This window comes from Coloeus monedula, assembly GCF_965178545.1.
Source record: "Coloeus monedula genome assembly, chromosome: 2".
In the NCBI taxonomy this organism is placed as follows: domain Eukaryota; kingdom Metazoa; phylum Chordata; class Aves; order Passeriformes; family Corvidae; genus Coloeus; species Coloeus monedula.
This window is the reverse complement of record NC_138782.1, coordinates 104,971,088-105,030,126: the sequence shown is the minus strand read 5'-3', so window position 1 is coordinate 105,030,126 and position 59,039 is coordinate 104,971,088. Positions and strand designations below refer to the sequence as shown.

General features: G+C 38.5%; 1 protein-coding gene across 1 annotated transcript; it reads right to left on the bottom strand.

Moving 5' to 3' along the window:
• Positions 1 to 7,565: 7,565 nt before the first annotated feature.
• TAF1B (TATA-box binding protein associated factor, RNA polymerase I subunit B) lies at positions 7,566 to 49,736 on the bottom strand. Its single transcript, XM_082300477.1, has 12 exons — positions 49,644 to 49,736; positions 49,276 to 49,371; positions 48,553 to 48,685; positions 45,146 to 45,302; positions 38,820 to 38,919; positions 18,939 to 19,086; positions 16,681 to 16,858; positions 16,330 to 16,376; positions 13,482 to 13,572; positions 12,957 to 13,027; positions 10,780 to 11,005; positions 7,566 to 7,836 (listed from the first exon to the last, which is right to left on the bottom strand). The coding sequence occupies exons 1-12, from the start codon at positions 49,647 to 49,649 to the stop codon at positions 7,644 to 7,646; spliced, it is 1,446 nt and encodes a 481-aa protein (XP_082156603.1). The 5' UTR covers positions 49,650 to 49,736; the 3' UTR covers positions 7,566 to 7,643.
• Between the last annotated feature and the right edge of the window lie 9,303 nt (positions 49,737 to 59,039).

Below are 59,039 nucleotides of genomic sequence, written 5' to 3'. Positions count from 1 at the left end.
CCACTTTTAGGAAAATCTAAACTCACCACAATCACATGAATTGTCTTTATTATAGTCTTCAGCTGCGCCGCGGAAGGTTTAGGTTGGACATTAGAAGGAATTCCTTCGCAGAAAGAGCGATTAGACATTGAAATGGGATACCCAGGGACGCAGTGGACTCCTTGTCCTGGCGGTTTTTAGGAAAAGGCGGGATGTGGCACTCAGTGCTCTGGTCTAGTTGACAGGGTGTTCGGTCATAGGTTAGACTCGATGACCTCAGAGGTCTTTTCCAACCTAATTGGTTCTGTGAATTTGCACAAGCACTGCACCAGCTGCTGAAGAGCAGCAGATCCATGTGTCGTTCAGTGCCTCGTAGATGAACCCGGGTTTGGAGAGCAGGGGACATTTACAATGCAGTTAGTGCTGAAACTGCATCAAAATGCTCCAGGGTAACAGCAACAGCAACATCACAAACACATCAGATTTATCCCAAGTAGCATGCATGAAGTTAAATCAGAAAGATCTTCAGTTTCTCCTTGAGAAATAAGGGTGGGAGGTTGCTTGTCTAAGTAACAAGTTGAATCAAACCCATATAGCAACAGTGCTATCTATCATATGTCAAGATCTGCCAGATAGCTACTGTAATTTAAAAGTATGCTCACTAATAAGAGGTCTCTCCTTCTAGGTCAAAATCTCTTCCCTATTTGTACAGGATATACTCCAATGCAAAATTATAGAAGGACAATTCAAGCAGCCAACCGAAGGAAAAATGAAACTGAAGAAGACAAACTTTAACTAAGGGTCTAATCCTGGAAGTTGCTTAATATCCTCTGACTGGATTACAATTAGTGTTCTAGAAACAAAATGCTCTATTTGGATCTGCAAACATTACCATTAGGATGGCAAAAGATAAATACCAATACTGAAGTAGGATCTTGCTCTACAAACTGAAATTAACTGATGTAAATTGTTCTTTATGACATGCAGTAAAAGGTATTCTATATTTCGAACCCATCTTTAAATTCTAATTCAAGATTACATAGAAGAAATTTCTTATCTGATCTCACATATGAACAAAATACTGTCATCTGATTAAGATATTGGAAAGTTACATTTTTCCAAACAAGTATAACTTGCTTTGTTTCCGATACAAATTACAAAACCAGCTCAAAATCGCAAGTACTGGGAAGGACTTCTAACTTCCTGGGGTGTCATTCCCTCCTCATGCTCCCTGCTTCTCTTCATAGAATCCTGGGATGTGCAGATGCAATCGCTGCTTTTCGGCACAGGTGCACACTTTTCATTAACAATAAAATATAATACTGCCCTGTAGCCATAGGTGACCCAGATGCTGGATGTGCTGGAAGAGTTAAGTCACATGTTTATATTGAACCCAATTGCTAAAATCTTGGTGTTGTGCCACGCTTGGTATTTCCACTTAATTTGAGTTTACCATTATTTCATTCCAAATAACTCAAAGCTGTTTGTCTCTGCAAAGGGGATGCCTTTTCTTAACAGCCTGATACACTGATGAAAACTTGGTTATCGCCATAACAATCACTTCCACATTCAGGGGACAATGATATAAACACCGGATTGTGACACCGCTGACTAATCTGCCGGTCACACTCTAGACTCTGCAACACCACCTGTAGGTGTATTTATGTGATGTCACTAACTGGGTTGCATCACCACCAAGTAAAATCAAGCAAGAAGCACAAAGGGATTTAACAGAGCTTTGGCTGGGGCATAAAGCCACACCAGCCTGGTGGGGCAGTGCTCTGGCAGGACTTCCCTTGCCCTGTGCTGACTGGCCTTCCCTTCAACTTCTTCCCTCACTCAGCCCTTTCACCTCGAACTCACTGCTCTCCTCCACCTCTCATGCCCTTCCCTTAACCTTTCCCTCTGCCTCAGTCCTTCTTTCGGCATTCTCCTTCCCCTCTTCACGCATTTGTTTGCTTTCAAATGAATCCCACTCAAAACATGCAAGGAACCCCACCACACCTATACACCATTGGCACCCATTGAACAGAGCAATGTCCCATCATGCTTGCCCCTCTTTCCAGTCTGTCTTTTAACATCACTGTCTAGGGAAACTGGGATTTATTCTGGACAAGAATTAGCTACTGTTATGACTTACCTAACAAATATGGGTTTAAAATCTCATACCTGATAATTATCGGCTACATGCTCTGGTCATTCACACCTGTGTAATAAACAAACAAGTTGCATCAGGTTTGTGGCAGTACTTTTGATTTCACAAAACATGACAGGGAGTCAAAACAAGATACTTTTTGCTTAATCGGAGCCCCTAAGATACAACACCTAGGCTGCAGAGTTGAATGTAAAGAGCAATGAAGCTCCTATGCTCTTCATTACACAGCAGACCAGGCAAGCTTTCCTTCTCTGCCAATAGGCCTGTGGTTGCTACGGATAGACCTGGAAAAGTGAGCCCAAAGCTGATCACTGACCCCTGCAGAACAAGCCTGAAGGCATCAAAGAACTAAAAAAAGGAAAAAAAAAAAAAAAAAAAAAAAAAAAGCCCAGAGTTTTCACAAACTCAGTGGAAACTGAGGTGAAAGAAGGCACAGTGGAAAGAAATAGACAAGTGACATTGGAAAAAGAAGCTGGAAATGCCTTCAAAGAAAGAGATGGAAAAAGCTGGGGGGAAAAGGTAAAGTAATAAATGAAAGCACAATGTCTGAAATATAGAACAAAGAAACAGTTTGCTTTCCACTTCAGTCATATCCCTCTATGCAATATTGCAAACATTCTTTAAAGATTCCCCTTTTGATTCTTTATTTATCCCTAAAGATAATGTAGATACTGTTGAAAGGACACAAGACTATTCAGGGTCAAGAGATGCAGTTCCATCAGCCTGACTGAGGACACTCTGAATTTACTACAATACAAATTCACCAATTTTGCAGTAGCCTATATATCAAAAAAAAGTCAGCCTGAAACCTAAAATTTTATTGATGAAAAAATCTTTAGCATGTCATCCAGTTTCACTGAGCATTTATCATCTCTGCTCAATTCTGTGCTTCCTCTGGGACTGACTGCTGTGTCCATAGGTCCTGCTACACAGGCCCACACTGGTGTAATCAGAAAACAGCATGTGCAGGTCCTTTGCTGCCCATGGTTCCCTGCCCAATCCACTCTGCTCCACAGCATGGAAGCCATGCAGCTGCTCGGTCAGGAGTTATGAATGCCCCGGGTCTCAGTTCAGGAAACAATGGTTTGCAACAATTTTGTATCAACACAGCAGGACAGAAAGCACTCCAGGATCACAACACAGGCACTGAACATGCTTGGTGGCACTGTCACGAGGCAATGGCAGGGTCTGCAGCCAGCGAGCAAAGCCACTGCTGAGACAATGGGGTGGTCTACAAGCAGACACAGAATACTTCTACAACAGAGAGCAGCTGTATGAGATTACCACAAGAAAGTACTTGTATTTTCTTCTAAAACCACCTGATGTACTGCTGGAGGCAAAGTGTAGATGCCAAGGATGAGGGAGGCATGTTCTGGCTCTGGAAATGCTGCAGTTGTACAAGGGCAGCAATCACTTCATGTGAGGACACCAGCTTCCTTCTCTGTTCTGGTAATCCTTACTCACTCTTGCTCACCATTTCAGCAGCATCCTAGCAAAAGGAGCAGTGAGAGATCTTTCACATATGCCTGTTTCCACATCTTGGCATGCCCTTTATGCTCCCCCTCATCTAACCTGGCCATGAACAAAGAGCTTCACACATGAGGAGCAACAGGACCAGTAACTGTGGAGGAGATGCTGGAAAGCAAGCATCCTGCATTTAGCACAAGGACAAGTGCAGTGAGAGACACTGCTGTAACCAACCCACACACTAACATGCTCAGCCAGGAAAAATGTACAACCATATGTGCTGGGAAGCCCATTCCATTTTGGATCAAAGGAGAAGATTAATTACACAGAGTTATCCCGACTTTTCTCTGTCTGTGAAGAATAAAACTTACTCAAGCTGAGTTGACATGGGGAAAGGACAGTGAGCTAAGGGACAGATACCTTATTTGGGGATTTAACATTTTCAGACTTCACCTGTCCCCAAAGCCCCGTGGGTCCTGGCTCTTTTGCTCCCAGCACTGCAAGAACATCCTCTTGACAACTTACTACAATATCCTGAATTAATGTTTTATTCAGAACAAGCAGAAGTCTTATTTGTCCAAAACGGGAGAAAAGTCATTTGAGGAAGGGATTTTTGAGATTTCAAGAAGTTATGAGAAAGTAAGATACTCACTGCCTTGACTACAATACTCCATGAAGCCCTCCTAAATCTTCTACACCCAACTGTTTCAGTGGTTGTGCTAAAAATGGGTTTAAAAAGATGTAATTGTAGTGAAGCCCATGCAATACACTATGGCAAATAAATTAGATTAGCATTTGTTACAGGCATTGGGCTTTGCTGATTCTCATTCTCTGGTTAAATCACATTCACGGCCTTAACTCTATGTAAGTCAAACACCTCTCCTTCATGTCTGGACAACAGTAAAACCTTTGAAAAGAAAAATGTGTTTGACTGAGACTAAGTTGATACTCAGAACACAGACACACTGAGGTAGTGAAAAACTAGTAAAGATGAAATACCAATTCTGCTGAACGCTGTGCCTTTCAAAAGAAAATGAGACATCTGTCGTATTTCTCCACCAAAACAACAGAAAGGCTGCATTTAGGAGAATTCATAAAGCAATGTTACTTTTGCCCATTTAAACACACTTTTATCCTAACACATAGACTAGGAAAAAGACTAAATTCACTTTAGAAGGCAAAAGGTCTTAGAATAACTGATTTGCTATTGTCTAAGTTAATAATTAATTAAGTTTTCTCAGTATATACTGTTTTAAAAGTTTATTCTTAAAACCCCCACTTGCCTTTATCTATATACTTAAGAACTGTCATTCAAATTTTAGAGTAAGAAACTAAACAAGGAGAGCCTCTTTTACTCGAAATTTCCACAGGAGTAAGTAAAAAAAAATCGCTGAGCTTTACCTGGACGCTTTCAGCAAATAGTTACATAAAGGAGCTGTAATTTCCAAGCCGAGAAAGGAGGTGATTGGAAGTGCTGGGCTGCGCAGACACCCTGCCCTTCAGCTACGCTGGCAGCTGTCTGTTCCGCGGCGCGCCTCCGCCTCCGGGCTGTGCTAACTGCGTTCGGAGCAGCTGTCCCAGCAGAGCTCAACTACAACTGCAGATAAAGCACTCCTGTGGCTCGTCAGCTTCTTAAACACCATTACTCCAACACAAGTGGCGATTGATTAAACTGGCTAGAACTAACATAAAGCATTTTTGGGGCACACCCTTTATTTTAAATCTGACTCTTAGCCTGTGTGTCCAGAAGGCACATGGCTCTTGATGATTAACTGCAAGCTTTATACCAGTTTATTAAAGTACAGCCTTAATTTAGTCTAACATCTAAGTGAGCTTTCTTACGTTTGTAACAATGTAACAATGAACACAGTATTTTTAATTTATGAAGCTCAGATTTTACTACTACAGTAGTTTTAAAAGAAAGCTGTACCTATAATTAAGTGCGTAAGTCTTTCAAATAAAGGCTTCTAAATTAAATTAATCCTTTATGTATACCAAGGTGTCTTTTAGATAGTTAATTCAAAACTCTAACAGATATTGCAGTAAAAAGAATGAGACGCTTTCAGTCGTTTGAGCCAATGGTGTTGAAAAGAGTGACAATGTCTATTACATTTCTGTGGATTTTTAACTGATACAAATACTCATCTAGAAAAGTACAAAGAATAATTTTATCAAATACTTACAAATATTAGTAATTCATTCAGGTGAGGTCAAACATAGTAGGTAATGGCTAATTTTAAAACACAAACACTAGACACAAGAGATTTAAACTGGTATGTTCCAAGTCCATTAATGTAAACATCAGTTCAGACACACCTCACCAGAAGTCTGAGGTATCTAGCACAGCGTGGCAATAGATTTAGACATACTAAACTGTGCCCACTTACAAAATCTCTTAACACATACACCAAGTAATAATGCAGTCTACTCTTTCCTCTTCCCACATCAAGCACAGTTTAGCCCTGTATGGCTAAAACTATACCTTCTCATCTGTTTGACAGTCACATTATAGGACCACTGTTCTAAATCCCTGTGCTACAGTAACTAATTAAAATACCTGAAAAAGTAAAAACTTTCACCCCGTGTCTTTTGTGTCACCCAAAATCAGGACACTGACCAAAATCGGACCTCCTGCCTCTACTGAGCCAGCAAAGCCTCCTGGTTTGCCAGTATTTCCATGTAACTATTAAAACTCACCTTTAATAGTCCTGTCTGCCCTACCTGTATTTGAAATACCCCTTTATCACTTCCTCCAGACAGGCAGGGCAGTGCATCACCTCTATTATCATTTACCTGTTCCCAATTTTTAAATAATTTCATGGATTGAACTGCAATGGATTTTAAACCCTTTATAATCTACTTGCTGAACTGATTACCCTCCCAGATTACATCTCACCAAAGCCCTTGCTCAGGGAGGAAGTCATTACTCTTTGTCAAGTCTGCAGGCACCATTTTTCTTAGTTATAATAATGCTTAGAATAGCTGTTGGTTTTAGTTTTGATCAAACAGATTTGGCAAGTTCTGTACTCCGTACTGATGGTTGGAAATGATGAATTTCTTTCAGCTGAAAGCAGCACTATTTATCTGGATATCTACACAGCATCTCAGTTCAACATATGTATGTATATGTTATGGTGTCTTTCATGTAGTGGCAGCACCCTACCACACTTCATTTACATGTTGTCTGGGACAGTATACAAACATGGTGCATAAATAAGATTGAGCATGAGAAACTCATGCAACGGCCAGGGCACCAACTGCTGAAGATGCTGGGTTATAAAGTGGTCAGAAGAAATTCAAGGCTTTAACAGCAGACTTGCAAAAGAAGAACAACAGGAGGACCTGGCAGTTACTGCTGCACAAGAAATAGGATCAGATTTTGCACGAGGTACAAAAGTATGCAGTAAGTTCCTGAAGTGGAACGTGGACCTGAAAGGTGTCAACCTGAATGAGAGGTCTAGGCATAACAAGAGACTGGGAAACATACAGGATGCAAGGAAATGTAGAAAAACAGTGCCGGAATTGTTCCAGAACAACTGGAACGTCTGTTTAGAAATAATAAAGAAAAACTCACTGCAATGTAAACATCAACCAATCGCTTCTTTTATTTAACGTCGTATTTAAAAATAAACATTATTTTCTCAAAATGTATTTACTGTCATACAATGGTAGGTAAAAAAAAAATAGGCATTTTAATTGCAAAATCTCACAATGTAATTAGATGCTAATGTCATGTCCAGTACACTCAAAGTATGTACAATTATGCCCTAAAAAAAAGGTAATTTCACAGCTTCCTGTTGGCTCTGATGCAAATTAATGAAATAAATGGCGATTAACAGTTTCCTTGGTAGTTTCCTTTCTCAGTATCAGTGACCTAAATTATAGATAAAATGACACTGAAACTGTAGTACAGTAGTAGATCTCAGCACTACTATCTTAATAAAAAATGTTCATGAGACAAAAGAATCAGTATAAGTTTACATGTAATACCATGGTTTGGGATCCAACCCATGGGTTTAATACTGGGGTTTTTAGGCCTTTTTTACTTCCTTAGGACTGTGTTGTATTTTAGTTTTTTATAGAGTTTTTTATTAAAAAGTTTGTGTTCTATCATACACACCTCATCATGGATATAAGAGGGCTGAATCCTCAGAAGAAAGGCGAATAACCCTAGTACAAAATGGTAACTCTGGGGAAACTCCACTTCTCTGTAATGAGCCAGATGACCACACAATCTGAAAAGAAATGGGGAGAAAATAAAAGCCCTAAATTACAAGTGCATTTAGCATTTATCTGGCATTTATATATTTAACTGTAGTCAGAGGCAAACCACATTTTTTCAACAGCATAAATCATGATTCTAGTTTACAGTGTTGATTCTGAGAAGTGATCCACTCCTGCAAAACCCTGAAGTAGAGGACTGGACCAAGACATCTTCAGAGCTGGTGCAAATGCACTAAGAAGGAAAAGCCACTATAGCTTCTTGCACTATGAATCAGGATCTTACTCAAACAGGCAAAGAATGTATTCTTTGCCTTTCAGGACTAAATGGAATCACTGTTTGTTCTTCCAGCTTTTAGCAAATGTAGCAAAGTATTAAAATGACTACCTCATCCTATTTTTAAAATTTCTAAGACTATCCAATTCAGACACCTCAGGCTCTTTACTCCATTCTTCTCTCTCCATAGGGTTCCCCTCTCATCTTCCTGACTCTATGTCATGAGATAACAACCCAATCATTTATTGTCCATTGCCTTTGTGTGCTAAATACAAATCACGTGTCTAGAGACAAGAGAGAAAAGCTAAGTTAAGTCAATGGAGTAACACAGGAAACATTGGGGCAAACACTGACAAGGTCAACAGAAAGTAATTAGTGCTGTAGCAGCCTTCTGCTTAATTATTTTGTAGCTTTCATGGTGAAAATGTTAATGAAAATGATGAGGTGATTTTATTGATGAAGTATATAATGAAAATAGCAGACTAGACTTGCTGGTAACAAGTGTCAGACCAAACAAAAGATGACACAGAGGACGAGCTGCAGAGATAGCTGTGTAAACATTAAGTTCGGCAAGTTAGGTTGGAAAAATACCCTGTTCTGGATAAGCCTCAAATTCGGTTTAAAATACTGTAAAGTTTCAATTTTTAAATAAAAACACTGTACATTGATATGAGGGTTCAGGTGCTATCCACCTATAAATCCTATACTTCTAACTTACTAGGTATTGCCTTGGGATGTGGAGAAGCAGTTTAAAATGTTCCCTGTATCTGATTCAGAGCAGCTCTCTTAAATATTCACCAGAACAACGACTGGGATCTGTCTGTCCCAATTTACGGGTGAGTGTGCTAATTACTAGACTATAAAGTCATTTGCTCACTCCCTCTGGCCCAGCAAACATTTACATTTTACCTCAAACTGGAGGAACAGCCAGACCCATCCTGAGTGCCAGGCAAGCTGCACTTCAGGGAGCACAGTCTGTTCAAAGCCTCCCGAAGTCTGGCACATTGGAATCTGGAACTAGGTCTCTCATGCCATACATCCCATCCTCTGCTCTACCTCACATCCCCCAAAAGCATTACAAAATTTTTCGCATACCTCATCACATATAGAATCCTACAGTCCTTTAGGCTGAAAAGACATTTACAATCGCTGAATACAACTCCTGTCATATACAGACTTCCACAGCAAATCAGTTTAGAATCCAGTTTAAAACAGTTTTAAAATAAAATGCAAAAGCATTTCACCAACCATTTGACTTATCTCAGCTCTGCTGACAGTGTAATCACACTTTAGTCCCAGGACTAAAGCATTTCAGCAGTCCAATTAGACCACGCTGATTTTTAGAGAAAGAATTTGTAAGATTTTTTTTTAGTTCTATTCTACATACACAGACGATAAACCCTCATATCTGCGGGAGTAGATGTTGTTTTCCAATGTTAAGTAAGTGCCAGTTGTATAATTAATTACTTGCATTGCAAATGATATAATGGGAAATTTAACTGGTAAGAATTTAAATTCAAATCTTGTTTCATGAAGACTATGACAGTTCGTCATTAACATTTTAATACATTACATATGAAAATGTAGGCTTAAAAACAGCTTTGCATGGAAGATTATTCGCACAAACATACACCAAAATATCCACTCATTCAATGTGCACATAAGATTTACGCAAATCTGTGGTAAAAGGATTATTACCTTTACTCCCTTAAAAAAAAAAAAAAAAAAAAGTTCTTATTCATACAAAAGAATGAATCCACAGAACCAAAGCTCTTGTAATGTAACACTGTGCTTACATTATTCCAACCCATTTCTGTCACGGTGGGTATGTGAAAAATAATGTGAAAAGGAAAATAAAGATAAGCAAATAAATCCACAGAAAGACAGAAAAGACTGCATACTTGTAAAACCCAGTTATTTTCAAGGGGAATTTAATGTTTGAAAAATCAGGACAGTATTGGGGCTACTGATCTCTGAATGCCATTTCAAATTATGTACCAGATGAAGACTTCACGTTGTTCAACAGACAAATGAAATCTCAATTCACATGAATGTAACCCAGTCTCCTTTCCAAAAAAATCACCTTCCAATTGCCCACATGAGAAATTCAAGAGAATCCAAGCCAGCTACAGAGTTGATCTTTTTCACTGATATTCACCAGTACATTCCCCTTCTGGATTAGGGTTTCCTAATACAACCAGTGGCAGAACCAAAGTCTGGCATATGATCCAGAAGCCATTGTGATTAAGGCCACCACAAAGTCAGTACAGTGACTTAGAAAATTAATTTTCTGTGCTTTTTTAGAGGCCAGGGGAGGAGAGGCCAGGAACTGTTTTCCTATTCTCTGGAGTTGCATCACAACAAAAACAAAGCTTTTTTATAAAACACTATGAAATGGAGTATTTGTATCTACTCTAGCCATGTTGATTTTGTTGTTGATTTTGTCTCATCTCCTCTTGTCTCATAAACTCACTTTGATCACTTTCCATGTTACAATTTGTCTACTCACAGTCTGAGCCTATCCATTCCTCACACGCCCCTTTCTATAAATGACTGTAACTGTATGTGAACACATAGCTGTGCCCACACACTGTATTTATCATTTGCAAAAATATATGTACGAGACTTTACTTTCAGGAGAACTTTCCAAAATGTATTTAGCAAAAATGTGAACACTTACTTCTCATTACATAGTTTAACTGTACACAGCCAATAGTCAGGGTTCATGGCTGTCAGTAAACCACATTTTTCTTGCAAAACTCCCTTCAGGCTATGCCCGTGAAAACAACTCCCATCTGTGTTTTCTTCAGACCAATTTAACTGAAAACTTGAAGGATTTGGCTTTTCAGCACGTCGCACTGAACCAGACAGCTTGCCAAACTGATTTTGTAAGTTCACAACCATTTCTGTGCAAAGAGAAACAAAACAAACAAACGCAAAAGTATTAAGTATCAAAATCCTGAGGTTTAGAGGTGATTAAAACGAAGAAAATGGGGTATTTGTGCTTTTAAAATTTCTTTTGTTTTTTCTTTAAACATCTGTGTGAAAGACTGAGAAATCTTGGAAGTCTCTGTGTTCTCTCTGCCACCCTCTTTACAGGTTTTAGTGAAACATTTTGAAACATAATTCAAAATTCCATGTCTTTCATACCTAATGATATTAGTAGTGGGGCACTCTAAAACAATCCTGCCAGTAAAACCTGTAAAACCCATTTGATACTGCTGGGATTTTTATGCTGATAGAAAGAACATTCATACACACATGGATTCAAGGTTAAGCTTTTCACGGTGCAGATTTCAACTGGAAAAGAAAAAAACAACAAAAAATCCTCACTCCATGTTTGCCCACTGCTAGTGAATGAAAGACAAACTTCCCTAAGTTACTGAGGCTGAGAAGGGAAAGAAGGTATCATGACAGACCAGCACACACTCTATTGACTGCCTATGCCTTGTTTCCATAGGATAAAATGCAGGTTAAAAAACACTGGAGCTTTAACTTCCTTTGGAAGTTGGAGCTTTAACTTCCTTTTATGACCTCTATTTAAATAAACTCATTCATATATTGAAAAAAAAAAAAAAAAGCCAGAAAAAAAACCCCTCCTAAAGTAATCCAAGGACTGCAAAGTCTCTTTCAAGAGGATACTAAAATCTGTGATCAAAATCAAAGGTTTAGGAAGGTTTCTGAAAATCTGCACCTAGCACATAAGCGTTCTAGAGCACTGTCTCTACTATGCTACATTTGTTTTAAGAAAAATCCTGCCCAGTTACAATTATGTGATATTCCTGCTCACAACACTATGATAAAAGTTCTGTAATCTAAGTGGTCCTCTTCTAGCTACAAGAGAAGCAGAGCCAGAAGAGGAAACTATTTTCCTATAAATGCAGGAATTAAAGGGCATCTGAGTAAATAATCAGCTTGAAATAAATAAATCTAAACATGGTTTTCCATGGGACATGACTTGACTGCAGGATCACCCCCACCGAATTTTGAAGAGTAACTACTTAACCCTCACCACATTCCTGACGGAGAAATCCAACATGCGTAATTCAAACCAAATAGGATTATACAACTTATTTAGAAGTCCCTGAACCAGTCACTTCCAGAAACTGAAAGAGCATATAAAAGGAAAAATACCACTTGCCACATTTAATATCCCTCTCCAAATACCTGCTGTTTTCTGGATAGTATAAAATGTAGAATGAAGAACTCCAGATCTAATTTGGCCAAATAACATTCTGGTTTTCTTTATTTCTATGGACAAGTGGGGTTTTGTTATTTTGTTTCTGTACTTTTATGTCAACATAAACCCCAGAAACTTCTCACAAGTACTTCCAGAGCTACTAAAATAGAGCTGTACCTGCATTCTGACTTGAGCTGGCTGCTCAAGTAAAGCCTTCCTTGCTTTCTGTAGTAGGCTGCAAGAAGGAGTGGGAGAGAAGAGGGACATGCAAGATCTACCAAAGGACATACTGGGATATTCATACCAAAGCATACAGAAAGTAAACAAGGAAACAGACAGGAAAGCTATGGAAGACCAACAACAACTCAGAAGCAACAGTGATATAAAGGCAGCTGGTAAATTAGACAAGATGAGGACAGAGCACTCATTCTGAAATGTGGCTCACTGTGGTTCATAGATTGTTAAGAAGACTGGTAAAGGTAGTTTCAGTTGTGCGTGTTTGAAAAATTCCAGCCACAGTTTGTAAAATAGTACTACATTAATTGTACCCAGAGATGAAAGAGAAGAGAAAAAATATTTTAAGATGTAAATATTATCAGCCAGGGCTGAAGACTTTCTATGATGGGAAAAGTTGGAGCAGATTTCTGTATTGCTGGGAAGAAGCAAAGTTTACTCACGTCTTCTCTTTAGCACTTTAGGTTTATTCTTGACTGAGTAAAACAATGGCTTTTCACATCTCCACAGATACCTACCAATAAGAGACATAAGAATTATTAACAAATAGAAAGATGGAGCAAATGAATAAAAGAATAATAATTTATTACAAATACTGATAGAGTTTTAAATTAAAATCAAAATAATCTAATGGTTAGTGCTACTAAAAGCCACTGCCCCTCCAACATATCTGAGGAATCTTTTTCTGAGTAGGCAAACCAAGGCACGTTAGCCTAGATCTACTGTAATCAGTTAATTGTTCAGCTGTATAAGCTATTCTTCACAGAAAGTGAGCATTTAATTAATAACCTGGATAAACATTATGAGTGTAAATAGAAAATTAAGACAGTGATTTAATCATTCTATTCACTCAAGCTTGGTGGATGGATAGGTGGAGCAAATTTCTAACTTTTTTTTTATTTCTGTAGGGATCAGGAGTTCACACAGAACTGTCTACCTTAAAAAAGAAGTACTTAAAAACCTCTTACTTGGCTCTTTCTTCATCCAATTTCTTTTGCTCCACATCCAAGGACTGTTTTACCACCTCATACCACTTCTTGAACTCAAAATATGGACCACCTGAATAAAATATGCACATTTTAGTTTGGGAAGAAATGAAAGAAATGACAGAAAAGGTGGTCTCCAAGCAGTTACACCCTGCATCTTGCACCTGCATACAAACTACCCTGAATGCTATGTGCCTAAAGAATATACACTTGATCTAATAACTCTGTAAGAAAGAGAAATGCACAAATGGAATGAAAGAACAGCACATGCCATGTGAAGTGCAAGGAAGCCCTGTATCTTCGGTTTCATAGATTTAGCACAATTCAAACCTTTTCCCTCTTTTCTGGAAAGGTAAGTCTAAAAACTACTTCCTCTCTACCAAATGAACTAGCTCTCCACTGTGTGAAGTGGCCTTTAACTGTTTGAAAGTTTAATTCAAGGGACTAATGAAACTATACATCAAGCTTAGATTTAAACAAATAAAACCTAAAGAAGCTCAGATATAAAATTTCACATAGTTTCATCAGCTCCCCACTGTCTATCAAACTAGCCACGACACCTTACAGGGTTGGAAAGATAAACTAGACAACGGTCTTCACTTTGTATCAGCCTCCCATGGTTTTGAGCACAGGAACTTCACTGATATGTGAACAAGTATTTACCAGCACATGCAAAAACATGAAGGCATAGGACATAGAGCAGCACCTTTATCACTGATCCTCCAAAGAGGCACAAGACTGAAGCAGACCAACTGGGTACAGTAAGGGTAAGAATTCCAAGCAGAACTATGATGTAGATTTATATATTTAGAAAATAACCAACTCTTGTTCCCCGTGGGTGGAATATCTGCATAGTGAATTAACCAGACTTTGCATTTCCCCATTGCCCCAGCTGCACTGCATGCGATGCTTGCGTCATGCTTAGCTTTGTCAGCCAGCTGTTTAAACTCTCCTGAAGGTGAATATACTGTTCTTACAATCAAACTTACATACCTTTTGTATTATCTGCATTTCTGCTATTTGCACTATCCTGCCTCAGAATGTCTAGATGCTAAAAACATAGATGGTCTCAAAAAGCAAGAGACACATGAAAGGAACAAAGACCCCTCAGTAGTCCTTGAGATTCAAAGGTCTGGATACAACTTCTTTTATCAGCTCCTCAAACCCAGAGATTTAAGTAAATACTCCTAAACTGCTGGGAGAGCAGTGTGGGAGGTGGTAGAAATTTGTGTTAAACTTCATATGAATTATTAAGCATCTGTCACACTCAAACCCATTGTCAGATACACGATGCTACACTGTAATAGTGCTTTACCTGGCCAGTACTGCTGCTCTGACATTCATATAGCTGAGCAGAAAATACACAGCTCTGTGATACACACACACATACACACCTATATATATCTCAATCATGTTTTATTTGAACAAAACCTGTATTGTGGATGTGTGCAGTTCACAGAACACACAGAGTAGGTAACTACATCTATTGTATTGCTTCCAGTGTGACTTGAAGAAATGTAGGAGCTGAAATACTATTTTTAATTAAAAAAAAAAAAAGGACTAGAGAATGGATAGTTAAGTTGAAAATGGAGTCAACATAAATTGAATCTTTAAAACTCAGAATTAACCATTATCCATTTCAGCACTCTAACTTTGGGAAAATGCCAGAGGCAGTTTTGAACTCTGGCACTAATCAGTGCTCTAACAGAAATTCTCACATCAGCTCCTCTGCACAGCTGCTCACCATCACCCCAACATTCTACGCACAGGGACAACACAGCAGAGCATATGGATCATTTTCACCATCAGATTTTAAAGCAAAAAAGTGGGGAAAGAATGAGCTGTTAATTCCCAAAGACAATGAGACTGGTTAATAACGGAGAAACTCCATTAAGACATTAATGGCTTTGAGCCTCAGCTTGTAAAGTAGTTGCACAACTCCCCACTCTTGTCACTATCATGTACTTCAAGTTCTCAAGGGAAGTAAAAAGGAAAAAAAATCCACCTTAGTTTGCGTATCTACTTGAATGTGAAAATTACCAGTTTTAGTTAACAGTGATGACTGTCTCTAGTTACAGCAGTAATTGGACTCACACATGACTAACACCATAATTTTATTATGGACCTAAATTTTAAACAAAGCAACAGAAGGGTCAAAATGACCCAAAACTGGATACAAGACCTAACAGATAAACCACTGTAACACATCTTGGATCTTATCTTTAACTGTGATTTGGATTGGGCCATGGAACATCTTCCTGAACATTTCTAATCTTTTATTTGGTCTTTCTGCCCTCAAAGAACCATGTTCACACCATTATCTTCTCTATCTTAATTGCTGCTAGCTTTTCCACACTCTCTCAGGATTATTTGGACTAAAACTAGATTACATCTGAAATATGTTACACACGAAGACATTTTCTTTAACAAGACTAAACAAGTTTGGATTTTATCATAAATGTGGTTTGATGCCCCTAGTAAGTATCTGCTATTTATGATCAAAATGTGCTCCTTCTTCACGGCATACCCATTTATCTCCACCTACCAAGCATAAAACTCTAAACCAGGAGGTAAACATGCACAAGCAGAAGCAGAGGGGCACCCAGCAAAATGTGTACCAAGTTCCCCTATGCAGAACAGTAAGAATTATGCAGGTACACTGAGGCCATTTTACATGAACAGGATCTACTCTTTTCTCCAAATAAAATTTCCCCTAAAGAATGACAAAAACACATTCTAATGATCAATAAGAAAAGTCTTTCTAAGCCTGATTACAAAAATGTTTCATTTACAAAATCATAACACCGCTTCTACTAGAATATTTATGTACCTTCTGTGTTATTTTTATTTCTTTCTTCAGCAAACTCTGAAAGTAACCTGTAAAAAAATTGTTAAAATCAGGCTGTTTTGTAGATCCAAATACTGCACTTTTCACATGAAGTTCAAATACAACAGACAAAAATGACATACTAATTTTATTTCAAGTTTCAGATAAAACCCAACAAATTTTAAAAGTAAGTAATATTCCACATCTAAAATACTTTCAGGTGTATGGTTAAAGCTAATGAACTTAACTGAAATTCCAATAGTATAAATTTAACTCTAAAGAAAGAACAATCCAAGATAAGCATTTGCAGTATTTGAAATTTGGGGGTTGCTACATATTTGTCTGTACACTTACCATTCATAGTGATCATCTAATAAAAACAGTAATTTGAGCACAACTACAATAACTGCTGCAGCAAGAACATCATATTTCACTTTTCTTGTTGACTTATTTCCAGGCATAAGAGTCAGGAAATCCACTTCTCCAATACCAATCTTTTTCACCACTCGACAAGTCCAATTATGCAATTCATCTGATTAATATAAATAAAAATATAAAATGTTAAGACAAGCTAGAAATATTTTTACGGTGCAAATATGTTGGCCATTTGAGGAAAATGATGCTTAGGTCTTTTAGGACCATTTGACAGCCTTATCTTCCAGGCTGAGGAGTATTTTTGGATACTTTTAAAAATACAAGGCAACCTTCACTGTGCTTACATGGAAAACACTTGTGACTTATTATATATTCATATGGAGAATAAAAACATCACACATTTAATACTGCTTTGATGTTACTTGAATAATGTAGTGAGATCGTCGTGAATTCTTGTGGGAAAGCTTATTGCAAATCCACATAAATATATTTTCAAAAAAATCCCCAAAAGCAAAAAACTTGTCACAAACTTTTTTCCTGCGTGTAGACTAAACACCCATGGCAGGAATCAGCACTGCACAGAGGAGGAGCAGGGCTGGTTGTAAAGAAGCTGGTTGGGTAAGGAGAGCAGTTTGATCGTGGCAGGGCAGCACCTGCTGCTCCCCCAGCAAAAGCTGCCGAGGTCACACCTGGCTTTCCCTGCGCAGCCCAATCGCACCCGCCAGGGAGATCCAGCTGCAGCTCCACAAGATATACAGCAGTCTATCTACACAGTCTCTTATTACTCTGCTTATTTTTCACAGATACAAATCCCCCAAATTCCTCACCTTTCCAGTTCAGCAAGAAATACAGGAGTTGATTACATCACCATCAGATTCCACAAAGGTTAGCAATGTATGACTAAGTACAACCTTAATCCAGCTGTACTTATACTCTTGCTGCTTACAAAGTGCTCAGTAGGAACTTGTTTTTAATCCTCTCTCACATAACAGTAAAAGTTAAAAAAAGTGGAAATGAAATTTTCTTATCAATACTAGCAAGATACTTTGTTTTATTCTAGATACATAAAATAGTCTCTGCATTGGTATTTAGTGTCCTTTAACACTGCCAATTCATTGCTCTTCTTTTAGGAGTTGTTAAGACAACAGCAGCAGTCCTTTTTCAATTTTTAAAAAAATGCTTATACATATTAAAATCTTAATTGCCAAGGAAAGGACAACATATTCTCTTCTGCAGTATTTTCAAAGAATACTTAGCTTTGCATTTCTCTGTAAAAGATCTGAAAATGACAAATTTGTAGCCTTTTTTTTAATTCAATTGATACTTCACAAACTGTAAAATAATGTAATCCTCTATGGGATCACAACACTGGCATAAAACTACAAAGTCAGAATTACTACTCTGGAATTTTAGCCCTAAACCTGTTGGTTATCTTCTATTCATTCAATTGTGAATGAACAGAAAAACCAAACACTTTTATTCACCGTAACTAATTGCAAAATAAGACAGTAACTCCCTCCCCTACTATGAACTGTTGGAATGTTTTGAGAAAAAAAAATTTACAGGCAATCTGTCTGTGTAATTCATCTTCAGTGACAGTGGTATTTTACAGAAAGTATGGTAACCCAACAGACAGTTCACATACTAGGACATATTGGTCTTTCTTTGACAAGTCAATATTCAAGACTTAATTTTAGGATAGACAAAAAGAGTCAATACTTATGCAATATATGATTTCAGAACTAAATAATAAATCAAGTGAGACGGCAGCTGATCTATCACACACCATCAATTAATATTAAATGGTAATATACAATATTATGTAACACACAAAATGTATTCTTTGTTAAAGAATATACAGTCACATATGAAAATTCCAGAGCTAAGCAATCGGGTCCCAACTTCATGAATCATTTAGCTAAAGTTAATATATCACATCAATTCAGCAGGTGCCTCTTAGTTCACATGGATACTGAAAGATTTAAAATGAAGTATCCACTCCACAGCCTTAGAGAGCCAACATCAGAGTGCCCCTGCATATCTGGGCCCATAATACATACTCTAAATGTTTGATGAAGGTGCTTTCTACAGAAAGAATATCTTTCAGTTCAAGCTTAAATGGGAATAAATTAGAAGGACATGAGCAGGCGCTTTTGAAGTAGTAATTTAAGCCTTTTTGCTAGAGTTTAATAAACCACAGAAAAATTTTATCAGTTCGGGCTAGGGAAAATATTTACCAGGTAAATTGGCTTCCATCAAATACTTCATGCACAGCATGTCTGGATGAAGAAAGCAGCTGTCTGTTATATCTGGAAAACGAGGCAGGTCTAAAAACGCTGCAAGCTCATGCATTTTGTTGAATACTTCTTCATATACAGGCCACGACTGAAAGACAAGGTTAGAGGGGGTTATACATTTGCTCTATTACTGTATTTGTTAATTATTTAAAATTAGCTATTGACACTAAATTCTGAATTGTTTAATTACAGGATTATTTATACAGATTCTTTTAGCACTCTATGACTAAACACATATGCAAGAATGGAGCCAGACTGCAGTACTGCAAAGAGAAACGTGCGCTAGTTTTAAATTCCATTAAATATATAAGGAACAAATAGAAAGTTGCTTCAGATCTCCCACCACCTCTCTTCTGAAATGCTCATTATGTGTCCAGATGCTCCAAAACGGAGAGCTTTTGGAAAAAACCCATACAGATGCAACTGCAGGTGAACTGTCTAAAGAGCTAAGAGGTCAGAGAAGCACAGAAGGTGGAGGCTGGAAGGGACTACTTAGACCATTGGGTCCAAGCCCCTGCTTGGATCTGCTTGAGCAGGCTGCCCAGGACCACCTGTCAGATACTGAACATCTCCATGGATGGCAGCTTCCAAGGTTTGTGGGAAATCTGCTCAAGTGTTTCACCAACCCCAAAGTACAAAGGAAAAAAGATTTTCTTTTCCCTTACGCTTAAATGGAATTTCTTGTATTTCAATTTGTGCCCATTTCTTCTCATCCAGTCACTGGATACCACCAAGGAGGATCTGGTTTTCCTCCTTTGCACCCTTGTGCAGGTACCACATCACACCCACCTTGAGTATCCTCCAGCTCCCGGATGAACAGTCACAGCTCTCTCTGCCTCCCCTCATTTGTCAGGCTCCACTCCATCATCTCCATAGCCCTTTACCGAACTCACTCCACTTATTCACATCTCCCTGTACTGGCTAGCCCAGAACAGCACCCAGCACTCCTGATGTGTATCACCACTGCCTAACAGAGAGGAAGGATCCCCTGCCTCCCTTGAGGACCTGTGCAGTCACCACAACTGCTCAAAAATTGACAGTGACCTTGCAGTGGCACCAGCCAGCTGCCTCAACACTTGTGCAGCATCTCATCACAGCCCATGAACCTTCATACGTACACTTTGTTCACATTTTCTCTAACCTGCTTCTCAAAAACTGAAGCAAAAAACCCAATCATCACTTTAGTTTTCTCCTTGGTCTTTGTGACCATATTCCCATTCAGCACCAGGCCCACATTCTCTAGAACCCTTCCACAGAATCTTTCAGGTAATTTAGTTTAAAAAAAAAAAATCAATTCCATATTTGCATATTTATTAGTGACTATAAATCTGAAATTCTCTTTTTGAAACCACTGACTGCATGAAGAAAGTTCTCCCAATTTGTACTGAGGTTTGCTGCTGTAGGAGAATATAACTTAGAGAACGACTTTGACATGTTTATTCATAATGAACTCAGCAGGACCTGAAGTTTGCGTAAGTATGGATGTAAGGTCTGACCCTCATTTCACAATACCTGAACTGTTTCATTCAACATTCCTAATTCTCTATAGTTTAAATGATTACTTGAATTTACCTCTAAAAGCAACAATTTCAGTTGACCAGGCAACTTTATCATTCTAAATGTATAAAAAGCAATGATTTTCCTGCTTCAGCCATTAGTTCTAATTCAGCAGAGCACTTTATCATGTATTCATATTTTATAAAAGTCAATTCGTACATATGGAACCTTCCTTTAAAAGAAACTTAGCAGGGCTTTACACTTCATGCACAGCTTCAAAACTTTCCCGAACAAGAGTGAATTCAGGCTTCTGGCCTTTTTTTGGTTCAGATTATAAACAGTGTAACCGTGTTTACAAGAAGACACAATGTGACCTAATGTGGGTTTATTCAATCATTTGCTTTCATCTATTTTAATATAAGCTCTGTAGCCAATGCCCAATTTTTGTTTTGCGTGATTACCAACATTACATTTGCTTTTTTTAAATGATCTCCCCTCAGACTGCAGTTCAGACTTGCATGAAGACATGCTCAGGCAAATGAATAATTCTGCTGTCACCTACTATTACACATGTAACTTTTTGTAACAGTTAGGAAGTTGTATCATGTTCATTATAGTTTCTAAACAGAGTTAAAATTGGCTAAGACTGCTCCAGGACTATCTTGAGAAACAAGAATAACACACATTACCAGAGTTCTGCAGAAGACCAGGCTCACAGTATTTTCCATCCCTTTTAAAAAGCAACACTAAATTGAATACCAAACCAATCTTGGAACAAACCTGAATCATATGTAACTTCACTTGAGTGTACTGGGAGAAAAGTTAAAGTCACAGGTAATTCAAATAAGAACATTACATGAATACTATTCATAATCAGATAGCAAGGAAATATGCTTTCCTCTAATGAAAAGCAGTTGAATTAGTATTTTCTTAATAATAGATCACATATGAAAATTAATTAAGACACTGGGAATTCAGTCATATGAAGCATTCCCATTCTCAAACATCAAACTATCACTAATGGAGCTATCCAAAGTCTAATTTGACACCAAGCTACTTTAAGGAATATAGATCTTAACTGCAGGACTCCAACAGACACCTTTATCACCTTTTACCTGAGCTTTTCTCCCTGTACCAGGGCAAGAAGACAGCTTTCCTAACCTAGGTATTAGCGAGTCAAACCATCCTCCCTCTGCCCAACACCTACTTTTGTTTCCAAGCTTTTGTTTGCAATTTACAGAAGGCAATTTGGTTCTTTTTCAAAATGGCTAGAGAATGCTCTGCTTTGCAATGACAACTAATGCTTTCCTTTTTGTGAAGGCAAACAAGTGGTATAAAAACTACAAATAAAAATTAAGACTGAGAGCTACCACTTGGGTTATTTTAAAACCAGTGTTAACAGACAAAACTGTTATTTGTTGATGTGTGTTCATAAGAGATCTAAACACACTTGGAATGTGCATCCTAATAGAAGATAAAGATCAACCAAATCAACTGCTACTTCCCAGGGTTTAAATCCTAAGCTCAAAAACATTCCCTGTAGTAGTCTCATTGCTACAATGCAGTGCTGTGCCATGAGGATGAGGCTGAACTGAACTCCACTTCCAGCAGCACAGCCACCTCTGGAACAGGAAACTGCAAGCATAGCTGCATCCAGCACAAGGTCACACCTGCCTGGGACACAGGACAGGGCTGAAGGCTGAAAGGTCAGGGCTTAGGACACTGTAGGGTTTCTTCAGTAAGCAAGCACTGGCTGTTTTCACCAGTCACTGTATACCCTCTTCATACTCTGTTTAACTCTGAAAGAGCTGTGAGTTCATTCAGCAAATCCTTTATTCTGCAAAGTTTCAAACATACTGGGAGGGTCAAAAGAGAAAGAACTCCTGAACTCCACACAACCAACACAGCAAATGTTGAGACAATATTAAGAAAAAGAAAGATGCAACAAACAAGCAGACTCAAAATTAATAAAAGTTATCACCTTCTACCTAGCTACATATCACTGCCAAAAAAAAAAAAAAAAAAAAAAAGAATCTGATAAAACAAGTTGCACTGGAAGTCAACCAGCAAATCCACTAGGAAAGCAAGACCCAGAGCCAGGGCCTCCCTCCTTCAGTTAAAAAAACTCTGCCTCCAGCAACCCATGATTAAACCCCAAGGGAGGAGTACTTGGACAATAGAGGACAGTGTTAGATCATATGCCACACAACAAGTATAACTTTCACTTATCCAATCATAAATTAAAAAATTCAAGATGTATTTCTGTGCTAAATATTAGGACAACTCCCCTGTCCATCAGCACACGAAGTTACTGAGCTCTCACCTTGTTTTGGGAAGCTGGGAAACAATAAAAACCACATATAAAACTGAAGTTACAAACCCTTAAGGGCACCTAGTAATTCCAGGAAGACTGACAGAAAACCCTTTTAAACTATGACACCTGCTAGCCTTTTCAGGTGTTTTGCAAGCTGGGATTCCTTCAAGACTGATCAACAATGCTGACAGAATCTGTAACTTGTCTAGATGGGGTACAGAGGTTCCCAAGACCTTTCTTTAGCTTTGTCTTTAAAACATTTGTATCTTATTCCCACATGTGACAAATAAGGTCACTACAGGTCTTCTCCACAAAGCAGTATAGATTAGTACTACCTGAGAGTACTTTCCCCTGCCCCCTGAGCACAAAACACACACTGTTGAGTCGGTGAAGAAGTGTCTATAACAAGATTTTCATAATGATAAATATTCATTAAACTATTTAAATTAGTTGTCTTTATCTTTCAAAGTTACATGGCATTTTTCACCTGTATTAGAAAACAACAAACTGGTTTTCAGGAGCAGAGGAGCCAAACTATTAGCATGATAATCAGATCACAGTATCAGGTAATTGTTTTGAGTAAGCCAAGATTGCAACTTCTCCTACTTGTTTGGACAATATCAGAATGTTGCTGATCAACAAGTAGAAAACAGTATGCACTGGCTGGCTTTCTAGAACCATTTGCAGGCTCCACAGTTTCTTGTTTTAAATGTGGTCTGACTGACTCTTCTTGGATGACTGCATAGGCCATTTCCTTCTCCCATATCAGGACAATATCCCATTACTTACATATTCACAATTCGGCTTATGTTATAATGATAATGTTCTATTATTTCTGAAAATAAGTAACTATTCTAAATTCTAAATTCTAAATTCTTCATTTTATATTTTTCCCTTCCATCCTTCTTTCCTGTTCAGCACTTTTTTTGCAGCACAATTCCCTTCCTCATCATCCTTCTACCTGTGCATTTCCATCCTAGGACCCTTTTTTTTCCCATGCCTGCACATCCTCTAAAGTTCTACCTTCCCTGTGCTGCTCATATTCCACAATGGACCTTTTTCCCCAGGGATTTGTTTAATGACCATTTAATACTGAAACCTAGTAAGGTCTGACTCATTTTTTCATTATCAGCTTTTTGTAAGTCTCAGGGAATCTTTTAACATCAGAGTTGGATATGCTGGCAATAATCCAAAACTCAGCAAGGCTGCATCATTCTTAAGATGACAAATTCAACTTAGACTGAGTTTGAAAAACAGTGTACTAAACTTACCACGAAATGGATTAAGAAAGCCATTTAACTTGTAGGTTTGAAAAACAATGTGTTATGAGGGTTTAAGAAGCGGGTTTTGCAACATAATCCAGAATTTTGGTTCAAACCTTGTGTAAAGCAGGGCATGCCCACAAAATAGAAGATATTTATTGTAAAAATAGCAAACCAAATAGCTGCCCTAATGTGTGTAAACATCTTTGAAAACTGCCTGGATCGAAACACACATTCCCAGGAACCCAAGCTGGCTTTACATCTACATAAGGTAAAATAAGGTACCAACAATGAGCAGAGCAGTCAAGTTCTCAATGGCACTTGGCTCACCTTATTTTGCTTCTGCTGCTCAACTGGTTCAGATATACCTGGTCATCTGCATCATGAGCCTGATGTGGGATGACATCAGCCACAGTGCATGCAGGTTGTATAAAAGAATTGACAGTAGAGACAGTAACTGTATTAACTGTGAAATTTACCCCCAAATTAGTATTTAAAACTGAATGAAATGACCTTGCGGACCAATCATTACATACTAGATCGTGAATGTAGTCACTAATCATTTTTTTCATGTTTTTTGTGTATTCTTACAGTACTACTAATCTCACTACCTCCCATATAAACACACACCAACAAATATTGCCGATTTCTTTTCAAACAACATTGGTTTTCCCCCCTTGCCTGACCTCTATCTACCTCTCAGGCACCACCATCATCACACCTGGAGCAGCCACAAACGAATGTAATAGCCATCAAACACAAATTAAATGTACTTTAACACTGTGTATTATGATGAATACAAACTTTCAAAAAATAGGAAACACTGAAACTTTTTTTGCCATCTAACCTAGCTGGAAAAAAACTAATACAGTCAACTTTGTTACATGGTAGTAACAAAGTTGTAGTCTTTTCAGGAAAGCCTTCTTTGCCAGAGCTTAAGGTATACAGAAAAGACATAAGCAATATTTAAAGAGACTCTTTAAAGGTCCCTTCCAACCCAAACACAAACCATTTTGTGATTCTATGACATTGTCAGCACTGTCACCACTGCTGTATAGAAACGCCCAGGCTTGTGATTTGCTGGTGAGTGTGAAAGTGTATGGGGGAGAACCCCTGCACCCTTCTCCTGCCTCCCTTCCTAGGTCACCATCAGAAACAGGACAAGGAACAGACCCCATGAGCCTTGCATCTGACTCAGTGCACTCATTTTAACATGGACTAAATGAGTGGATAGATTTCTCCAAAGCCTGATATCCATGAATCACATACAGATGCTGATGTAACAGCAAGAGGGTGTGCCTGGAATTATTAAAAGGGAACAAAATGACAAGAAGAAGACAGGTGAAACTGCTATAACTCCATTTAGGTAACTGCAAAGAAATATGCATCTCGTGAAACTTCTTCCATTAGAAAAGACAAAGAGACCCAGCACACAAGTAAAGCTGCTCCTTTACAAGCCTGCCATCAAGCAGAAGGAAGAAGTAAAACGAAATCTATTTGTCCACCTGGAAGACAGGCAGACAGGTTGCCCAAGTTATCTGTCTGGTAACAAATGGGCAGAAGAGATGAAAAAAGAAGTCAGGATACCATTTGAAAATCACAGAAGTCACATTGGCAGGCTCTCTCTTCCTCTCTTCTTTTAATAACTGTTTCAGCTGCAACAGCTACTACATCTTCAAATCCCAAATTACTCCTGATCACTGTTTCAAGAGGAAGTGAGAAGGGTATTTGTATAGCAAAAAGATTAATTTTAGAAAATGACTCAATAAACAAAGTTTATACACTTTTGAGAGAAAAAAAATAGGTGCTAGGCTATGAGACTGCATTAAACTGATACACGCAATTTTTACTGAAGAATTCAAGATGGCATGAGGATGAGCCAGCAACCCACACACAAAAAAAGCCAACTGAACATCCAATACAACTGTAATCCTTCACTAGGAAATAAAATTTTTGGCTGCTGAACAGACTTTTTAATAGGTTACTTTCAGAGGAAGACATATTTTTCATTACATGATTCCTGGTTAAAGTGGTGTTTGAATAAATGAGTTTCAATATTATTAAACCACAAGAGACATGTGCTCAAGCATTAGCTTGTTCACGCTCGTAAGCTAAGTCTGTCAAATACCACTTTTCTAAAACAATGTAGTCTTTCTAAAAATACAGAGAGCATTCCAATAAGGAGCTGAACTGTCATAACATATTGAAATTTAAGAGTTTGGGAACAAATTTTATTGAATTTCATAAATATTTTGGTAGGTTTGTTTTCTTCCTTCATTAAGTAATGCTTAAAGACAGGTATGGACAAGCTAGAGTTTCTGTTACACAACAGCAAGCTCTCATGATAAACTTGATTACAATAACCCTTTCAGCAGTGAACTTCCTCCTCAGCTTTTTTTCTTTCAAATAAAAGCCTCACCCTTGCTTCTTTTCATTCTGTACTACTTTCTATCCTGAAAAAGTACTGCATGCACCTGCTAAAATGCACAAAAAATACAGAGTTAGGCAGAGAGAAAATAAACCCACCAATAGATAGACACCCACCCCCCAAAAAATTAAGATTACAAGGTATCTCAAAACACCAGCAGACCAAATCAGGAATCCCTGCTTGTTTGGGAAAGTAAAAGCAGCATAGCTGATTAGCAGAATTTGCATAGATAAAATTTTATCTCTCTTAAAAGATTTTTTTTAAATAAACAAGAATGACCAGCTTCTGTCTTTCTTTGAATATTTTAAAGAGTTACCACTGAAAAAAAGAAATAAAAAAATCATATGGCAATCAAAGTTATTAAAATTTTAGTCAGGAAAAGAGGCTCTTAAACATAAGACCTGGAATATTTTGAGAAGAAGACTTCAGCAAACAGAGGAACATGACTAGAAGCCAGTCTGATGGATACACTTTCCAGGGAAGCAGAAAGCTGCTGTTATTCCAGTCCAAACTCTCCGGAAGAAAACAGCAAACATTTTGACCTGCATTTATGAGTTCACTAACAGATTTAGTCAGGAATTACTCTGTTTGAATCAGACCCAAACTAAAATATATATGTGCAATCCACCAAAACCTAAAGTGTTAGACAATCCATATGTCAGCAGTTTCCTAAGAGCTGTGTGATGACTTGAAGACATGGGCTTTAGACAGTAGCAGATTATTAAGGGATACAAAATCCTTTTGAAAAGCCACTGAGGAAAAAAGAATTAAATACAAGCACCATTTTACAGCATTTAGAAAATCTTCAGGTTTCTTCACGACTGTGGCACAAACCCACCCCAGTCCCTCAGGCAGGTCTTTGTCCCAGTCTTCCACCTCGGGAAAAGAGCAGCACAACACCACCCCCGCGAGCCAGGCCTGGCAGGAGCAGCCGTTGCGTGACCAGGGGGAATGACCAGCATCAAAGGAGGAGAAAGAACCAAATATTCTGCAACTGAGTTGGTTTCACGTGGCTTGTACTAACGCAGGCCTAAACTCCATATTAAACGAGGAAAAGATACAGAGCAGCTCACTACTTCCTGCATGCTGAGCTAAGACGCTATCTTGGTTTAGAAACAATATGAGATGAAACTGTAATGACTACACCCTAGTGCACTTAGAGTCTCAGCTAAAAGCATGCTCTCTTCAGTAATTCCTCAATTTCATATGATCAACAGTAAAACCTTAATCACTATGCAAAGAAATGAAGAGAGTATTAACTTAATCTGTTCACAAATCCAAGACCTGTACCTGCTTTTATGGCCACAAGAGGACTGCACAGAAGTGAAGACTGTTTAGAAATGTTAAGGGTAAAGTACAAAACCCCTCAAGCTGCCATCCCTGTCAGCCCAGGATGGCTCCCCCATGACCTAGAATTTATTTACTCTTACATGGCTTTTCATGTTTCTCTTCTTGCCACATTTCTAGGCCAGGCTTCTTGCAAGTGCTCCTGCTTCCTCCTGGCATCAGGATCATCACTACTACTCAACAGTAAGGAATTTTACATTGTGAGTTCTTAAACAAGCAATTCCTTTATAGTTTCTCCATCAAAACAAACCAAAAGGTCACTAGAAAAATACAAGCATGAAAAATCTTTTTTTCAAATAGCAAAGATTCTGCTTAAGAAAAATGTGTAATATTTATTGCTTAGAATTCTTTGGTGTAGGCTAGACATACCCCTTTTATGCAATGATTTTGTATACTTTTACCATTTAATCATTCCCCAAGTTGAATAAGGAACATCCTGAGATCTCTAAATCTGAAACTTTATTGGACACCTAACTTAAAAGCCTGAACCATGACTTTAAAAGAGTTGTTCTAAGATAACTAGTTAATGAAAAATAAAGTTTTACAATCTTTAAAAAAGTCTCCCCAGAATACAAAGCGCACAACCTGAAAGCCTAACTGAAACCCCAGAATATAAAAAAAAAAAGTGGTTGTACCACATCAAACCAAAAAATCTATTTAGCCTTGCACCCAGAAGCGAGCAACCAAAATGTGCAGGGAGGAATTTATGAACTGAACAAGCCATGACACTACCAAACATCTGTCCAGCTTCACACCATTTGCGGCTGACCCAGCAGTGAGACCTCTCTATTCTTTTTTTTCCAGATCCCTATTCCTTCATGGCATTTGTACAGTCAGCATCTGCCATTTTAACATCCAGAGCATCCTCTAAGGCAAGGAGTTTTACCAGTTACCCACAAAACATATGTGGCCACATCTTCTGCTGTTTGATTCTGAACCTGCAAACTGGCAACCTTTGCTGACACCTTCCTTGTATTGGAAGAGACATTGAACAACTGCCTCCTGAACATGTCCTACAAACTATCACCACATCCTCCTCTTAGTCACCTCTTCTTTAGGTAGAAAGATAAGTAGATAATATTAATTATTTCTTGTAGGAAAATTGCCCTGTTTGATAATCCTTGTTGTGACTCTCTATACCTCTCATTTCTTCCGCAACTTTGACAAAGAAAGGGTAAGAAAAGCAAAACACCCAATCAAAATTCCATACAGTATTTAAGATACAGGTACATGACAGATTTACACATTAACATAAATTTTTTTTCATCTCCATTATTTTATCAGATGTCAGGAATTATTAGAAAATAATTCTAAGGTAGCTGGGCTAAAATAACTGCATGTTCAAAAACTGCATCACAATGGGATTACAGAAACCTGTATAATTAAGATCACACAAACTAAGGCTGGTACATGAACATAGCAGTATTGATAACACCAGATTTCAGAGAACACTACAAATCAATTTTTCTTTACTTAATACTATTTTTTCCATATAGAATAAAGATAGTCATGTCAGCTGTTGGACAAGAAGAAAATCTGAGAAATTTCAAGCAGTATTTCTCCATCTGTATTCTCATAACTATGAAGCTCCAAAATTATATATCTCAGTAGAGGAAAAAAGGGGAATGTTTGACTTTTTCCCAACTGCTCACACAGGATTCAGAATTTTATTAAGGAAAAAGAAAAGAGAAGGAAAGTGAAAAAAAACAAGACTGAATAGAATGATGAAGACTATGGAACTTGCAGGTATACTTTTGTTTACACTAGGATTTTTTTTTTCTAAATTATCCTTCTTCTTTATAAATTCCTTCTGCAAGTGTAAGAAATCTTTGCATGTACCCATGATATGCATTTTACTTTTTCCTACAAGGTTTACTCATCAAAAATGGTCAGCAGACCATTTTATTTTAAAAAGCATCTTCAGACTAGAAAATTATTTAACATATTATTAGCATAGCATGGTTGTCATCTACCAAACCAGCAACACTTAGACAGCCACCAAACAATATAAATCATTTCCACAGTAACAATTTCAGTACAATGACCTCACACAATATTCAGAATACAACAGTATACTGAGATTTTCACTCGTCCTTAGAGAGTGGGACATGAAACATAAAGCCTTAGCACAGTGATTCATTCCACCTGTCCCTCCTAGAAGAGTACTATAATTAGGAGACTACATCCACACCCACAACTAAAGAAACACCAGCATTTAAGAAATAATGTCCAGTTTATGAACTTCTATTCACATACTCAAACTCTGTAATGAAGCAAATTCTAATCCTTCTGCTTTTAAGCTGATGAAATTACAGAACCATAAATAACATCTTTGATATAAAACAATCACAGAGAATGAACTACCATTTGCTGTATGAAAGCACTCAGCCACATTGCATCCAATTTAGGGTACCAATCAAGGAATTACACCAGAAAACCCAAGGGAGACACTGGCCTGAGAAGCAAGACAAATACTTGTATTTTTAGCAATGCTAAAAACAGTCATCATGAGATTTCCAAGGATCTTCAGTGGTCAATATTACAGTTTCATATGAACTTATGCCTTGAGCTATGAGCAGAACGCTCTACAGACATTCCTAAGTAACACCATCCCCATAGACACTCTGCTTTTCCCTAAGCACATCAAAGTTCAAGGACAGAACTCACTCTTCCCTGTGGTACAATGAAGTTCACCAGTGATCTGCTTTATTATGAGTAGATATTCTTTCAGTACTGAAAAGAATGATGAAAAAGTCATTAGACTTTGTTACCAGCGCAAGGTGGGAAGAATTACCAGCATGAGTGAAAACAGCTCACAACCTTTGCAAGCTTGCGCAGACCTCCAGAAGAGCTGGATGTAGGCAAGAAGAGAGAAGCATCAATACTCTAGAGTAACAGTCCCCCTGCTAATCTCTATCCTTCCTTGCTATCTACATTCACGTGATCTAATGAAAATACTCTCAGTTAAGTGAGTAGCTCATTTTCAAAGCTTCCCAGGCAAGATCCTAAGTTTATACACTTCAAACACAGTAAAATATCTGTGATATGCTCCTGACTGCAAGAAACAAAACAAAAGCAGTTCAAAGTACCTAAACCAAAATGGAGACAAGTGTTTCCAATGTGAATAAGCCAAGCAATACACTTAGATACAGGAGTGATAGTTTCCTTGAGTTATTAGGTACTGTAAATTCAAAGAATTTGTTTTCAGTAAACCCATAATACTGATGCTACTCCTGGTCAGAACATAGATAAATTATTCAACCAATCCTACCAGTGTATTTTATACAAATCCCCTCACACTTTGTAACAAGCTGATAGAGATTATTAGAAATTACTGGGGATTGAATACCAAATTACTTCTAAAATTAAGACACTATGCTCAAAAGCTAAGGACTACCACCAATTCCTAGTTTTGGCTGCATATGGCAGGCAACTGTCACAGCACTGAGCAACTGTCTTTCCTTAATCCATGAGAAATCCTCCATTCTTATGTTTTCCTCCAGGCTACCTGACAGTTCTTCTGCCCCCAACATTCACAGGGAAATCAAAATCAGGAGGCGTCTTAAATTACTTAAACTTTTCAGCTGAATTTACAAAACAAAATGGCTTTTACTATGCTTGAACAAAGCTGAACTGATTCACATACATTTTTGTGGCACATCCCCATGTAATTCAAAGCAGTTTTACTGAGCTACTGAGTTGTTGGATGGTCACAAGGCACAAAGTGTTTACATGGTGCAAGTATTAACAACCATATTCTGATTGTAATATTGCCTGTAATAAAGAGAATAAGAAAAAGGATATAAATAAAGGTTCCGTATCTTTAACTCATCTGCAGTAGTAAAACTCTGAAACATTTAACCATATTGTAACATAAGTGATTAACATTACGTGTCATTTTGAATATGGAAGACAACTCCCACACTGTGTAGCACTGCACAAGGATACGCGTCCAAAATTTAAACCTCATTCCCAAGTAGACCTCTCCAAATATAGTCCTGGTAGGTCACTACACTCCCAGACAGGTCCATCATATTCCTCTTTCTATCGTGGGATAATTGGATAAAGGGAAAACCACCAAAAAAAGATGCCCCTTTTGAAGCAGGGAGGCATTTGACTGCATAGTGCTCAGAGACAATTTCCTAGATGAAAAAAGACAAGAAACTATAGATATTCTGCAATGAAACACAATGTAAAGGTGGCTAAGCTGTAAGCAGAAGGAAAACAAAAAAAACCCAAACAACCCCAAAATCTTGAATTTCAATGCCACAGGTAAATAGGTAAGTCTTCCTATCATGAAATAGGAAGAAAGCAAGACTGTGCTATAACTGGAAAAAGAATATGAATCCATTGCACTGAAACTATATGTAAGGAAGAGAAAAATTGTGTCTGCAAAAAAGTAAACCACTATCTGATAAAGTGGAATATTTAACGAAGGAGAGGCCCAGATAATTTACACACAAGAAGCTTCAAGGAAATAACTGAGGAGTTCTCTGAAACACAAATGTTGTTTTTTGAATAATCTTAAGAAATTCTAAACATCAAAGGGCTCTCCACTTTAATATGCAGCATTTAAAAAAAAAAGTAAAATGGGAGATTCAGGAACTGTAGAATGATTAGCTTGGCATAGATCCAGAACAAATTAATACTGTGGCAATGGGAAAAACAGAAGCTAAGAATATCCCGTCAGTCAAACAATCTTTGTAAGGTCAGGACAGGGGAGAGTGGACTGAAGCTCCAGCTCCCACAAGAAGCTGATCTGAAGAACCTTTTTCCTTCTTGACGAGAAAGCTAAAGGGGAACCAAACCAAAATTGCCACCAAGTCTCACTGGAAGAACGTAATTCATTATTTCCTCAAAACTCAAGAGCTGCTCTGCAGGAAAGCGAAGCATGCAGAACAAAGGCGCAAAACAGAAGCATGCTTGATTTGACAGCAGTGGAGCAGCCTGGCAAATTCATCTCAGAAATCAGATCTCTCAAATCCTCAGCAGAAGTTAGATTTGACTGAAGCTGACACAGAAACATGGGTGACAGAAGGATTAGTGCCAGAGAAATATGGATACAAAAGTGCTGCCAAGAATAAAACCAAGCAACATTAAAAAAAACTGAAGAGAAGAACAAAAAGAAAACACAAACTACAGAATACTGTAAAAGAAGAAAGCAAAGAGTTGGAAGGTTTCCAGGCAGAACAGAGAAGAATGATCATCTCAATTTTTCAAGGAAACCTTTCACTCCTAAATAAAAGAGAAATAAATTTACTAGTCCAAGCTAGGGAGGGGGTGTGTGTGAATGCGTAAGTGCAAGGTATGTACTCCTCCAACACAAATAAATAAAGCCAAAGCATCATACAGAATAAAATGCTCCATGCTCAAGTGGCACATTCTCAAAAGAGCTGAAGATTTTCAGTCTACTCTATAAATACATTACAGCATTTACTTCAACACCTATCACAGGTTACCCTTAGGGAAAGGAAAGCCTTGGATGAATTATAGAGCAGCAAACATTTGTTTTCAAACTCTTCAATCTTCCATCAAAGCCAACATCAGTTCATAATGAAGCACTAACTAAAAGTTCTTATTTAACTGAACACAATTGAACTGACCAGAGCTACTGGCCTAATCCAACACAAAGAAACATAATTGTAATGTAGAATGATAAGCCATTAAACCTGAAAGAAACAAGGTATCAGCAAGAAGATAAGAACAAGAAGCTTTTCTGTCATGTGGGATAAAGGGGAGAAAATCATGACATGCGATTTAGAGTTTCATGATTCCTCTCTCTTGTCCACAACCGTGATTTACGACAAGCAGAGTATATTTTTGACACTTTACCAGGATGCATTCAATAATTTTCCACAGGCAAAGGTATGGAAGAATTTTAACACCATTCTCAGCCGGAAATTTAAAAAGCATTTCTGTATCATGGAAAATTCTGAGGAGTAACACTAGGAGTCATTTAAATATCAAGACACCTAGGGATGGAAATAGGTGAATATATAGAGCAGAATTTAAACTAAACAGTGCTTCTGTTAATCTAAGTTGGAGACTGGATGTGTAAAAAGAAACAAACAAAAAAAGTTATACTAAGACAATCAAAAAGTAGCATAGATGGTAATTTTATTGTGAATTGGCAAGGTCAAATCTGTTGAAGTTAAGTACATTCCCTGTTACAGGCAGCAATACACTGGATTATAAAAAACAAACAAACAAAAACCACAGAAAAAGAGAGGATGGAATTAAATTACAAAACAAAAAAGGAAGTACTTTTAAGATACAGATTCCTAGGCAGCAGGGTGTATCAACAACACTGTCGACACTGAAACATTTGGTGGCCTTGTAAAACAAGTGGATTTAGAATTGTGCAGCTACTTCCACCTAAGAGGAAGGGATGGAGAAAGGGAATGGGGAATGGAGAAAGGCTTATGGAGAAAGGCTTATGGAGAAGCAATTCCATGACCATACCCCAGGGCAGAAGAAGTAGTAGCAAGGATAAGTCAGTAAATACCCATTTCTTTTGTCTTCAGGGGCAAGATGGTAGACAGGTCTGAATAGAATTCAACTAACCCACCAAGTTCAACTTTCTCCAGGCCCACCCCCAATCCCTGGGGGGAAAAAAAAGATTCTTAACTCATTTCTTCCTGAAGTTTTATTTTAAATTTGGAGAAGAGATTGAGAGAAGGGAACTTCTCTGAGGTCACACATTGTACTCCTTGCCAAGTCCAGATACTTGTGATCGAGAGATCACAATTTCCAAAGCTCTTTAGCACAACAGGATCTGACAGATGCTTATGAGACTACACCTATCCTGTTGCACACAGCACATACCCCAAAGTGACGTGGTTGTTATCTTCAGTACTTTAGTAAATCATGTTGCCCAACATCCATGGGAGTGACCTGCTTACCTATATATATACATACATTTAAATTTGTATGTGTGTGAAGAATCTGAGAACCAAAACCAAACATTACTTTTGGACATTAAAAAAAAAAATCCACTTACAATGCATTAAAGGTAAAATACACAAAAAAATAGTGTGTTTTATAAAAAGTAGTGAAAGCTAAAGGTAAATTTGAGACAGCAAAAAAAAAAAGCACAGCCAGCTTTTAAGCACAAACAAAATAATACTTATAAAATAATTGGGTATACAGTCCCAAGTCAAGAATGCATGGAAAGACAGACCTATGGCAAAGACAAGTTGTTGACAGTTCAAGACAAAAGGGATGCTTTAATCAATTTTGGATAAGGATAAAGATAAATCCCCAAACGCAAATAGAGGATGCATACCTTAAAGACTTATGCCTACATCACACAGAAATTAAAGAGGGAATTTGTGCGCAGGTGGAGGACAGATAATACCAATAAAATAATACAAGCTGAAAGCAAATTATCCACTAAATGTTATATCTACGACTACTAATTTACAAATACATTTTAAGTCCTACACTAATGGGCTTTAAAAGAAATAGATATCCTAAAATCCTAGATATCCTATGTGCATTAAAAAGGGAACAAAGGTGACTTCCACCTAAAAGAGAAGATGACTGCACTTATCGAAGACGTTTTGGCTACTGGAACAAGCCTTAGGATGAGTAGAGATTTACTGCAGTTAAACAATTTGCAAATAACAAGAAAAAAACCCTTGACCTCCTGCACAGAACAAAACTAAATACTTAAATATCTTATTCTTTCTTCATACACACAAAAATATTTTAATCAAATGGAATACCTGTTTTAGAAAAAGGAAATTTTGCTTTAACACCCTTGTACTGGGAAGTTAGAACTTCTGAATAAAGCAGGAACGTCTTCCTGCTGCTGCTGTTTGCCCTGTTAACACTCCAATTGTACATTTAGGTAAAAACCTATTTTCCAAAGGCTAACTTCTAACATACACAAGATTTTAACAGAGGAAAGGATAACTAAGATGACTAATCAATTAAAAGCTTAGAAAACTGACTTGGAGCAATGGAAAGATAAATACATATGGAAGATAAACAGCTCATTTTTCACAAACATCTTCTATAAAGTACTTTTTTTCTTCATAAAGCACTTTTGAGTAGTACTGATCTCCAGCTAGGCCCTGACACCTGTCTAAAAGTTATACGTCACGATAAAGATGATACAGGGAGCTGGAGGCTCCTTTCCTCTTTATTTATGAGCCAGTCATGCCCAAAGCTCCCAGACCTCTGGACAGAAGTGTTCAGATACAACTACCTTTGTGGAAGGTATTTTAAATAAAATTCAGTTTGAGCAGAATGAAGAATTATGCCCTTCTTGTCAGCTGTTCCATTACCAAAATATGAAGGGCCTATCTGCCACCTATACTGAAAATGTGAAATAGAATACAAGGCATACTTGAGGTCAGAAGGGACCTCTGGAGATTATACATACACTCCAACACCTCTGCTGAAAGCAGGATCAACTACAGCAAGCTGCTCAGGACTGTGTGCCATCAGGTTTTGTGCACCTCTGAAGATATGGACTCCACAGTGGTCCAGGGTCGCCTGTTCCAGCACTCAGTCACCCTTACACAGTGAAAAAGTTTTATACTTAAATGGAATTTTCTGTATTTCAGTTGTCTCCTGTTCTTCCACTGCACATCACCAAGAAGAAAGCCTGACTCCATTGTCACTCCTCCCTGACACGATATTTATACACATTACTGAAATCCCCCCCAGCCTTCCCTTCTCAGTGATAAAACCCCCAGCTCTCTCAGCCTCTCCTTGTACCTCAGATACTGCAACCACACCTCTAATTGCTAAGTAGTATGCAACACAAGGAAAAATTGTCAGTGATACAAACTCCATTCCTAAATTACACAGCACAGAAGTTCATCACAGCTGGGAAGCCTCAAACTAGTCACATTCCTTGCATATGGAATAGCACTACTAAATGACAAGTCATAAAAAAACCCTTTGTGCATGTGCATGTGTACATACACATGCCACTACACAGAAAGTAAATGTGACTCACCTTGTAATAATGTTGCATTCACTTTCTAACACCTGTAGTAACTTCATCCTTGTACAAATTCAGCATATTTTGGGTATGTGGGAAATTACTACTAAAAAAAGTCTTTAAGCCACTGAGAATATTTATATACAAGATGAGCCTCATCAAGTTAGGCTTCATCTGCATTTAACTGACAAAATGGTATTTAGTATGATTTCAAATCCTTCAAGTTATTATAACATAATTACTTCTTGATTCAAATTTGGGATGCACAGGACACAACTAAATGCACTAAAAATCTGTTCAAAATAAAAAAGGAGACATATGGAATATTTTGGAACGTTTGCAGCTTATATTCACCAGACTTGAAGCACAAAAAATAATGGCATTAGAGCAACCTACACCCTGGTCATAACAGCCATAATATCATAAAGGTTTTTAAGATAATTTTCTACAAAATATTCTATACAGAGCACAAAGCAAAAAACAATGTAGGCTGTAGTTTCAGAATGTAGTATTATACAATCTCATTTCTTGCTCCAGGACAACAACTTCATCTCTTGAATTTCTGAAAACTCAGATGTCAAAACTAGACACAGGAAGACATTGGTAATCTCAGTGCTGCAGCGAGAAACATGAGATGTAGGAAAGAGCTAGTAAGGATTTTGCAATTATCAGCCTCATGATGTCGTAAAAGAACATTAAAACTAAATAAACCTGAGGATGCCTTACTAAAGTAACACTGAAGGTAAAAGAAGGAGCAGATATTTCTGGAAAGAGGAAACCACAATATTGGAGTGGCTGGAAAATAAATGGTACAGTAAGCTTACAGAACTGTACCTATATATCTCAATGAAAACACAGTTAAGAGATTACTTGATTAGTGTGCATATCTACTTATGCTTTGGAAGTGAGGGGTGCAGCCCTATCCCAACAGGGAACAGTAGGATCCCCCAAAGGCAACTGTCATCTCCTCTCTGTAAACCAGTTCTCCCACTCTGAGGTATGGTACAAGCTTTACAGCTGCAATTCATAAAACAAAAACTCATCCAGGAGATGGAGGCAAAGAAGGACAAAGACTTAAAACCAAGTTTATACTCATATTTCAACCTAACATATCTTTTCTGTTAAGGAAATATCTAAGACAAAGAAATCAAGAGGTTTTATATTAAATTTATCTCCTGATTTTTAGAGGTTGAGGCCGTAATTCTCATTTATCCAGACAGGAAAGCAGTAATATAAAACCAAAAACAATATAAATGTTAAAACTTCTGAAGACACAGCTCCTGAACAACTCATGACCTGCTGAATATAAGCAACGTATTGGAGAACGGTAATGTTACTTGCAACATCATCAGTGAGGGCTTGGCAGAATTGCTGCTTTCTGCTCTTAAAAGCTAAGATTTTATTTGCACACTTCAAAATTCCGTAATAAATTTTTATCTGAAACAGAAATGTCATTGGGCAATTGTTACCACAATGCATAAGAATCTTAAAAATAAGGGAAATTTAAATTTCACTCAAGACTGTCCATTACTATTCAGTTCCTAGAAGAGCTGTAGCCCCTTATCCAGATTTTAGGTTTGATATATTTCAACCAGTACAGCAAGAAACAGAACAAGAGATAACATCTAAAGCATATTTTATGAAAAGAATATGGAATTAAAAACAAATTCAAGAGACATTTCAAATAAGTGCCAAAAGGGATAATATATTGCCCTTAGACTCGAAGCCAAATCCTGTTTCTGAGTGCTTCAAGAGCAGTTCTGAATGCCCTTTTCTCCACAAGTACTTATTGATTTCATTCTAACTTAGGTAATCAGCTTAATAAGACTGGTTAAAGATTAAAGCACTCCAAGTCACAGAGTGCACTAGTTTCTGCCAGGCTCCAATGCTGTGCAACTTGAACCCCACTACACAACAACAGATTTAATCAATTCATTAGTACAGTGACCAAAATAATTAAAATACCACTAAACAACTAAGTTGGATTTTTTAACTTTTCTTTTTAGAAAAAAATTACCTCTACACAAAAGATCCTAAGATCTAGTCCACATAACTTCATCTTCTCCGGAAAATGCTGAAAAACATTCAAATATGGAATGTGTCCTTCAACAACAAACCTGCATTAAAAAAATGAAGACCAAATCAAAATAATACATAGGACAACAAATTCATACGTTTATTATAAAATTAATGTACAAATCAACTTCTGATTTGAAATAACATCAGTATTATGCTGCCTAAGCAATTCAGCCTGAAGTTACACACCCTGAAATGCTCCACAGAACAAAAACCAGTTCAATCATTTAACAGGCTTTTAAGTTCAAGCTCAGATGTGACTGACAAATGATAACGTTACGGCAGTAAGCATACAATCAACAAGTTTACATGGAGTTTGTTCTGCACATTCTTCAATTACTGCATTTTTGGAACTGCTTTAAGCCTCCTTTGAATGGCATGGAATTTTTCTTTTTGTTTCAAAATTCTAAAGCTTTAAGTAAATTTTATTTTTAAAATACACACTTTCTGCTGGAGGAGCTTGAATCAGATAACGTGACAGGGAAGAAAATCACAGAATGATAAGCAGATACACAGAACTGAAACCAAATTGATTACATTTCTATGATGATACTTTTCAAAAAAGTATTACTGAGGTATGAATAGAAATTGTTTTGTATACTAATAAATAAAAATAGTTTAATTTTTATTTGCACACAAATAATGCATCTTTGTTGTTAAAAACTGGTTTTGGTAAGTGGTTGACAGTATTATTTGATATTTTTCTTGAATATATATATACATACACACAAACACACAGATACATATATAAAAGATGAAACTTAACAGATACCAATAAAAAGCCACCACCACACCAAACCCCTGTTCTTATCCAGCATCTTAACAACACCCACAAAAGGACAAGCAAGCACTGAACAAGCACAGGCCTTCACAAGGCAACACACTCATACCACACTAAGGCACACTGGTAGTCTCCCATAGACCTAAGACAGAAATGCCTTCCTGTCTCCTCTCCTCCAAACCAATCTTGTTAAAAGAGTACATTAAACCTGAGTAAGTTAACATTACAAACAGAAAAGACTCTGTTAGTTAAATAATACTAGGACTGAAAACAATTTTCTCCCCTGCTGATAGTGTTATCCGCACAGGACCTCTCTGATCTTGCTACACAGATTAGCCTTGGTCCACAAACATTACATGTCCCTTCTGAGCCTACAGCAATTCACAAGCTCACCTGCTATCTCCCAGTTCCATGCCCTCATCACTATTTGTTCGATTTTATGTAGCGTGTATCTATTGAAGTTGACTAAAATTCTATTTAAAAGCAGAGTTTACAGTTATAGTCTACTTTTTTTAAAGCAGTCTTATCTGAATTTTCAGTTTAATTGAAAAAAAATGAGTTAAATCCAGGATAAAAATAAATAGTTCATTTCATGTTTAAAGCTCTGTCTCAGAATAATTTATAAGGATTTCTGAAAAATAACAGAAATATGAAAAATCATATTGCCCAATAGTTTTTGTTCCAAAGCTCTGCTTATTAGTCTCTTAAATGAAGAAGCAACAGGTGGTACACAATCCTTTCTAATCAAATTGTGTAATGATCATTTTGCTAATAAAATTTCAGTAGCTTTCCTCAGTCAGCAGAAACAGCATTTCCCCACCCCGAGTGGAGATGTACGCTGGGCTCTCGTGAGGTTGCTCTCCAATCCCAGCCCCGGCGCTGGTCCTCGCCACCCCACCTGATCTGCTGAGCAGCTGGCACATCAGTTCCTTAGCTCATTTTAGTCATTCACTAAACTGAGGAACATAAGCTTGAGGTATGGTTTCACAAAGTTGATTGAGCCAAACTAAAAGCTCAACATAACTAGCAGGACCTCCCTCCTTGTGATCCGGTCGTGACCTGCTGTTGCTCATCTCTTCCCCAAATGTAACTCACAACAGCAGCAGAAAAACCACCTGTTACCCTATTGCCAGCATGGGTTTCTTTCATCATCTAACAAACTGTGAGGAGGCTCACAGATGGCTCTACAAGTGAAAGAGTTGGCAGAAGGAAAGGGCAGGAGAAGAGAAAAAAGGGAAGCAGGACCTTCCCCTTTCAGCAACACTGATGCATTACTGGCTCAGCTGATGATAAGCTTTGGCTGACACACATTAAGGCACAATCACACCATTAGCTGTCAGATCTGAAGGCCTGGAACCAATATGCTAGAAGCAGCAAACCCCTGAGCCAGCACAGCAGCAGATGGAAGAGGACAATCAAGACCTTGTTTCGGGTGTGGTGTAGTGGTGATGCAGCCAAACCACCCTCACAGCTTGCTGCCTCAGAAATGGGAAATCCCACCCTCCCTTCAGTCCCCTGCCGCACACTCCTGCCTGCTGACAAAAGCACTTGTGTGACTTCTCAGAGGATCAGATGGAAACTAGACTCTTCCAGGCTTTCACTCCAACCGGAGGCTTTCACTCCAACCAGACGGACCTCCAGACTCAAATGACTGCAGGAACATTACTGCCAGCACAAGGCAGAAAGGCAAGCACATTAACCCGCACTAAAATGTCCAGTGAAACTTTCTTTTACAAAATTAATCTTCTATAGATCTACTTCTTTCAACTAATAAACCATAAACTGGATGAATGCTAGTACCATGACAAGAGAAAAGAACAGGAATGTTTACGCAAGACCACAGCAACAAAAACTTTGAGAAGCTTAAACTGATGCTGGAACCACATCCTTACACTGCAAGAGACAAGAAGCGTCCACCAAGACACCTTTTTCTTAAAAAAAAAAAAAAAAAGAAGTTTTTGTTAACTTGGCTGTACCAAGTCAAAGCACTGCAACTGTTTAAAAAATAGTATCTTTTCTAGCCTGAAATTATTGTCTCCAGAAAAAAAGAACGGTCTTTTCTCTCAGGTTAAAAGTTGTTTTTACACTCTAAAAATACAGCACAAATACCCTGTTATGAATACAATGTGCTTATAGTTCAAGTTTTAACACTTAATCCAAAAGTCCAGATTTGGAATAGCACTTCAGAACAGTTTCTTCTGTCTGCTGTTCCTCCAAACCTTTCATTTAACAGACAGATGGTCAAAACCCCTGTAAGACTATGTTCTATCACGGATGTGCTTGAAAACTTGACTGGCAGATACAGTACACAGTCCATGTTCTTTTAATTACAGCAACAGCATACATTAATAAGGCCCAAGTATGAAAAAAATCCTAGGTCCTCAGCATGCTACAAGGATGTGATGCCCCTGTTAAAGCCACAAATTGATTATAAGTTTAGTCTTGCCAACACAAGGAAGTATAACCTCATTTGAACCGCATGATTTCTCAGAATCTCCAAAGTCTAGCTTCTTGAAATTGGGTTTTTCCAAAAACCAACTACTTTATTATTTAGATGAATAATATACATCATATGGAATATTGTAAGACTATTCACAATGGAAAAGGATTTAATGTGTTGCATAGACTTGAGTCAAACGCTGTTAAAAGTGTTATTTTTAAACCAAAATGTTCCTGTCAGAGGAGGTAATTGTAGTGTTTTTCTGCTAAGTGTGTCAAGTAGCAAAGAGGAGTATATTTTTGGTGTTGTAAATCCTTTAAAAGCTGGCAGATTGCCCAATCATAATGCCTAAGCATGTATCACAAGGGAGGAGTGGTAGTCAGCTGACTTCAGGGTACAGAGAAAACCAAACTGAGGAAAAAACAAGGCAGAACTTTAAACAGAACTCTAATTCAGCTGGTTTAAATAAAATGATTTGCCTACAAAGACTTAAAAGGTAATGCTGAATACTTAAGGCTTTCTCTGCATAGTTTTCATCTTCAGTCTGTCGTTATTTTGATCTGTGTATCTTAGTGCATGCAAAAATGTGAACATTGTCTGATTTCTTAAATATTCAGAAGTTAGAAAAAAAGTATTTTATGGTAGTTCATGCAATTTAAAATTCTTTCTCCTTCTTCATCAAACTTGTTGGAAGGCAAAGACCTTAAGGGTAGGGAGGGAAGCATGATAACGTAATTACAGTCTCATATAACTATCGTATCATGGTAAAACTTAGCAATACAAATAACATTCTTTTAAACCTCACTTTCTGTACTTAATCCAGTTTGTATGTTTACTGTATTTAAAGTTACTGAACTATTATGATTTACACAGTCTTACACACATAAATTGTATCTAATTAAATTATATCCTCTCATTCAAATAATCTTATTTAAATTTCCAATTACTAGTTTCAGATTATACCTTTCTGTGCTATATTTGCTACTTGATTTTTTACATCTTTTTTCAGCTTTTTTACTACTTTCACATTTTCTCTATACCCTTTCAAGTAAGTGTGCTCATCTCTTAAGGATGTTAGTCCAAAGGATAGTCTCCAGGTTCCAGATAATTTTCCAGGATCTTTTCTGCAGTCTCCAACTTTTAAAGTGCCAAATACAATAACTTCCCATTCATATGCAAACAAAGCAATCTATCTTTCCTCTTGACACAGCTGTTGTTTGGTTGGGTTTTCTTCCAACCAAACCATTGTACTAGGACAAGAACATGTGAGGATGTCTTTGCCTGGTATGAGCCAACAGTGCTTCAAGAAACAGTTTCCAAGATACAATAACCAAAGAATATATATTTAATTAATAATTTTTCTCTCCAAACAGGATGGGGTAGCTAATAATTCTGTAGTGTGAACCAGCTGCTCTGTCCCAGAAATTTTAATTTACTACTTGGATTTTTGCCATATACAAACATTATCAGACAGGTTTTACATTATTATTTGCTAATCATTCACAAAAATACAGAGTACGTTATGGTAGTTCTGACTCGTATAGAATTTCCTAAGGAAGACCATAGCTATTAAAAATCTTGTTATTGAGCACTACTTTTGAGTTCTATTTCTTAATCTACTCAATAAATACTTCTGTATTGCAGAGTGCTAGTTTGAATTCTGAATATTATGGCATTTTACTGAAAATTTTACAAGCATCTTTTATGCAATAGCACATCCAGTTATGCAAATATGCAATGGCTTGCACAATTCTGATCAATGAAAGCAACAGCCACCTGTAAAGTCAAAGGGTTACATTGTTTTGCATAGAAATTGATTATCTAGTAGTAACAACTCTACTTCAAGACATTACAAACCTCCCCTTTCTGAAAGTACTTGCAAAAAAAGCATCCTTGACTACCCACCCTTCTTGGAAAGCTTGTACAAAGCTAGAAAAGTGCAGGTGGAAGTTGGCACACCAGGGGAGAACAGCCATGATGGAACATCAGGCTCTGGGGGAAAAACCCCTTGCATTCATCACTCTTTCAGCAGTTCCATCAGTTACAAGCACCACAGGTGGGGGATGATGGACCCATTGCCTTGCCTTTTAACTCACAGGGTATATAGTTGAAAAATAAAAATGAAAGCACTGTATTTTTAATCAGTTTTCCCTTTATTTTGTCTGAGTTTTCAATTTGATTTGCCAATGTATTTACTTGAGTATTTCTACTCCTCAAATTTTGGCCAAGGAATGTTTTTTCACCATCTGTTTAGAAATACCCAATATTTCAACAGTTGTTTAAAAAAAGTAAAAGAATACAAAAGGTCTTCCAAGGAAAATCTAGGAATTCCTGAACTTATTTGAGCCTGAGTTAAAACATTTATTGCCAACAAGAAGAGTTGATGAATTATTTTTCATTCCTGAAGTAAATAAGGAAAGTGTTCACGGCCTTGTTGCAGTGGAGAGAAGGGAACTGCCTTGTCAGCAGTAGCCTGACAGTCTCCTTTTAGCATCAAACCCTATTATTAGAACAATTTATTTCTACTATACTAAAAGGTATTATTCTGAACTCTCATAATTATAGATACAAAGATATAAAGACCAAATGAACTTCCTGTATTAATTTCTGTGCCCAACTTCATTGCATGAAGTTACTTTGCTCCTTTTCAGATCACCGTATACTGCTGGTATTGTTTGTATGAGGACACTGATGTAAGTCCTGGAGAATGTTTACTCATTTAATTCTGACATGCTGACAACAGCAAATATCACGGAAGTGTGGCCATACACACCTCCAGAAAAACTTAAGAAATTTTGAAGGAGAAGAATAAAAAGCTTCTTTAACTTCAAAACCTTCTTCCTTACAGGTCTCTGAAATTCATTGCAATCAACAGAGAATGCTCTCCAACAGTAGCTGCACAAATGGTTATGACAAAGGAAAGATAAAACAACCAAAGAGAACTTCTCACTATTACTGAGCAAATTAGTAAGAGGACAGTAGTACAGATCTAATTTTTTTTAATTATTTATAAAAGCAACAATTCTTCACTAGAGACTATTCATACCTTAAGAGCTCAGACAATGTAATTGGTTCTCTCAACCAGAGTAATGCCATGTAACAAAATGAAAGGGTCATTGGCATCGTCATCCTCAGTTTCTCCTTTTGGTTCTTCATTAAATACAAGCTGCCATCTACTGATCCAGAGTACACAGAGGTGCTCTCTTTGGTTTATGTTAAAAACAGAAAAGAAAACAGCAATTTATATAATAGACGCATGAACCATGGTGTACAAAAAACAAGATAAAGGAACATACAAGGAGCCTTTTTCAGCACCTGGTAACATTTTGAAATTATTACTTTGAGTTTTTTTCTTGTTTGTGTACTTTTCTACAAAACAGTTTAACCCTAATTTATTCATCTACCACAATATGTGATGAGAACCTGTTTCATATAGTGCCATTGCACTTGACCAGGACATTAGCTGCTATACATACAACTGACAGTACTTATGAGCTGGAAATACTGTTTTCCATTTGAGAGAGAAGGGAACTGTGAGGAAACAAGGGAAAATTTATTGTATTTAAATCAATGACTCATAGTTGGGGATTAAAACAGTTTTAAACTTCAACACAAGCAGGACTTTAATGAAAAAGTCATTTACTTTGCAGAAATTTTACTGATGTTAAAAGTTTGCCCTAATTCCATCTGGCCTATAATCTCTAACTGTGGAAACACAGATATTCTTTTAAAAAATGTACATAAATCCAAAGAAACAACTTTAGAATAAGAATGTAGGAAATGGTAAAGATGGTGGGAAAAAACCCCAAATAAATACACATCCAAATGTCCCTAGTTCCTTACCGAGATGAATCACTAAAAACAAAGAGAAAATTTAATTTAGTAGAGTAATTTATGGATTTGGAACTTCTTCAGCAGTGAAACCTCAGAGCTCAGGAAAGAGGACCAAAAAAACAAAATAAAAAGCCTGTAAGCCTCTCTTCCCTACATCATGACCCAGCCAGGATGAAGGAAAATGCATTTAAAGCACACCAGCACCGAATGTCAGCATTGACTCTGCAGAGACTTCTCTCACTGCATTTCCCCACAAACTGTTCACCTGTTTAGACAGGAATGGCGAGAGCTGAATCCACAGCTCCCCAGCTGGGAGCTGCAGGGCCACGGCAAACAGCCGGCTGAAAACAGTTTGAACCTTCCGAGAGCCCGGAGGCTCCGCGGGCAGGCGACAGCCACGCCTGCGAGGTGGCAGGGTCAGCGGGACAGGTCCAGCACAGCGCCCGCAGCACGGGGACACTGCACACAGCGCTTCCAGGGCCGGGCTGCGATGCCACCTACCGGCCCCGGAGCTGCGGGCACGGCACAGCCCCGGCACAGGGTCTCTGAAATTCACTGCCATCAACAGAGAACGCCCTCCAACAGCAGCACAGGCTCACCCCGCCGGCCCGAGATCCTGCGCACAGCGGGGCATCCCATCACGCACAGGTGCGCCAGGGAACACAGGGAACATCAGTTCAATCCCCAGAGTCAACTGCTTCACCTTTCACATGGATACTTGTGCTTAAAGGCAGCTTCGTGACTGAAGCTTCGTTGTTAATTTCACATTTAACTCAATTTAAAATAATCCTCATTACATTTGTGGCCTTAATGATGGCACACAATTTCCTTTTATTTCTTCCAGCTTATGCAAGACAACACAGAGTTACACGCAGCTAATAATTTAAGAGTTTTATAGGCTTCTCTAGCAATATCTCAGTGCTATACTCACTGGAATTTGCTATTAACCCTACACAAAAATAACAAAAAAAATATTTGCCGTCCGGACAAGCCTCTTAGAGAAAGAAGGGTGTTGAGGTTTACAGCCTGTAGCAATAACAGCTCAGCAAAAACAACACAGAAAAAAAATTTATAATCTTCACAAGAGTTTACAATAGACACTATTACACATGTTAAATTTCAATAGACAAAACTATTTCTATTTGTCTGATTTCACCAAAATTTGCTTTTACTATCACTGAACTCTTAACTAATTTCAAGAGATTTTAGTGAAATTGATGACTAGTGGAGGCTGAACTCAACCTCTGAAACAACCAACCAAGACAATAAATTATGGCCTACCTAGCTGTTCTAAAACTCTAAGGAACAGACCTATGAAAGGCACAAGTACCAAGGAAGAATGAGTTCCTCTAGACATCAAAAAGGAGAAGAAAATTCAAGGGAATACTTTCACTAGAAATACTTCACTCAATTCTTTCCTTTTTGTATTACATTTGTATAACACCCAAGATCCTACATGCACGAACATACAGTGACTCTTTACCTGAAAATGTTGTCATTTTAATATGTAAGGATGAAAGCTTCCAGCATAATATTCACAAAAATTTGCATCACCATTTTTATACCTTCCCTTCCCCCTCCCTAATTCTGTCTGGAGTTTTAAACATGCATTTATTTTTCTAAATTGCTGCTGATCAAATTTCTCATTCTATTACCACTTCCGGACCTTATAAAATAAAGGGAAAAGCTTGAAAAAACAAGATTGCATTCTTCTGAGGGTAGACAGGCAATATCACAGAACAACAGAAACATGACATAAGGAGGATAGTACGCAACAAGGGAGTAAGAAACGCTGAGACAGATAAAGAAGGAAAAATCAAGCAAAGAATAAAGCAAGAAAGAAAACCATCATAAGTTTAAAACACAAGCAAAAGCTTTCAAATGTGCCTTGAAATGCATTTCCGGTATCAGGCATTGCAGCATTGTCTGGCATTACACTTGCCCAGCAGAACCTAACACTCCAATTTTCTACTACATTTAAAAACTTCAGCATTCTGTAAATATTTTCCAGCTGCTGTTGTGAGCAGAAAAGAGAAACTGACGGAATGCTAAAATACAATTTTTCATAGAAGAGGTCATTGGGAAAGCAGTAAAAAGGCTGTGAAGACAAAAGATACAGAAGTACCAAAGTAATGTAAAGAAAAAAATTAAAAAGCTCAATATATCTATGGGATTAAAAAAAAAAAATACACTGCCCTAAAGAACAAACTCATGTTTTTTAACACCAAAGTCATGACAGCCAGCTCTGTTACTGGTTAAGTAAGTGCTTATTCTTCAAAGCTGCTGTGCTTGTGAACATATAGCTTTGCAGATGTAACAGCAATTTTTTCCCACTCCAAACAGGAGGCATGGAGCAAACTTGCTATAAATCAGAACTTCCTCCTTCATTTCCCATTGTATTTCCAGGTCCTGTTCAACTTTCATCTCCTTGGGTAGGGGTTGGGGGAGGAAGTCTTCTATTTCTGGTAGAATATAAAGTCGTAGTGGCAAACAAGACTGAAAACTTTATACCTTCCAATAGTTCCTCCAATTCACTGTACACAAATACACTTTATATTTATTTCTATTTAAAAACTACAGAAAAACTGGTTTTCAGATAGTTCAGTTCACCGCTCCTACCTGAGACCTTGGTCACTGATGAGGCAAAGCTGCAGTCAGTCTGCAGATCCCCCTCACTTTCAGACAGAGACAGCAAGTGCAGAAGGCTGGGTCTCTCTGGATCACTGTCCACATCAGTACTGCTCTCACATACCTGGGTTTTGTAAATAAATACTTGTATTAGCTATTCTTGGTTACTGTTTTGATTGTAACAAACAACATAAAGCACGACAAATGCAGAATTTACAGTAAAAGTTAAAACCCAAACTGTTCACATTTTTATTCTATGAATCACCAAAAAGTGAAAAAGAAAGAAAGAAGTAGTATTTTTAAAGAATTTCTCAAGATTAAAAAACGTTTATTGACTACATTTTAATCTGCTACAATAACCAGAAAGTTGACAATACACAGAATCAAAGCTTGATCAAATGAGTAACTTCAAGAGAGCAGGCAGGAAAAGGATGGTAGCTGATTTTTACACTGTGATTTCTATTTACTGATTATCTATGTCAAGACAAAGCAATATTTTCAAATAAGCAGTTTCAAATACTCACAGAAATATTCATCTCTTGAAATAGGTAAAAAAACCCAAAACCCAATAAAATGGACATGTGCAAGCCTGTTTATGTGACTTCCTTAATACTGAAGTGACATTACCCGCAAGAAAGGTAGCATAAACAAAGATTTCTGTCCTTGCTTTAAAAAAGATACCAAACATCTCGTGGGATTTGAGCTTTCACTTACTGACAATGCTTTCACAGTTTCCCCAGCTGGTCTCTTGCAATATGCCTGTTTGCTCTTCTGAAGGTAACACCTCCAAAAATTGCACAGAATTTCATCCTGATAAACACAAATGGATGGTAATTAGTACAATGTTTACAAGGTCATTAATTTCTAACTCAGGAATCTGAATAATATTCCATCTCTAATTTTATTAACTGTGATTTATAAAATATGTTTTAAAATACCAGATAAACAAATTTTGATTTCATATGCTCAACATTTCTAAACGGGGAGTTGCATGATTCACTTTAAAAATTAAAATCTTTTAAAATACCCCCTTCTGTAAAACACACACAGGGAGTGTACAACTCACACTGACATCTACATACCTTCATTTGTGGACATACTCCTAATGCTTCTAAAGCTTCTGCTTGTTTCTTGAGTACCAGCTGAAAGCCTTCACAAATATACCACTCACAGCCTCCATCTAAGGGAAAAAAAGGGGGACTAAGTTTGTTTGTACTGTTTGGGGGTTCTTTAACCTTATCCACACTTATCTCCATATCTCTAATAATTTCAGATCCTAGTGCATAAACCAGCTACAGAATACTCTATTAACTTCCATTTATTCACAGCCTTAAACAAGAAGAAAAGTTACTTAACAAGAACTTCATGCATTTCCTAAGAATAATATAATTCATTATAATGTCTAGTGTGGCATTTGCAATTGAGTGGAGCATTGTTAAATTACTAGTTTAAAAATAACTGAGAACCTGCCATTAAAAATATGAAATATGAACATTTCTTTCCCACCCCTGACACTGAAAGCTGGAACATTACAGTGGTGAGTCAGGCAAAAAACAACCAATACCATCATCATGTGCTTCACCGTTCTCTCACACAGAACCACACACATTTAAATAAAAGACTATCCCAAGCTCCTAGCAAATCCTAGCACAACATACATTTCACAGGGAGTGGGCCTGCTCCAAACTATTCACTATTTCTTCAGGCTGCATTACATTTACTTTTCACCCTTAGCTCTCTAAAGTTACTACTAACCTTTTCTACAGGCTTTTGGCTTTATAAAGTTTCTCTGCATTTCTCAACTCCCTTTTCATTCCTTCCACACATGTTCCTCACTATTTTTGTTCTGAAACACACCTTGCATCTCACCATCTTAGAAGCTATCTGCCCAAAGCTTCTGCCCTGCTTTCATGATGCTGGCCTTAACTGCTAACCAGTGAACTAACAGACACAGCTTACTCCTATAAATTCATGGAATACAGTGTAACATGACTGCACTCACAGAAGGGACTGTGTGAAGATAGGATTTCTTTCTTAAGAAGCCTGGATGTTGGTTAATGACCTTCCCAACAGGAGAAATTAAAAGCATGGTACACGGCCCAGACTTTAGAAGCAATACAAGATAAGGAAAACTGGAGGGGTCCTTCTCACACCTCCCTTCACTTCCACACAATTGTTTTTTTCAAAGGAATGTAGCAATCCACTGCCTCTGCAGCAGAGCAAAAGCACGTCAGTACATCAGAGACAAAGATAACCCCTTGCTTTATTTGGCATATTAATGCAGTTTTGCTTTCTGAAAGTGGCCACAATAGTAAGAGATGTATCCAGCTACCACAGAATACACACACAGCTCTTGAAGCAACTTTACCACTACATCCTTATGGCATAGATCCTCATACGTAATGACCACTATTCTTCCGAATATTCATGAAATTAGAAGTAAAAAAGTGACTCTGGATGAAAGATGCAGTATTGGTTCAGCTATTGGAACTGCATGAAACCTCTTCTGTGCAGTTTGTGACAAGTTTGCAGGGCCAAGTGCCTGTAACACAAGCCAGACTGACACTAAGAGCTGGACCACCATCACATCTCACTTGCAAACAACTTCTCTGGTTTTGTGATAGCCATGACAGGGAAGGAACAAAGGATCACCACATCTGAATGCATGCCACCAGTAGCTTCAGTGAATATTTGCTTCCACAAATCAAAGTAGTAGTAAGTAACTCATAGTTCTACTTAATCAAAAAAACTCCACCACTGGGCTCACAGAGGTCACCTGTGGCTTAGGAGGTCACGAAATGTGATCTCTTAAGGTTGTGAGAGCATCAGGGAGGTGCATTTTGTTCCCACTCCTGCAGTCTTTCCTAGCTATTCACTTTTGGTCTCCATCAAAGACATAACAGCCTAGGCAAATCCTGGCTGAGCAGCCACTCTTGCAAAACACAGATAGAAACTCATACATACCATTTTTTTCCTGCTTTCTCAAACTTTTGGAGATTGTTTGGACTCTTGAATTAGTAATAAAATCAGTGTTTACAACTTCTCTAGTTCTCTGCAAAACAGGAATATATCTTAGCAAGAAAAAAAGCCAGACCTAACTTGCACAGATTGCCCTACCATAAAACATGATGGAGGAACTTACTCAAATTTCCTAAACTAAAGGGAGATGGGACATTCTGAACTTTTCATTCAGAAATTTCAAAAACAGATAATTACAATCATGGACATACAGGTGACGTGCATCAGGGTTTGCCTACACTGGGACTGCACAAAACATGGCAACACCCAGGCAATGCTTTTAAGGCATCTAGAGAGCACACTAACACCACAGCTACAGCAACACAGCAGGCTAAGATGGCTCATTCTACATTTTGTAATTTCAAGGAACATTAGTTTTAAACAGTGTCAAGTAAAGCATGAAAAACGAAGAACAAAAATATTGCACTCAGTGCCAAGGAGAAAAGTCTGTAATTTTCTTAATATAAAGTCAAGAAGCAATCAGAAGAAGCCTTTTCCAAGGCAGTAACTCATCTTTTTACCTCAGTAACGTTGTGGCAAGATCTACAATAAAATCTGCCTCCATCAGTGAGACCCCAGTTCACCTCTGAACACTGGGCACAGCGCTCATTAAAATCTCTCTGAAAGGAAGAAACAACAGTAGACTTTCACAATTTTTCAGGTAAAACAAATGGCATTATTACTAGGCTGCTGCACAGCTTCTGAGATTATTTACAGAGGAGAGTACACCCTTTGTGTTAGCACTGGTTGGTAACAAGCGATCACGGCATTTGCCATCGGCCACGGGAAACTCCAAACACGTATTTGTAGCTGGCAAGCGTCAGAACAAGGGGAATAGTGATCCACGCCTCACACGCACGTGGCGTGGCTTTTAAAAAAGCCACCCATCAGAAATGAAAGAGGAGACAAAAACTGGAGCGGGAGGCGAAAGGAAAAATAAATGTCTAGAACTGCAAAAAAAACACAAGCGGTGGGAGAAAGCCCGCACGAGACGGTGCTTCCCGGAGAAACCGGAGTGGGAAAGAGAAGAGGGAAACCGACAAATTAAAACAAAGTGGTTTCCAGAAACGCCCACGTGCGTGCTGAGGACGGGCAGCTCCGCCGGGCCCGGCTGGGGGGCGGCCGGCGGCACATCCCCGGCCTAGACCGAGCACCGGCCAACGCCGAGGGGCCGAGCAGGGCCTCGCCCGCCGCCGCCGGGCCCCGGTGTGGGAGGGCAGGGCAGGACCAAGCCGAGGCATGCAGCGCCTGCCGGCACCTCCCCCTGTCCGCCGGCGCCTCCCCCTCTCCCCCCGCCGCCCGCAGCCGCCCCCGCCCGGCGGGGAAGCGCCGCCCGCGCTCCGGCGACTGCCCCGGCGCAGCGAACCCCACGCCCCACCGTGTCCTCCTCGTCCATGGCGGCCGCGCCCGGGGCTGCACCATGGCAACCGCGGCGGGCGGCACCGCGGCCCGCCTGGAAACCGCGGCCCCGGCGATTGCGTTCCGGGCCTCCGCGGGGCCCCGGGGATACAGCGTGGCAGCGAGGGGACACGGGCGTTTCAAGGGGTTGTTGGGTGCTTCACTGAGGGGACATAGACACAGGTGTTAGACATTAGATAGGAGGAAGAAGTTCTTTACTGTGATGGTGGTGAGACACTGCAGCAGGTTGTTCAGGGAGGTTGTAGATGCCACATCCTTGGGAAGCATTCAAGGCCAGGCTGGATGGGGCCCTGGGCAGCCTGGTCTAGTGGGAGGTGTCTGCCCATGGCAGGGTGGACTGGGGCTCGGTGATCTTTAAGGTTCCTTCCAACCCCTTAATATTCTATGATTCTATAACTTCTGTGTTTCACCCATGGAGGGGACATGGCAGCTTGAAGGGAATGTGGGATGTCCCAGGGACTGGAGGATACATTTCATCACAGAATCACAGAATCTGTTGGGTTGGAAAAGACCTCTTGAGATCATCGAGTCCTCCACCATGTCAACCAGACCATGGCACTCAGTGCCACACCCAGTCTTTCCTTAATCACCTCCAGAGATGGTGACTCTGCCGCTTCCCTGGGCAGCCCATTCCAATGCCTAATTACCACTTCTGTGAATAAATTCTTCCTGATGTCCAACCTAAATCTCGCCTGGCACATTTTAGGACTATAACTACATGTGCAGCTTAACACTAAGATTATGTGTGCCCAGTGAGCCTCAGCCCATTGCCATCCTCTGCACAGACTCCTGCATCCTCATCCTCGCATCACCTTGGTGGCCCCAGCTGGTGACCACCAAGGCTGTGCCAAGGCTGTGGGAAGGGGGCTGCTGCTGCCTGTACAGAAGGAGGCCACAAGAACTCATTTAACTATGTAAAAGCTTTTGGAGAACCTTGAATGAGGGGAAACTACGATCTGAAATCCACTTTCAATTAAAAAACAACACCCAAACCTCCAGATCTTGATGTAGGTCTCTAATTTCTTGCATGCTAATAGTAATGTTTAAAGATGTCTAAACACCAAGATCTGTTATTGCAGTGAATTTGCCCACAAAATTGGAGAACAGGTTTAGGCCCTTTAAAAAAAAAAAAAAAGTCCACTAAGTGAAAGCATGGGAAAAAATTAAAGCTAAAATATACATAGAAAGAGGTGAGGCTGCCTTGACAGCTGTGGTTACATTGATGTTGGAGGATATGTACAGAGCTAGAGGGGAACTGTTTATGTTCAAGAAAAAAGTTATTACTCATACCAACTGTGATCTTTTTTCAGTGTGGGCTGAACATTTGTAACACCCATTAAAGAGAATTACACATGTAATTCCTGCCATGTTAAAAAGGTGATTGTCAACCTCACAGAAATGTAGCTGATACTTTGATGAAACAGATCCTACTTGTGATTTTAATTTCCATATTTTTTGTTTGTGGAAATAATGTTCTGGGAAAGCAAGGCCATTTTGTGTGACACAGAGGGTTTGATCTTTTTCTAATGTATTTCCAAGATTAAATACCACCTTGAAAAAAAATCAGGACATCTGTACCTGTGATAAGAGAGGAAGAGGTGTGTTCTAGCATAGAAGATAAGGCAATGCTCCTGCTGAGAGCAGTGGTCATGTGTGACTCAATGCTGTGAGCAGGCAGTGGGCCTGCTCAGTAGATTTAACTAAACTGAAGAATTTATTTAAATTAAGTGTGGACTGACTGCTTTGATGAAGCAGGACCTTGGCGTTAGGTCTTCTGTTTTCTAATTACAGCTCATCAATAAAATACTAAAGAAGTGTAATCACAGGACTGCCATTTTGTCAAAACCTGAACACATCATATTCAATGGCAGTAGTTGAAGATAAGCAAGAAAAGAAGAAAGGAATGGGGGACTGCACAGGGAACTGCATTGGTGTAATTGTGGCCATACTCCAGTAAAGTTTTTGAACAGAAAAGCCCTTACTCTCTGCTGCTGGACAGCCCACACTGCTTTTCTGAGCTGTGTTTTCCATGCAGGTGAAATAGACGTGAAAAGGTACCAAATTTTGTAAAGAAACTTGTACAAAGACTGATGCTGATATTGCCATTTTCTTATTAGTGTCTCCTGGCTCTCTATAAATGCAAAGCTTCTATTGGTATTTCTGAAGTCCATCAACTAATTAGTGCAGACTACTAATCTGGTAGAAAAAAATCAAAGTATAATAGGGTTAGCAAGCCTTATATCTATTTCTTAAATATTTTTTTGAAATGACATGTATAAAACCGGTTTTTCAGCATATAAAATTATGTGTAACCTTTGTCCCTAATTACAAGTTACCCAAGCATACTGATAGGGGTATGATAATTTCAAAGCCAGGAGACAGACTGTCTTCCTGCTTCAGCTTACTTTTCTAATTAAGATCATTATGCATAGTAGTCAGATTGATTCAAGGCTTAGATAAATAATATGTCCTGTTGTTTCCATTGATTTGAATTTTTAATGAACTGAGTTCCATTGCTGATATCACATTTCTGGCTCTTGACTGCAGACTTTCTGCATGTGAAAATGTAAAAAATACATATCGGACTGAAAGACATGTCCCTTGGCTTATCCTTTGGGTTATTGCTCATGAGATTGTGCTGGCTCCAGGATACAAACTTCTGTAGCAGAGATTCTCCCCAGAGTCTTTACCCATTGTCAGACACCTACTACAAAGAGTTAGAGCAAAACAGCAACCTCAGCTGCTCCGAAGATTGTGCACATGAACACTGGGCAGATCTACCAGATCCAAGTTTATAGAAAACACACATAGTTATTAGCACCCAAGACTTCATCTTTGCACCATCTCTCCATGGAAAATGCATGTTTAAAGGCAGACAGAAAGCAAAAGAGAAATTAGGAGAACAAGGAGCAGATGGCTTCACTCTAAGTGATCTTTTGACACCAATTGTAAAAAGGGTCGGGGGGAGAAGCTGGGCCAGCAGAGGTACAGTGGAGGCAAAGGTGCAGCAAGTTGTGCAAGGACAAAGGTGGGAACAGCAGCAAGGCGTAGGGTTTACAGCAAGCTCGGCAGGGAAGGATAACCAGGGAGGGGCTGAGCTTGGCAGAGCTTTGAAGGAAGCGACAAGAAGAACAAATTTAACGTTACAGCTCAGACACACCCAGCATTGCCTTGTGATAGTGTTTGTTATATGCTTCAGCTCTCAAATTTTATAAGATAAATAAATTACTATCCCTGTTGTGGAAAACCTGAAAGTATGACCTCAAACATACAAATCAACAGAGAGCAAATCATCTTTTTTCCCAAAGTTTACTCAGGTTTTCTTAACATTTCCCTAGGATGTAAGCAACAGGAATTTTGAGGTTTTGGCTATCAAAAGCAGCAATACTGTACCCAGGAGGGAGGGCAGACTGATACAGTCTTACACACTAAGTTTGGGGGTCACACTATCAGCCTTTGCTTTGCACATGTGCTGCAGCCCAGCCCATCTCACACAGTTACACTGCAGTGCCACAGTCCCGCCCCAGTTTCACCTGCGGCTCTCCGTGCCACAGAGAGCTGGTAATCAGCTGCATGGTCAGCCAGCCAGGGGGTTCGGAGACACAGACCTCAGGGCAGGACCTTGCATTCAGATGAGGTGCTCTAGGAGGTAAAACTCTTTGGGAGGCCATATGCTAGCACATGGCCAGCCATAAAGTGATTTGGGAGGTCTGCCTGGGGATGCTGAAGGTCTGGCTCGAGTCAAGTAAATACCTCATTGTGTGTCCCAGCCTTCAAAGGCAATATCTCTTTCCTGAGGAGCACCACACTGCCATCCTGCTGTCCATATTATCAGAGATTGCACCCTTCACTGCCTAGTGACTATGTTAAAGTGATCCTACAGAGGTGTGGAGTAGGGGAAGGACACTTCTAGAAGAAAAGCCACAAAGGAACAGAGCAGGCAGTGAGCATTTGAATGTCCCATTTCACATAGGCATGTATAATGCCTTTATTTTCTTGTTTTTCAGATTTTATTGAGCAATTGACATGAAACCTTCCTTCAAATTGTAATACTGGAATAGTGTAAGACTTTGTCTATTTCTCAGCTTTACTGAAGGAAAAATACGCCACATACTAAAGGGGATCTTGGGTTCAACTGTAGCACTGTGCATCCATAGAGCCGTGATGATTGTTCTCAAGATCATTCTCAGATATGTTTAATCCACAAAAGCAGTGGTATTTTTAAAGGAATCGAGAGCCACCTTGTGGAGCTGGGATTCACAAAGGGGTTCCAAATAATACTGTTGGGAACAGCTACTCACTGCTAGAAATTCAGATCCAGTGTGATCCTGGAGACTGTCAGTCTGGGGAACATGCACCATGCACGTGTCTGTGCGTATTCACTGCACAGCCCATCACACAGCTCCTCTGCTGACTGAGACTGGGTAGCAAAGAAATGTATTTGTGGGCAGTGGCAGGCAGGAATGTAAAACTGTCAGAAAAATGCAGAAAGCAGCAGAATCAGGGAAGCAAAGTAACGTACTCATTATGACCTACACATAGGTGTGCAGGGGGTGTTGCTCACAGGGCATTTTTTACCATATAATTAATTAAGTCCTCAAAAATGCTGATAAGTTTTGGAATCATTATGTGTAGATTTCTGTCACGGGCTTATTTTCTTCTGCAGTCATTTATTAACATAGAGAATTAAGACTGCCAGAGCTCAAATACTCCATAACCAGAGAAATAGCAAAAATGGGATCACTCATGTGAGACTTGTTTCTTTACACAAGTAAAGAGTAGTCTTTGCTTCTCAGTCTCTGAGATTGCAGCAGGGACTATGAAATGTTTCATTTACCATTTCTCTCCCATCATTTCTCATGATGGACTCTAAGCTGCTTGTCAGTACCAATATGTGGATACCAGCACACGATTGCCAAAGAAAAAGGCATTTGCTTTTTTTCAAATCTTCTTGGTCTTTTCCAAGACTTTTATGCAGCAGTGACTTTATCCTCAGCACATTAGATGATACCTTAAAAATATATTTTATATAAGGACAAATTTTAAAAAGTCTCTCTAAGTAGTAGACCTTAAATATCTGAAGAAACTCAAAACAATACAAAACAAAAAAACAAAAACAAATAGGACTGTGATGCTCAAGTCATTCTCCAGGCGCTAGAGCAGCCAGTGCTGAGGTAAATGGTTGGTAGTCCACTGATAATCAGTCTGGTTATTGAATCATGATACAGCTGAGTCCAGTGCAGTCCTGTGTGCTTTTACCCACCTTCTGCTGAGTGAATTTTAAGTTCCAGAAATTTTTAGTATTAGTTACACACTAGCAGAGCTCAAAGTTAAGTTAAATTTCAGAATAGATACCATTTTCAAAATCTATGTTAGCCAAACAGTCACTAATATCCCAAAGCATGGTATAAAGCAAGTAGAATGTGAAAACAGCCTGAGAAGTCATTCTTTTTAGACCAAGTCTTAACAGACAAACCCAGCATATCCTTTATGCTTAAGAGAGTTCAGTTTTCCTATTTGTTCAAATGGGTTTTTTTGTAAAGAGGAGATATCGATGGGTATCATTAATGGTTGCTTCAGACTGGATTAATTTTTTCCCCAGTAATTTAAATGTAACCACATACAAGGTGACATGTGGTAGTAGGAGAAAATTCATAAAGAGACACCACAAGGCTATGGCAAGGAGTCAACAACTTCTGGTTTCAAAAATATGGAAATCTCAAAAAAACTCTGCGCCTTTTCCTGTCGTACTTCATTCCATCATGCTTCCAAGAGGCCATGGTACGTGGATGCATAGAGCACTGGGAGCAGGTTTTCAATGTTTGTTCCAAAAAGCCCATGATAGATGATTCCACATTATAATAAGTAGAGGTGAAAGAGAGCCAAACCTAGAAGAAATAGAAATAAGTATAATGCAATCCCCTATTTTCAGCATGTTCCCAAGCTTTGGTCTCAAGTCTGCACTTTTCAAGTTGTTTCTGTCAAGAAGGGAACGCAGCAGCATTCAGGAGAATCCAGAAGAACCAGTAGGATCACCCCAG

Excerpts from the sequence above, each read along its gene's own strand:
- TAF1B (XM_082300477.1), bottom strand. Across the intron at positions 13,573-16,329 it reads AAATAAAAATAACACAGAAG|GTGGTCCATATTTTGAGTTC; the intron begins GTACATAAATAT and ends TATTTTATTCAG. Across the intron at positions 11,006-12,956 it reads TAAAGTGCTAAAGAGAAGAC|AAATGGTTGTGAACTTACAA; the intron begins GTGAGTAAACTT and ends CTCTTTGCACAG.